Source organism: Hypanus sabinus, unplaced genomic scaffold (assembly GCF_030144855.1).
Source record: "Hypanus sabinus isolate sHypSab1 unplaced genomic scaffold, sHypSab1.hap1 scaffold_375, whole genome shotgun sequence".
Lineage (NCBI taxonomy): Eukaryota > Metazoa > Chordata > Chondrichthyes > Myliobatiformes > Dasyatidae > Hypanus > Hypanus sabinus.
The window spans coordinates 83,027-155,115 of record NW_026781268.1 but is presented as its reverse complement, the minus strand read 5'-3'; the positions used below and the strand labels follow the sequence as shown (position 1 = coordinate 155,115).

The 72,089-nt window shown below is 44.3% G+C and overlaps 1 protein-coding gene and 1 pseudogene across 3 annotated transcripts; one reads left to right on the top strand and one right to left on the bottom strand.

The window, feature by feature from the left end:
• The first annotated feature begins 2,795 nt into the window (after window positions 1-2,795).
• Window positions 2,796-11,027, top strand: LOC132388656 (zinc finger protein 420-like). Of its 3 annotated transcripts, XM_059961028.1 has the most exons (4): window positions 2,796-3,025; window positions 5,601-7,614; window positions 9,942-10,052; window positions 10,929-11,027. In XM_059961028.1, the coding sequence occupies exons 2-3, from the start codon at window positions 6,008-6,010 to the stop codon at window positions 10,015-10,017; spliced, it is 1,683 nt and encodes a 560-aa protein (XP_059817011.1). In that variant the 5' UTR covers window positions 2,796-3,025; window positions 5,601-6,007; the 3' UTR covers window positions 10,018-10,052; window positions 10,929-11,027. The 3 variants fall into 3 exon arrangements, 2 of the variants coding, with proteins under 2 accessions (XP_059817011.1, XP_059817010.1); XR_009510306.1 differs by lacking the exon at window positions 10,929-11,027 and having other exon boundaries at window positions 5,601-9,093; window positions 9,942-10,035; XM_059961027.1 differs by lacking the exon at window positions 10,929-11,027 and having other exon boundaries at window positions 9,942-10,152.
• Window positions 11,028-24,255: 13,228 nt separating this feature from the next.
• On the bottom strand, window positions 24,256-64,300 carry LOC132388661 (zinc finger protein 850-like; annotated as a pseudogene).
• Between the last annotated feature and the right edge of the window lie 7,789 nt (window positions 64,301-72,089).

Below are 72,089 nucleotides of genomic sequence, written 5' to 3'. Positions count from 1 at the left end.
GTTTTATGTCATTAACAACCTGTGAAATACATTGTGTCATAATCAATATTAAAATGTGCATTTGTGTCAATAACAGACTTGGAAATGTTGAATGTGCTCACTGTCTCCATTCCTCCTGTAATCCACAACCAGCTCCTGTGTTTTTGTCACAATGAGAGAGAGGTTGTTTTCTTGACACCACAGTGTCGGGGTGATGACTTCTTCTCTGTCGGCTGCCTCGTTATTATTTGGGATCCGGCCGATCAATGTAGTGTGGTCAGCAAATCTAATTAGAAGATTGGAACCCGCCACTGCAGCCCCACAGTGCACTATGTACTGATTGCAAAGCTACGAAATTGCATGTGAATACCCTCCCCTCCCCCAACTCCACTCTTTCTGCGTCACCAGCAGATTGGGACATCTCACATCTCGCTGCCTCAGCCAGGACATTAAACTGTGAACAACTGTGGTCACGGACTGATCTCTGGGGTACTCCAATCGCTACCTCCTTCCAGTCTGAAAACGTCCCACTCATCCAGACGCACACTGCCGGCAGTTTATCATCTCCAACGAAAAAGCCTAATCACCTACTCCCATGTTCAATACCATTGCTGACTCGGAGTTTACAACCGTCAAATACCAGGAGGGACATAATAATCAGAAAGTCTCTGGTCACAGCCGTGTAAATACAATGTGATCTCAGTGGGTGTGTGGCGCATGCTCAGAATGCGAAGGAGACAGACAAACTGAGCCAAGTCACAGACTGATGAAGGGGAGGAATGATCCATTTTGATACAGAGAGGGAAGCAGAGAGTTTGATATTGTGCCTGATTCCGGAACTGTGGCCAGTTAGAAGATGAAGTCTTGTCCCCCCAAGTTGTTTTGAGTTGTGACAGTGTTTTTCTCAGAAGGCACCATGGAAAGTAAATAATCTGAGTGGAAATGTTGTCCTTCACCCACTGACGTGGTTTGTAAACTTTTAACAGTTTAGAAAATTCAAAGGATTTGTGTATGGGAATCACAAACACAACAGCACGATAGTTCCGTTGTATCTGTCAGTTCACCAGCACTTGAATGCCGCCGATTCTTGAATGTGGAGGCGGAGTTGCTGAAGACAACGCTCCCTCTTGCGACAAGGAGAGCCCGAACATCTGTCCATGCCCGTGTCTGATTGGATACACTGCCATGACGTTTATAGCAATGTGACGTCATTCACTGGCTCGCATTTTGGAAGGGATTCAGTCGGCTATCGCAGATACACCAACAGCTTCACTCTGGGAAGCGGCCGTTCACCTGCTCCGTGTGTGCGAAGAGACTCATTCAGTTAACCCACCTTGTGATGCTCCGGTGAGTTCACAATAAATAGAGGCCACATTTCTGTCCGGAGTGAGCAAAGAGTTTTACTCAATCATCCCAGCTGCTGTAGCACCAGCAACTTCACATCAGGGAGGAAGTTCAAATCAGCTCCGTGTTAAATGTTTAACCATCACGGTGACTGAAGGCAGCTGCAGGTTCATGAGGGACTGTTACTGTCAGATTCTGCAGTTCTTGCGGCTGCTCATCGCACCCAGGACTGAACCCTGGTCACTGAGCATTGGAGGAGTCTGTTCTGCTGATGTTAGCCTTAAACTAGACTGGTGTTTAATATTGTGGATCTGTGAAAGATAAATCAGTTTTGTATCAAATCCCGTGTGTCAGGTACATACAGTCTCTACCACACTCACTGTGTACACTAGAGAGGCCATTCAGCCCATCTGGTTTCTGCCCATGTTTCTGTTCCATATCAGAATATCAAAATCTTTCCCTGCCGTTCCCCTATCACTCTCCCTGAGATGACAGGTTGCAACGAGTCACCACTCCGTGGGATAGGAGATTTCCTTTGAATTTCATGGAATCATAGAAATCCAAAACACATTACAGACGCTTTGGCCCGCAATGTTGTGCCGACCATGTAACTTACTCTAGAAATTGCTTAGAATTACCCGACCGCATAGCCACCTGTTTTCCTAAGCTCCATGTACCTATCCAAGAGTCTCTTAACAGACCCTATTGTATCCGCCTCTACCAACGTCGCTGGCAGTGCATTTCACACACACATCACTCTTTGCTTAAAAGCCTTAGCTCTGACTTCTCCTCTGCACCTACTCTCAAGCAGCTTAAACCTATTCCCCCTCGTGTTAGCCGTTTCAGCCCTGGGACCAAGCCTCTGGCTATCCACACGTCCAATGCCTCTCATCATCTTATACACCTGCATGAATTTCCTGCATGATTTTCTCCGGGCTGAACAAGACGATGAGCTCACTGTGGTTGTGACGTTGTTCAGGGCTCCGGACGAAGTTGGTTAAACTCCTTCTTCCCCGCTCTTTTCAACGTTTTGGGTCATTTTCACCAATTTTAAAGGACTGTGCCTCAGACAGCACAATTGTTACGGACCAGCAGCAATAGATCACTAATGGAGTCTGGTTTCGATGTGAAAACCACTATCTTTATCTGTATCTACTCCAAATATAAAAGATTAAACGAAATACACAGAAGTTCACAGTGCTGTGAGTATATATAGCTCCCAAACTATCAAGCTTGGGAAACAATGCTTAAAGTCTTAAGATGGTAAAGTGGAAAAGTTCAGTAATCCACGGAATAAGTGAGTGAGAGGAGAGGTTTGTAAATCCACTCGAAAATGTAGCATTTTGAGTGTGTGTGTGTGTCTGTATTTCCAGCAACTGCAGAATCTCCTGTGTTTTATATCTGCATTTTACTTTGGCATTGGATACACATTGATATTGAGTATATTGAGTTGTTTATGGGAGCTTTCTGCGTTAAAACAGATGCAGATTTTTCTATACACACACGAAAAAAATGAGTTATGAATATTGAACCAGAGCCTGCAGAAATATTTAATGGCTCCGGGATTACCCATAAGGCGGTGCGTTTAAAATTTCGCTGGCGCTGAAGAACCGAACAGATGCGCAGGCGTCAGGGCTAATGACGTCGCAAAGCATGACGCATGCGCATGGTACACAGAAGGCCTTGGAAATAGCGTCTGCAGGTAAGATCGATTCTCTGTGTTTTTATCTTAAACACCGACTGAGGGACGATTCCTGTGAACTGCGGGCACCGTGACCCGCAATCCCGGGACAGTCCTGCCCTCTTCCCTCTCTCTCAGCCCCACGATCCGTACACGGGCCCCGGGGAGCTTCCGGCTGATGAGGGAATGGGAACCGATGGATCTCTCAGACAGAGCTGAGCTCCAGCTATCTAAATGCAAGGATTAGGAACTCGGAGAAAGGGAACAAAATCTTTTACATCACCAGTTGAGAAAATCACCTTTGTTCTTTCCCCAATTACTAACAAGAGAACATCTGCAGATGCTGGAAATCCAAGCAACACAAATTGCTGGATGAACTCAGCTTTAGTACAGTTTTCCATAGATGCTGTCTGGCCTGCTGAGTTCCTCCAGCATTTTGTGTATGTTCTTGCTCTGGACTTTTCTACCGGTGAGGACATGTTTTGTCCCATTCTCTCTGGGTACATAATGATATCAAACACCTTTGCCCTGGGCAACAAGTAGCTTTCAGTTCACAAATGTGCCAGACTCCAATGAGACAAACTACTGCCCTTCCCTTCATATTCATTGGCATTGCCATCACTGAGTTCACCACCGTCTGTCACTTGAGGGAGGGTTCAGGGGAAATATTTATGCAGCATACAGAAACTGGTGTTATCTGTGTGCATTGTGTTGATGCTAATGTTGCTGGAGAATTTGCAAGTGGGAAGAAATGGAGTGCTATTTGGAAAGCTGACTTTTTAAAGCATAATTTAGCAAGCAAATCACATATGGACAGTGTGCAAAAGCTTTGGTGAGAAAATCCTTCATTACCCGTTACAGGCCTGCTACATAGGTTGTGTGAGAGTGCAGATGAACTGGATCAAACCCAGAGGAGATCAAAGTTCCTATTGACAGTGATTTGCGAGCTGTGAAAATGAATACCTCTCTATATAAAATTCACTGTGCACATCTTGTCACTGGGTAAAAAATGCACAGTACAAGATTTATCTGCACACCGGTTATTACAAATTAGAGGGGATATTGGAGGGAAGGAGGGGAGTCATCCAGTGTCCCTGATGCCCTCACCTACAAGATGTGCATCCAGCTGCAGCTTGTAACCCTGCACTTTAAGGAGTTGGAACTTGAAAGGGATGAATTCCAGATCATCCAGCAGTTGGAGGTGGTGATAGGTATGACATGAAGAGAGGTGAGTTACACCCAAGGTGCAGGGCACAGGAAACTGTGTGAGAGTCAGGAAGGGGAATGAGGTTAAATAGCCATCGCAGAGTACTTTGTTGCTATCCCGCACAACAGCAGGTGGACCACTGCAGACACTGTTGTGGGCAATTACCTTACAGGGGAAAGTTGAAGGGTTGATAGGAGACTTGTTAGTTAGGGGAACAGACCAAGAGGCAACTAATATCCTAGTGATAAGGCTTGCAAGAGGTAGCGTGGGGGGGGGGGGGGGCGTGATGTGGTTTAAATAAGTTGTAGGAGGAATGGGAGCTAGATTGACAGAACATATGTTGGAGAGGGTGAATTGAATTGACTTTATTACAAATACCCTTCATATAGATGAGGAGTAGAAATATTTACATTACGTTACCATCTAAATGTGCAATGTGTAATTTAAATTAACTTATAATAATTAGTTTGTATATAGGCCAGTCGAGAAAACATAGAAATCAATTAACCAGTGGGATGGCCTGATAGAAGATGATATCCCGGAGGCTGTTGGTCCTTTTGCTGTGGTACCGTTTCCTGGATGGGAGCAGTAGGAACAGTTTGTGGTTGTGGTGAATTTGGTCCCTGATATCCCTTGGGCCATCTTTACACAAAAACAATACCCTACCAACCAGGCTGCTATCCAAACTTTTTTTAAATGGTGAAACCGAGCTTATATTCACCACTTGTGCTGGCATCTCAATCCACACTCTCACAACCATTTCAGTAAAGAGCTTTTCCACATGTTCCCATTACATTTTCACCTTCCCCACTTACCCATGACCTCTGATTGTCATCCCACCCAACCTCAGTGGAAAAAGCCGCTTGCATTTATTTACCCAATCTTCTCCTTCATCATTTTGTGTGCATCTGACAAATCCTCAAAGCAATGTGTAATTCCTTGTTTATGTTTAGTGCCTTTTCTAGGTGTATAGGATGATGAGGGGCATTGATCGTGTGCACAGCCAGAGGTTTGTTTTCCCAGGGCTGAAATGTGTGGAATGCACTGCTGGCTTTTTTCGGTGAGAGTGTTTCAGTTACTGTGGGGCCAGGACCCCATGCAGCTCAGTGGGAACAGGGAATAATGCCAATGGAGAGAGTCAAACTAAGCCAGGTCACAGATTGGAGATGGCAGAAATGCCCCATTCTTATAGAGACAGGAAGAGCATCAGAGAGTTTGAGGGTCATTCCAGGTACCAGCACTGTGCCCAGTTAGAAGATGATTTCTCTCTCCAACTTGAGTTGAATCTCACTGTAACAGTGTGATAACAATTCACAGCTTGACAACTCAGTGATCTCATCTGAAATGTTGTCCTGCACCCACTGATGGATTTTGTTCATCTTTTTACAGGTTACAAATCACAAGGAATTTCTCTACGGAAATCTAAAACACAACACACCAGTTTTGCTGTCTCTGTCCAGGTATTTAAGAAGTGGAGCAAGGGATTCACTCGATCATCATTCCCGCTCAGACTGCGGAGAGAGATTCACTCTATGATCTGACCAACTGCCACGGCTGTCATTTTGAACAGGCGATTCCCATTCATCTGCTCAGACAGTGGGAATGGATTCAGATGAACATTTCAACTGAAGGGACATCAATAAGTTCACACTGGGACAAGGCCATTCACCTGTTCTGTGTGTGAGAAGGGATTCAGTTGGTCTTCCCACCTGTTGACACACCAGTCAGTTCACACTGGGCAGAGGCTGGTCATCTGCTGAATTTGTGTGGAAGGTTTTACTCGGTCATCTGACCAAATGGTTCACCAGCGAGTCCACACTGAGGAGAGGCTGTTCACCTGCTCAGACTCTGGGAAGGGATTCACTAAGTCATCTAAACTGAAGCTACATCAGAGAGTTCACACTGGGGAGAGACCGTTTACCTGCTCGGACTGTGGAAAAGGATTCACTGGCTCATACCAACTGAAAGTACATCAAAGAATTCACACTGGAGAGAGGCCATTCACCTGCTCAGACTGTGGGAAGGGATTCACTTGCTCATATAAACTGAAGGTACATCAGCGAGTTCACACTGGAGAGAGGCCATACACCTGCTCAGACTGTGGGAAGGGATTCACTTGCTCATCTAAACTGAAGGTACATCAGCGAGTTCACACTGGAGAGAGGCCATTCACCTGCTCAGACTGTGGGAAGGGATTCACTTGCTCATCTAAACTGAAGGTACATCAGCGAGTTCACACTGGAGAGAGGCCATTCACCTGCTCAGACTGTGGGAAGGGATTCACTCAGTCATCCCACCTACAAGCACACAAGTCAGTTCACACTGGGGAGAGGCTGTTTACCTGCTCATACTGTGGGGAGGGATTCACTTTGTCATGGCAGCTACTGAGACACCAGTCTGTTCACACTGGGGCGTGGCCATTCATCTGCTCAGTGTGTGGGAAGGGATTCACTCAGTCATCCACGCTAATGGCTCACCAGCGAGTTCACACTGGGGAGCGGCCATTCACCTGCTCCGTCTGTGGGAAGGGATTCACTTGCTCAACTGACCTGAAGGTACATCAGAGAGTTCACACTGGGGAACGGCCATTCAGATGCTCAGACTGTGGGAAGGGATTCACTCGGTCATCTCACCTAACGGTTCATCAGCGCGCTCACACAGGGGAGCGGCCATTCACCTGCTCAGACTGTGGGAAGAGATTTACTCATTCATCCCACCTATTGGCACACCAGCGAGTTCACACAGGGGAGCGGCCATTCACCTGTTCAGACTGTGGTAAGGGATTCACTCGGTCATCTCAACTGAAGGTGCATCAGCGAGTTCACACTGGAGAGAGGCCATACACCTGCTCAGACTGTGGGAAAAGATTCACTCAGTCATCTCAAGTGAAGGTACATCAGAGAGTTCACACTGTGGAACGACCGTTCACCTGCTTAGACTGTGGGAAGGGATTCACTCTGTCATCTAAACTGAAGGTACATCAGCGAGTTCACACTGGGGAGAAGCCATACACCTGCTCAGTCTGTGGGGAGGGATTCACTTTGTCATCGCAGCTACTGAGACACCAGTCTGTTCACACTAGCGAGAGGCCATTCAACTGCTCAGTGTGTGGGAAGGGATTCACTCAGTCATCCACCCTAATGGCTCACCAGAGAGTTCACACTGGGGAGCGGCCGTTCACCTGCTCGGACTGTAGGAAGGGATTCACTTGTTCAACTGACCTGAAGGTCCATCAGAGAGTTCACACTGGGGAACGGCGGTTCAGATGCTCAGACTGTGGGAAGGGATTCACTCGGTCATCACACCTAATGGTTCATCAGCGAATTCACACCGGGGAGAGGCCATTCACCTGCTCAGAGTGTGGGAAAGGATTCACTCAGTCACACCACCTACAAAAACACTGGTCAGTTCACACTGGGGAGAAGCCATTCACAGACTCAAGCCTGAATTATACCTCTGTGTAGACGCTACAGTGTATCATACACAGTAGCCCACGCAAGTGGCCTATGCCATTGTGTGCATTTTTCATTGTGAGTTCGTGTGTCTGTGTTGCCCTGGCAAAACGCTAGTCGGCATTGGGGTTCTATGCTACTGTGTTGAATTGACTCGTGGAGTTGGGAATGATGGCGACTGCTGAGTTCATCTTGTTGGATTTGGAGCTAATAGATGCTGAATAAGAGTTATTGAAATCACTGCAGCGCAGAAAAGAGAGAAGTTTTTCCATTTCTTTGTGCAGTCCGTGACGTCCAAACTGATGTTTGTGGAAACTTCTTTGCACAAATTTCATACCATTTGCAAGTCTTTATAATATACCAATGAAGAGTCGTACAAATGTAGATATTTTCTGACTTCCTGACTTAACCTCTCCTCGATTTGGTCCATTTTCCCAACTTTGAAGCAACAGGAAATCTCTAGGAGGAAATGTGCTGTTACCAAGCAGACCAATCACAGTTCTCGCAGTCTGTGACACACAGTTACATTTTCGTAAGGTGTGCTTTAGGCTACGGCGTACGGTATGGCCTAGAGTGCCGTGTCGGGTACGCAGCTACGCGGAGCGTACGGTGAAGCATAATCCAGGCTTCAGTGTGTGGGAAGTGATTCACTCCGACATCTGAACTGCAGAGACACCAGTGAGCTCACACTGGGGAGAGGCCGATCTCATGCTCAGACGTTGGGAAGATATTCCCTCAGCAAAATCAACTTAATGTGCATCATTGAGTTCACACTGGGGAGAGACCGTTCACCTGCTGTGTATTTCAGAAGCGATTCACTCAGTAATCTAACCCTGTGCAACTCTTACTTCGGCTAGCAGCTAAATATAGGGGGTGATATCCCCCAGCCCGGCCAAACTTAAGAAATCTTGTTTGGGTGGATGCTGTGTGACGTATCCCCTGTTACAAATCAGTACCCCCGCAGTAACAAACGATACACAATATGTGATTAAACGACTGAGATGTACAATTCTTACTTTGACTAGATGGTTAGTGAAGTAATGAAAAAGAAAGAAAAAGAGCCCACTCTCTCTTCTTCCCATCTCTCCCCAGCAAAAGGCCATGAAAATCTCTCTACCAGACTCACAAGAAAGAACATTTCTGTCATTGGATAGCCCCACACTCCAAAACCCTGTTATCGCTAGTCGTACCCTAAACATTGCTGCTGCAGGGAAGCCATTAACTCAGCAGGGAAACATTGCAGAGAGTCCACTGCATCAGCAGTGAAACCTTACAGTGCATTACACTTGTGACACACTACCGGGTGCACACTGGGGAGAAAGTTTCAATGAGTTGCATGCTGCATATTTGTCCATCACCGTTGCTGTGTTACGTACCCCGTAACTGGGTGTCTGACCAGCAAAGATAGAAGAATCCGTTGGAGTCTGGGGGTACTATTTTCAAACATTGTTTATTAGTAAAATATACAAATCAATATCAATAATGCAAATATATAGATAATACACGTTAGCAATACTAAATCTAAAAGTGTGGGTCTAATAATAATCAATAATAAACAAGCTCTATCGATGTCTAGGGGATAATGAATTGTCATATGTGAATATAAAGTTCAGTTCAGTTCATACGTGCTGAGGTAGTTGTTGGTTCTTGTGTTTTAATCGTTGGAGAGAGAAAGAGAGAGCGAGCGAACAGTGACAGCTACAGTCAGTCAAACCTTCCTTTACGTTCTCGATCCGTGAATGTGTTGTGGCCATTCAGGTATGACCCCTCTGTCCGACCATTCTTCTGTGGTGGACTCATCACCCAGGCAAGGGTGGACACACACACAAGCCCCCACCGGCCCTGTGAGTTAAACTGACCGATTCTTTGTTCGGTCCCCGATGCCCCACACCTTCTTGTGGGTTCCAACACTCAAGCAGTGCTCACTAGTGTGTCTCCTGGTGTGTCTGAGGGGTATCTCCCCAGACCTCAATTTTATCCCTACTCACGGGGTCTCAGGTGCCAATCAGTTTTGAATGGCTTAGTCCATCAAACCAGCCCACTCCAGCTGTTCACTGAAGAATTTTAATGAACAGAATAGTACCAAGTAAACAGCCCTCTCCGGAGCCATAAGTCTTGCAGGAGTCATAATATGGTGGAACAACAAGTCTCTCACTCCCGGTGTTGTCTCTCCCTTATCTGAAGCAAATGTTCCAGTCCCAGTATGTTTTCCCTTTGTCTCTCTTTCTCTCTCATTAGCAGCGTGGTAACAATAACAGTTTGTGATTTTCCCCGGCAGGTGGGGGGACATGGGCAACTCTGCACCCTTCTGCCCATCAGAGCTGTTCATCCTTCGTAGCAGTTGTCGGTGCTGAACTCTGCAATTATTGCTGCTGCTCACCACACCCAGGTCTGCACCCTGGTCACAGGGCATGGGAGGAGTTTCATCTGCTGCATATTCATCTTTAATGGGACTAGATCTGTGACAAATAAATCAGTTGTATTTTAAACACTGTCTCCGGTACTTAGTGAATTTATAACACACCTAGTTGTACAGTAGAGAGTCAACTCAGGCCGGCTGGACCTGATTCTGTTCCACAACAGAGCTTTCAAATCTTCCCCTGTTGTCCACCTCTGTGGTGATGGGTTCCAAATTGTCATCGCTCTGGGTGAAGAAGTTTCCCTTGAATTTCCTGCAGACTGAAGAAGTCGAGCTGACTGTAGTTCTGTCTGAGATTTTCTTCGCCTCTCAAATCTCTGGCTGTGGAAGAATGACTTTGGGAGTTAACGTCCTTATTCAGGGCTCATTTGTCACCATCTCGTCTGCTCAGATCGTTAGGATGTCTCCCATGGAGGGTCATACTCATTCCACTGGTTAATGTTTTCTTCCAGAGTGATGATTTATTTTTCTGAGTTGGCCTCTCATGTACGTGTTTCTGGTCTGTATTTCTTATCACGATTGCATATACACACATGGAGTGCTGAATCCTGTTCATATTTGACGAAAATATATACGAGGGGTGATTGATATATTCGTGGCCTCGGGTGGAAGGGGGCAATTTTGGAAAACTGGCACATTTATTTTTCAACGTGGTCCCGTCCTACATTTACACACTTAGTCCAGCAGTGGCTTGCAAAGGTTTGGGCACCCCTGGTCAAAATTTCTGTTACTGTGAATAGCTCAGCGAGTAAAAGATGACCTGATTTCTGAAAGGCATAAAGTCAAAGATGACACATTTCTTTAATATTTTAAACAAGATTACATTTTAATTTCCATCTTTTACAGTTTCAAAATAACAAAAAAGGAAAAGGGCCCAAAGCAAAAGTTTGGGCACCCTGCATGGTCGGTACTTAGTAACACCCACTTTGGCAAGTATCACAGCTGGTAAGTGCTTTCTGTAGCCAGCCAAGAGACATACAATTGTTGTTTGGGTAAATGTTTGGGTTCAGTCATGAACAGCAAAGAACTGATGTGGAAATTACAAATTAGAATATTATTAGAGTCAAAGAGAGCAGCAGCAATGTAACAGGCCCTTCGGCCCTTCCAGTCAATGCCGACCTGTTTTTGTTGTTACTGCCTAGTTCCAGCTACCTGCACCAGAGCCTCCATACACCTCCCACCCACGTCCTCACCCAAATTCCTCTTTAGTGTCTAAATCAGACCCACATCCTCCACTTCCACTGGCAACTCATTCCACACTCTCACCAACCTCTGTGAAGAATTCCCCTTCAGATTCCCCGAAATAATTCACTTTCACCCTGAATGTATGTCCAATGTCAGGGTGAGAGGGAGGACGGTAAGGGGAGGGGGTGGTCGTGTGCGCAGAGGGTAACAGAGCGGAGAGTTTATACTTAATCTCTTTAAGAAAAACTAATTGTTTGAACTTGGTGCAAACCTTCTCTCCATATCCTGTGTATTCTTAACCAAATTATTGATCTAGATGACAAGTAGCAATGGTTGATGTTCAAAGAATTCAACAAACTGCAAATGCAAATATAATTAAATCTGAATGAATAATGAGAGCAATGGGGTGTAACCCTGGGGAGCCTCACTAGGCAGGGGCCTCGAGTCCAATAAACAGCCTCCCACCATCACTCTCTGCTTCCTACCATCAAGACAACTGTGCATCCAGTTAGCCAGCTTCCCTGGATCCCATGTGGTCTGACTTTCCACAGCAACTTACCATGCTGAACGGTATCAAAGGCCTCACTGATGCCCATATCAGCTACGATCCTGGGACAGAGGTGTCGCAGATCAGAGGGCATAGATTTAAACAGAGGATGAAGAGGTTTAGAGGGATCTGAGGAAGAGACTTTTCACTCAGAGCGTAGCTGAAATCTGGAACTCACTGCCCGAGGTGGTGGTGGAGGCAGGTCCCTTCACAACATTTACGAACAGGATGAGCATTGAAACTGCCGAGATACAGTCGGCTGTGAACCAAATGCTGATAAATGGGACCAGTGTAGACAGTGAGTGGATGGTCAGAACAGGTATGGCCGGCCAAAGGCCTGTTTCCGTGCTGTGTGACCCGCCACTCCGGACATGGTAAATTAACGATGGTGGCACCGCAAGGCATTGATTTCAAAACTCCACACCCCTCTCCAACCTGAATTAAACCAGACTGCACCCCTTTGTCACCACTGCGAGTCTATGTTTATGTCAACGTGACAGAGATTGGTCACATCTGCTAAACAACTGGCAATTGATGAAGTTCCTGTGTCTTCCATTATTATTACTTCCTTACAGTAAAACTAACTATGTCAGAATCAGTGATTAAATCAGCCCCAAACACTATGCTTTCATCCCTGCACGTTATAACTGGAACCATCTCACTGAGGGTCTGATGGACACATGGGATCACATCTCTCCTGCTTCTGACATTTCAAATACCCTCAGAATGGTTTTCTGATTCAGTCTGAAAGTTATGGTACATTCAGCTCATCGTCAGACCTGACAAACCATGTCTTCCCACAGCTGGTTCCACCTGTTTGTGTGGCCTCTTTCCTCCACCTCCAGGGAAGCGGCATCACCAAACAAATCCCTCATTTGAGACGACTGTCTATACCCATGACACAGGATATCACATCTCCGTCACTCTCCTGATACCGTGTCTGACCTGCTCACCTCCGGGTATCCTCCCTCACCAAGCCTCTTCTTCAGTCACCATCTGTGAGATTATATAAAAATACAATTACTGTAAAACGATCTATCAGACAGCTCCTGTACCCCTCCATCCCGGATGATGATTTGCGGATTAATACTCTCTCTCCTCACCCCTTCTCTATTCTCTTTCCCCTTGCAAGCTCCAGATATGCCAGCTGATCCGAATCCACTGTGAGGACATTTATATCTCACAAGAGGATGTAGAAACCCGTGTTGCTCTCTGATACAGAGGTCACTGACACCCCACCGCCATCCCAATCTGTACCAACAGCCTATGATGGTGACAGCTCTGCCAGACTCTGGGGCATTGTAACAAAGACAATGTTAGCAGCAAGATTAGACAACAATTCATTTGAAGAGAGAATGGCTGCTTCCTGAAAGGACACGCGAGCGTCCGACACAACGGAGCAGATCCTCCCCTGTTTTCAACTTTATTTGACCCGGTCACGGAAATTCCGATCATCCCACTTTCTTACAACAGCAACTCCTCCGAATACGGGTCCCCCAGAACGTCACTCCTCTCACCCCACACCCACAGTCCACTCATAACCTCTACCCACACACACACAGACAGATACCCTTCACCCTAAACCCCTCCTCGCCTGGGAACCACAACTAACTGATCCCACAGCCCGGCCTCGGGCGCAAAGCTGAAAACTGGGCTGCAGGACCAGAGAGTCCAGAGCCTCCAGCCGTCCGGCAGATCTCGTTCCCAGCGCTTTTCATAGAAACATGGAAAACCTATAGTACGATACAGGCCTTTCGGCCCAAAAAGTTGTGCTTCCACGGCAGCCGGCCCCTGATTTCCACAAACCCAAGATCAGTACGTTTTTCACGGACGCCTGAACAGAATAACGGCCGGCGACAGCTACGGTCGGCACTGCGCCTGCGTTTAGTACGAGTTTCTGGGCTGCACCGGCCGTGGCCGGAGGTCCCTACAGAGGGACCAGTGGACGGAGGCGGGAGGGACAACGGAGAAGTAACTCACAAACAAATGATGCTGGAAATTCAGAGCAATACAAACAAAATGCTGGAGGAACTCAGCAGGCCGGGCAGCATCTATCGAAAAGAATCAACAGTCGACGTTTCCAGTTGAACCCTCCTTCAGGACTGAAGGAGCTCTGCCGGACGGCTGGAGGCTCCGGAATCTCTGGTCCTGCAGCCCAGTTTTCAGCTTTGCGCCCGAGCCCGGGCTGTGGGATCAGTTAGTTGTGGTTCCCAGGCGAGGAGGAGTTTAGGGTGAAGGGTATCTGTCTCTATCTGTGTGGGTAGAGGTTATCCAACGTTATCCGTTGGGATAACGGAGACATGGCTGCAAGAGGATCAGGCCTGGGAATTGAGTGTACCAGGGTATACGTGCTATCGTAGAGACAGAAATATGGGAAGAGGGGGTGGGGTGGCCCTGTTGGTGAGGAATGAGATTCAGTCCTTAGCAAGAGGTGACTTGGGAACAGGGGAAGTAGAGTCTGTGTGGATTGAGCTGAGGAACAGTAAGGGTAAAAAGACCCCAATGGGTGTTGTGTACAGGCCCCCAAACAGTAGCGTGGATATTGGGTACGTTGATTAGGGAGTTAACATTGGCATGTGCTAAAGGTAATGCAGTCGTTATGGGAGATTTCAACATGTAGGTGAACTGGGAGAATCAGGTAGGTGCTGGACCCCAGGATAGGGTGTTTGTGGAGTGTCTAAGGGATGTATTTTTGGAACAGCTTGTGCTTGAGCCAACCAGGAACTCTGGACTTGAATTTTGGACTTGGTGATGTGTAATGAACAGGAATTGATAAGAGATCTTGAAGTTAAGGAGCCATTAGGAAGTAGTGATCATAACATGATAAGTTTTTATCTACAATTTGAGAGGGATAAGGGCTGATCAGAGGTGTCAGTGTTGCAATTAAATAAAGGAGACGACGGAGCCATGAGGGAAGAGCTGGCCAAAGTTAAATGGGCGGATGTCCTGGCAGGAAAGACAGTGGATCAGCAGTGGCAGATATTCTTGGGGATAATACAAAAGATGCAAAAGCAGTTCATTCCAATGAGAAGGAAGGATTCAAAGAGGGGGAAGGGGCCACAGTGGTTGACAAAGGAATTCAGAGATTGTATAGCATTAAAGAAAAAGAAGTATGACAGGGCTAAGATAAGTGGGAATACAGATGATTGGGAAAGTTTTAAGGAACAGCGGATCTTAACTAAAAAAGCAATACGGAGAGAAAAAATCAGGTATGAGCTCAGTCTAGCCAGGAATATAAAAGGGGATAGCAAAAGCTTTTTTAGCTATGTGAAGAGAACGAAGATAGTTAAGAAAAATGTTGGCCCCTTGAAGAATGAATTGGGGAAAATTGTTATGGGAAACAGGGAAATGGCAACAGAATTTAACGCGTACTTTAGATCTGTCTTCACCAGGGAGGACACTAGCAATCTCCCAGATGTATGGATGGGCCAGGGTCATAAGGTATCAGAGGAATTGAGACAGATTGGCATTAGGGAAGAAACTGTGATGAGTAGACTGGTAGGACTGAAGGCTAATAAATCCCCGGGTCCAGATGGTCTGCATCCGAGGGTTCTAAAAGAGGTGGCTCAGGAAATTGCGGATGCATTGGTAATCATTTTCCAATGTTCCTTAGATTCAGGATCAGTTCCTGAAGATTGGAGAGTGGCTAATGTTGTCCCACTTTTCAAGAAGGGAGGGAAGGAGAAAACGGAGAACTATCGCCCTGTTAGCCTAACGTCAGTCGTGGGGAAGATGCTTGAGTCCATTATTAAGGACAAAATAGTGGCACATCTTGATGTCAGAAATAGGATTAGGCCGAGCCAGCATGGATTTACCAAGGGCAAATCATGCTTGACTAATCTTTTGGAGTTTTTTGAGGCTGTAACAAGGATGTTAGACGAGGGTAAGCCAGTGGATGTTGTGTACCTAGATTTTCAGAAGGCATTCGATAAGGTGCCACATAGGAGATTGGTGAGTAAAATCAGAGCTCATGGCATTGGGGGCAGGGTTTCAACATGGATAGAAAACTGGTTGGCAGATAGAAAGCAAAGGGTAGCAGTGAATGGGTGTTTCTCGGACTGGCTGGAGGTGACTAGTGGGGTACCACAGGGCTCTGTATTGGGACCACAGCTCTTTACGATTTATGTCAATGATTTAGATGAGGGCATTGAAAACTATATCAGCAAGTTTGCTGACGATACTAAACTGGGTGGCAGTGTGACATGCGAAGAGGACGTTAGGAGAATACAGGGAGACTTGGATAGGCTGGGTGAGTGGGCAGATACTTGGCAGATGTCATTCAATGTGAATAAATGTGAAGTTATCCACTTTGGAAGCAGGAACAAGAGGGCAGAGTATTGTCTGAAAGGTGTAGAGTTCGGTAAGGGAGAAATGCAAAGAGACTTAGGAGTCCTAGTTCATCAGTCAATGAAGGTGAATGAGCAAGTGCAACAGGCAGTGAAGAGGGCAAAAGGAATGTTGGCCTTTGTTACAAGGGGAATTGAGTACAAGAGCAAGGATGTCCTTTTGCATTTGTACAGGGCCCTGGTGAGACCACACCTGGAATATTGTGTACAGTTTTGGTCTCCAGGTTTAAGGAAGGACATTCTGGCAATTGAGGAAGTGCAGCGTAGATTCACTAGGTTGATTCCTGGGATGGCAGGGCTGTCTTACGCAGAGAGTTTGGAGAGATTGGGCTTGTACACGCTGGAATTGAGGAGATTGAGAGGGGATCTGATTGAAACGTTTAAGATAATTAAAGGATTTGATAGGATTGAGGCAGGAAATATGTTCCAGATGTTGGGAGAGTCCAGTACCAGAGGGCATGGATTGAGAATAAGAGGTCAGTTATTTAAAACAGAGTTGAGGAAGAGCTTCTTCTCCCAGAGAGTTGTGGAGGTGTGCAATGCACTGCCTCGGAAGACGGTGGAGGCCAGTGCTTTGGATGCTTTCAAGAAGGAGCGAGATAGATATCTGATGGATAGGGGAATCAAGTGATATGGGGTCAAGGCAGGGACTGGGTATTGATAGTGAATGATCAGCTATGATCTCAGAATGGCGGTGCAGACTCGAGGGGCCGAATGGTCTACTTCTGCACCTATTGTCTATTGTCTATTGACTGAGATGGAATGGGAGAAATATCTGAATAAAATCGGGGCGGGCGAGGAAATGTCTCGCTGGAAGGTGACAGGTGAAGCCAGGTAGGTGGGAAAGCTCAAGAGGAGAAGAAATTAGAGTCTAATAGGAGAGGAGAGAGGTGAATAGGAGAAAGGGATGGAGCAGTGGACCCAGAGAGAAGTGATAACCAGGTGAGAGGACGTGAAAAGTCAGAGTGGAAGAGAGGGAGTGGGAGGGAAGGGTGGGAGGGAAATTTGTTCACCGGAAGGAGAAATCAATATTTCTGCTCAGGTTGTGGGGGTGGGGGTGCCCAGACAGAGTATAGGTTGCTGATCCTGGACCCTGAGGGTGGCCTCATCTTGGCACAAGATGGGCTGACGCTTCGGAACGAGAATGGGAATCGGAATTGAAATGTTTGGACACCGGGAAGTCCCGCTCGGAGCGGATAGTTCAAAGTTTAATTTATTATCAAAGCAGGTGTCCATAAATAACGCTGAGTTTTTTTTTCTTCTTCTCCAGAGAGACACGAAACAAAGAAAGAGCGTGAAAGTCTTTCAGAGAGAAAAATCTAACTCCCACCCCACCCCCCGCATAAAAAAGGACAATATCCTGATCATCAACCCCCAAAACCCACCCTTCCGCACAAAAGGGAACAATAATATCGACCCCCGATAAAGAAAACAACCCTGTGTACGTATTCTTAGATAACAGCCCTACTTATGCTATCAAGTTGGGGAAGGGGGTACCCAGACGGAATATGAGGTGCTGATCATGGACCCTGAGGGTGGCCTCATCCTGGCACAAGAGGACACGATGGGTTGACATGTCGGAACTGGAATGGGCATCGGAATGAAAATGCTTGAGTCCTGCTCGGAGCGCAGATCCTGGAAAGATGTTTGGACAACGGAGAGAGTTCGACCGTCCGGCCCTTTCACTGTGACACCCCGAACTCCACATCAAATCCGTCCAAACGAATCTGGGTGAACTTTAATGACCAATAAATATAATTCCTCTCAGCGATCAGCTGTCTGAATGATCCCCTGACTGGTCCACACTGTCAGGGTGATGAGTTTACCAGGAGACAAAGACTGCAGGGATGAGAGGTTTTCTGTTGACTAATACACTGTGTGTGGACCCCGCTGGCAATTCTGGTGTTGTGACCCGAATCGAGGCAAACACCACGCTGCCCACTCCACCAACAACACGGCACAGCCGGACACATAACAGGGGACTTTACATCCCACAACACTGGATTCAGTGATGAAACCCGTGATTAATGTTGTTGTCCCACTGAAAAGTCCATTAAGGTGCTTTTAAATGCCAGCGCTCTCCCACAGGTGACGACACACAGCTCCTCCCCCCACGCGCCTGACGTCACACGGAATCCCCACACCGGGATCTGCCCTCACGTGTGCGGTGTCTTACGTCACCCACGCGCTGCTGTGCTCGAGCTTTATCGGTTTAACGGCTGGGCTGTTAATCACGTGACCACCCCTCCCCCACCGCTGTCAACAGAGGATTCAGGGGCTGCGCTATTCCCATTGGTGCCAAGCGATGTCAATCACTGCTTACAACCAGTCACGGAGGCGGACAGGCCGAGTGGGCGTTACCCCACTGAGTTCGTCTCCCGCTCAAACGCCGACCGCCTCCTCAGAGCGGAGAAAACCTCAAAGTAAATGTCCGCTTTCTGATTTATTTCCATTTCCCTCCGAGGGAAGTTGGGGCGTTTGTGAAGCGTCTCCTGGGGCCGGAGTCTGATGTATCGCTGAGAGGCAGGTGGAGACCGCTCGGCCCGTCGGTTTGATGCCGGTTCCCCGGGGAGGGAGGGAGAGGGGGGATTTTATTGACAGGATGAAGATGGTGAGAGAGGGGGCGGACAGGATGTTTGTCCCGGTGGGGACAGGAGGGGCTCATCTGTGGAAATGTCTGAGCCCACGGTGTTGTCGAGCAGAGGGATTCACCACATTGGGGGCAAACACCGGCAGACTGTTGCCCTGCAAGCGGGGCCAATGGTCCGGGTAAAGTGATAATTATCTGTGCTTTGTTGAGATTGTACCTGGAATATGGTGTAAAATCCCGCTCCCCATACTAACACGGGTTTACAGACCAAAGAACAAACTGCCGGAGGAACTCAGTGGGTCGGGCAGCATCTGTGGAGGGAAATGGACCGTCAACATTTCGGGCCGAGACCCTCCCTCTGGACTGAGAGTGGACGGGAAATAGTCAGAGAAAAGAGGTGAGGGGTGGGGATGGGGCAAGAGCTGGGGAGTGAGAGGTGGATCCAGGTGAGGGGGGAGGTGGGAAGGTGGAAATAGTGACAGGGGTGGGAGGTGAGTGGTTGGGGCAACACGGGGCTGAAGAAGATGGAAATTAATTCCACAGAGGATTAACAAAGAGGTTAGAGAGTATTTGTTATAGAGAGTGCAATGAAGATTCACTAGATTGATCCTTGGGGTGGTGGAGTTATCATATGAAGAAAGATCAAATGTGATAACCCTTTCATTTAGAGAACCGAGGACTGAGAGGTGAACATTGAAATGCACAACTTCATTCCCAGTTGAACCAGGGATCCCAGTCTCTGAAACAGGGATGGACTGTCCGGGACTGAGATGAGGGGAAATGTCTCCATTCCGAGGGTGGTAAATGTTTATAAATCCCCACCACAGAGGGCGGTGAAGACTCGGTGATCCTCACATAAAACAGAGGGCGGCAAATGTGTGGAGACCGAAGGGATGGAGGAAACGAGGACTGGGCAGAAACATGTGGCTGAGATGGAAGAGCAGACGCCATCTTGCTGATGGTTAGAGGGGCTGAATGGCCTGCTGTTTCTCACTTGATATTTCAGTGTTCCTGTCCAGCAAGGCTCCGGAGGAATGCGAATACAAATTAGAGTTTATAAACATAGAACTGATTTAAATGAAACGTGAAAATTTCCTGTTTGGGTCTGAATTATGTTTTGGACCTGGATGGGAATGAGCCGCTGACTCTGTGACCTGGAGATGGAGGGAAAGGGATCGGGGAAGATATGGTGTGAAATAATAATCATGTCTCTGGGGTAAATATGGAATAATGTGGGGAATGCAGTGGATGAGTCGGGCAGTGTGTGAGGGGCGAGGAGCAGAGTCACCAGATCAGAAGGGAGACCCTCCACCCTTCACCTGATCCCGTTTCCTGTTCACGTTTCTCTGCAGATCGGCAGCATCTGCGGGTCACTGCTCTACGTGTATGTGTAGCTTCATCTTTCCCCGTTCAGACAAGTCAATGAGATCCGGATCTGTCAGGTCCTCTGTTGTGCGTGGACAATGTTTTTTTCTCTGCAATACTTTCTGCATGTTTCTTGTTTAAAATCACAATTGTTAAAATCTATTGTTATGAATTAGGTTCTACTGCTGCCGCAGGGACAATGAATTTCATGTCATATGCCGGTGCTATTAAACCTGATTCTGATATTGATATGGGAGACCCACCACCGGTCTCCTGTTCCCAGTTACCGCAGATCGTAATGTGAGATTGAAGCATTTTCCATATAGTTGCTTTCCACAGAAATTACAACAGTTCAGTTTCCTTCTGTGGTTCCAGAGCAGAAGCTCAGTCTGTCTAATATTTCCACACAATTAAAATGGGGAATTTGTTTATTATCATCGTGTACTGATTGATTGGCCTAATCTCAAAACCGCTAACAATCAATCAAATGCCTTCTGACAAGGCTCGGTCCAAACAAACTTTTCACCCTTCTTCAGGAGGTTAGTCAGAGGAAGAGCGATCGCAGCAAAGTTCTTACAGAACTTACGATAATATCCATCCATTCCCAGAAACCTACTAAGAGCCTTCTTAGCAGTCAGGATAGGAACTTGAGAAATTGTCTGGACTTTTGCCCGAACAGGAGCCAACTTGCTTTGACCTACAACATAGCCAAGACAGGTCACACTGGCATGGCCAAATTCACTCTTAGCCAAGTTAACTGTAAGGTTGTCCTAGGAAAGCCTGTCAAACAGCTTTTCTACTGCAGAGATATGCTCTTCCCAAGTGTCACTCCCTGTAACTAAGTCATCAATATAGGTATCTGTGTATTCTAACCCTCGAATTACAAAATCAGTCATTCTCTGGGATGTTCCTGGAGTATTTTTCCTTCCAAAAGGCAAAACATTGTACTCATACAACCTAGATGGTGTCACAAATGCAGAAATTTCTCTACCTCTGTCCGTCAATGGAACACACCAATACCCTTTCAACAGATCAATCTTTGTAAGAAATTTGCTTTTCCAGCCTTATCGATGTAATCCCTGGGGATAGGATAGGCATCTGTTTTTGTTACTGCATTTACCTTTCTATAATCAGTGCAAAATCTAACAATACCATCAGGTTTGGGCATAATAATGCAGGGTGACTCCAATCTCATTTTGATGGCCTAATAATGCCATTCTCCAGCATATACTCAATTCCCTGGTCAGCCAATTTACACTTTTCTACGTTCATGCAGTTTGGGTGTTGTTTAATCAGTTTGGCTTGACCAACATCTACATCATGTACTGCGACCGTTGTTTGCTTGGGAACATCGGGAAATAAATCTTTAAACTTCAGAATTAATTCCTTCAGCTGTTGTTGCTTTGGCTGGGGATGAGACAACCTGTTAGCAATGTTTTCTGGAACAACCGAGTTCACTAGCCTAACTGGAACCATGTTTGGCTTGTGAAAGGTCTCAGATGAGTCAATTGTTTCACTCTCAGGGTTGCCAGATTCATTTGTTTTGACAACGCACACAGATGGTACCTGCTAGTCAAAAAAGGCTTTATCATATTTATGTGTACCACCTGTGTTAGTTCAAGTCAGTTGGGTGTTTTAATAACATAATTCACATCATTAATTTGGGAGACTATCTCATACGGTCTATTGAATTTCACCTGTAAGGACTCATCAACATAAGGCAAGCACCTTATCTTCCACCTGGTATTTTCTTTCGCAACCCTGCTTATCAAACTAACACTTCATTTTGTTTTGAGAAACCTTTAAGTTTTGACTCGCTAAACTAAAGGCTTGGTGTAGTTTATTTTTGAACTTCAAAATGTACATCTCCATCAATCCACCATTCCTTTTAACAAGATCAAACGTCACTCTGCGACCAAATACAAGTTCAAACGGAGTAAAGCCCAGTGATTACTGTACTGACTCTCTTTCTGTGGACAAAAGCAAATGTATTCCTTCATCCCACTCTTATAAATTTTCAACACAATATGTCTTAATCATTGTGAGGTCGAGTCCATTTTATCATTCATTTGGCTTATAACCACAGTCAGGAAGCTGTCCTTCAGCCTGGTGTTACGCACTTTACGGCTTTTGTATCCCTTCCCCGATGTGGGAGCGGGTTTGCAGCCAGACTGTCCAGGTTATGAGGTTCTTTGTGTCCATGGCCTGCTTTTCCGAGGGAGGGGAAGTGTAGGAAGAGTCCATGGAGTGGAGGCTTGTTTCTATGATGTTCTCTGCTCTCCAAAGTTCTCTGCAGTTCCTTGCAGTCATGGGCAGAGCAGTAGCCATACAAAGGCGTGAAGTATCGACATGGAGCTCAGAGACATCGGCCTTCACCCTGCCTTGTGTAGCTGGATCCGGGACTTCCTGTCAGATCACCGGCAGGTGGTAAGAGTGGGCTCCATCTCCTCTGTCTCTCTGACCCTGAGCACACATCACCCATAGGGATGTCACTTTGGCCCCCTCCTTTACTCTCTGTGCACCCATGACTTGTGTTGCCACCCACAGCTCCAATCTGCTATTTAAATTTGCTGACAGCAGTACATTGATTGGCCTAATCTGAAATACTGATAACAATCAATCAAATGCCTTCTGACAAGGCTCGGTCCAAACAAACTTTTCACCCTTCTTCAGGAGATTGGTCAGAGGAAGAGCGATAGCAGCAAAGTTCTTACGATAATATCCATCCATTCCCAGAAACCTTCTAAGAGCCTTCTTAGCAGTCAGAATAGGAACTTGAGAAATTGCCTGGACTCTTGCCCGAACAGAAGCCAACTTGCTTTGACCTACAACATAGCCAAGACCGGTCACACTGGCATGGCCAAATTCACTCTTAGCTCAATTAACTGTAAAGTTGTCCGAGGAAAGCCTGTCAAATAGCTTTTCTACTGCAGAGATATGCTCTTCCCAAGTGCCACTCCCTGTAACTAAGTCATCAATATAGTTATCTGTGTGTTCTAACCCTCGAATTACAAAATCAATCATTCTCTGGGATGTTCCTGGAGCATTTTTCCGTCCAAAAGGCAAAACATTGTATTCATACAACCCAGAAGGTGTCACAAACGCAGAAATTTCTCTACCTCTGTCCGTCAATGGAACACACCAATACCCTTTCAACAGATCGATCTTTGTAAGAAATCAGCTTTTCCAGCCTTATCGATGCAATCATCCACCCTAGGGATAGGACAGGCATCTGTTTTTGTTACTGCATTTACCTTTCTGTAATCAGTACAAAATCTAACACTACCATCAGTGAGGGGGGATTTGATCAAGGTATTTAAAATTTTGAGAGGGATAGATAGAGTTGACGTGAATAGACTGTTTCCATTGAGAGTAGGGGAGCTTCAAATGAGAGGACATGATTTGAGAGTTAGGGGGCAAATGTTTAAGGGAAACAGGAGGGGGTATTTCTTTACTCAGAGAGTGATAGCTGTGTGGAATGAGCTTCCTGGAGAAGTAGTAGAGGCCAGTTCAGTTGTGTCATTTAAGGTAAAATTGGATAGGTATATGGACAGGAAAGGAGTGGAGGGTTATGGGCTGAGTGCGGGTAGGTGGGACTAGGTGAGATTATGAGTTCAGCACGGACTAGGAGGGCCGAGATGGCCTGTTTCCGTGCTGTGATTGTTATATGGTTATATCAGGTTTGGGCACAATAATGCAGGGTGACTCCAATCTCATTTTGATGGCCTAATAATACCATTCTCCAGCATATACTCAATTCCCTGGTCAGCCAATTTACACTTTTGTACGTTCATGCAATATGGGTGTTGTTTAATCAGTTTGGCTTGACCAATATCTACATCATGTACTGCGACCATGGTTTGCTTGAGAACATCGGGAAATAAATCTTTAAACTTCAGAATTAATTACTTCAGCTGTTGTTGTTGCTTTGGCTGCAGATGAGCCAACATGTTAGCAATGTTTTCCAGGACAACCGAGTTCATTAGCCTAACTAGGACCACGTTTGGCTTGTGGAAAGTCTCAGACAAGTCAATTGTTTCATTCTCAGGGTTGCCAGATTCATATGATTTGAGAACAACACACACAGATGGTGCCTGCTTGTCAAAAAAGGCTTTATCAATTTTATGTGTACCACCTGCGTTAGTTCAAGTCAGTTGGGTGTTTTAATAACATAATTCACATATTTAATTTGGGAGACTATTTCATACTGTCTATTGAATTTCGACTGAAGTGGATTCGTCAACATAAGACAAGCACCTTATCTCAAACCTGGTATTTTCCTTTGTGAGCCCTGTTATCAAACCAACACTTCATTTTGTTTTGAGAAATCTTTAAGTTTTGTCTCGCTAGACTACAGGCTTGGTGTAGTTTCTTTTTGAACTTCGAAACATAGTCTAACGAGTTAACATGTACATCCCCATCAATCCACCGTTCCTTTTAACAAGGTCAAAGGTCACTCTGCGACCAAATACAAGTTCATACGGAGTAAAGCCCAGTGATTCCTGTACTGACTCCCTTTCTGTGGAAAAAAGCAAATGTATTCCTTCATCCCAGTCTTTTCCATTTTCAACACAATATGTCTTAATCATTGTTTTGAGGGTAAAATTAAATCTTTCTAAAGCCCCTTGTGATTCTGTATGGTACGCAGATGATGCAATTTGTTTTGCTCCCAGTTCAGAAACAACCTGCTGGAATAATCCAGATGTAAAATTACATCCTTGATCAGACTGGACTTCTTTAGGCATATCGAATAAAGTGAAAATCTTGGTGAGAGCCTTCGCCACAGTTTTAGCTTTAACATTTCTGAGAGGCATTGCCTCTGGGAATCTGGATGCAGTACACATAATAGTTAGCAGATACTGATGGCCAGCTTTAGTCTGTTAGCAATGGGCCAACACAATCCACTATAACTTTGAAAAAGGGTTCACCGAATGCAGGTACAGGCCACTGGGGTGACCTCATTAGGTTTACCCACAACTTGACAACTGCCTTTTGGAAACTCTTATTCAGGGTAAACATAACTTTATCAGTTAAAGCAAATTGATCTGCTAATCTAGCAGATTCCTGCATAGTGGCAGCATCATTTCCATCTAAATACATCTTTATGTCATCAGGAACGCACCCTCTGAACTCTTCAATTAAAACCAACTCTTTGAAGCTGTTAAAATTATCATTTACATGTTCAGATGTGCACCAGCGGTCAAGACACACAATTTTCTCAAAAGCAAATTCCGTATGTCTGGTTCACAGATTTCTTCAAATTTCTGAACTTCTGCCTGTCTGCTTCTGGGACCAACTCACAAGCTTTGAGCACAGCCTGCTTCAATAGATCATAATGTGTCATGAATAGGTCATGACCATGTGGCTAAGGTGTTGGACTCGTGATCTGAATGTCATGAGTTCGAGCCTCAGCCGAGGCAGCTTGTGTGTCCTTGAGCAAAGCACTGAACCACACACAGCTCCTGCAGATTTATAGCCCAGTGGCGATGATTGGGGCAGCATAAATAAATAAATAATAAGCTGCTTCAGCAACTGTCAAAGCAGAATAGGCTTGCTAAGCATTCCCCTTAATTACCCTTTGTAAGAGAAATTTCTGTCTGCTTTTCTGCCTCTCCAGCCTGAAACTGCCTCTGCCTTTCCGCAGTCTCCATCTTTAATTTTTCTCACTTGCACTGGATCTCAAGCTCACTAGGTTTACTTTCAGGAAACACCTCCAACTCCTCCACTTTAAACACACCCTCAGATACATAATGTTCAGCTATTATCCTCCGCATCTGTGCCCTCCTCATTGTCAATTTCACCTTAGCAAGTATTAACATTATAGCAATACTGAACAACTCAATCCTTCTGGTGTCCTCTAATGCCTGAGAGGCTCACACTTCCAGATATCTATCAACATCCATTGCTGCTGGTTTTCCACACACAAATAAATCAAAAGGGATTTCCCCAATGAAATCGATAATACATCAATCCTTAAATTTCTTCATATCCCAGACGCAGGCCCCATTTTGTTACAAACCGTAATGCTTTAGAAACGAACCAGCAGCAACAGACTCCGCCTAGTGGCTACGCATTTTAATTCCACATCCCATTCCCATTCTGATATGTCTATCCATGGCCTCCTTTACTGTCAAAATCAATCCAAACAACACCGTATATACAAGCTGGGTAGCCTCCAACCTGATGGGGTGAACATTGACTCCTCCACCTTCCGTTAATACCCCTCTTCCCCTTCTTACCCCATCACTGACATATTTAATTGCCTGTTTTCCATGTCTCTCTGGTGCTTCCCCCCCCCCCCCCACCTTTCTTTCCTCTGAGGCCTCCTGTCCAATGGTCCTCTCCCAGCTCTGTATCACTTTCGCCAATCACCTTTCCAGCTCTTAGCTTCATCCCACCACATCCGGTCTTCTCCTATCATTTTGCATTTCAGCCTCCCCCCACTACTTACAAATCTCTTAGTATCTTTCCTTTCAGTGAGTCCTGACGAAGGGTCTCAGCCTGAAACGTCGACAGTTCTCCTTATAGATACTGTCTGGCCTGCTGTGTTCCATGAGCATTTTGTGTGTGTTGTTTGAATTTCCAGCATCTGCAGATTTCCTCCTGAGTGTTATGTGTATAAATAAAATTCCCAAACTATTGAGCTCGGGGGAAACAAGACTTGGAGTCTTGATTTGGTAAAGTATGAAAGTTCAGTTCAACCACAGAATAGGTGATGAGAGAGATATTTGTAATCCAGGGTAAATGTTGAGAGAAGGCAATTATGTCATATTCCACAGGTTACATGGTGGTAAAACAAGACCAACAGTTGCTGTAGATTTTATCTGTCATCCTTCCAAATCCACATACTAATTATCACCCAAAGTGACTTGTCATGAAGGGTATCGTCTTCAAAAGAATTACCACACCATAGCCAGACAAGGGTTAACACATTAGTGGTCACCGCAGGATACCCCAAATCAGATCCACTCCAATGGATCAAATGAGGTGACATCCACATATTCAATGTACGGAGAATCGATAATTTGCCCACACTTGTGGGCAAAGGAAAGTTCCAAACAGTGACCCTTGGCCACTAGTTCCCTGGTTTCGATTCTTTCCATTTTTCCTCCTTCGTCTCCGTCTGACTCTGAGTGTCTGTGTCCTCAGTTAAAACTAAACAAGCTGCACACAATGTAAACAAGCTGCAAGTCAGACACATTTGCCTTCTTAATCTCTCTCTCTCTCTCTCTCTCCACAGCAAACAAAACCTAGAGATTCATAACAATGGCCACTCCCCATTGTGAGCTGACAGGTGTGTCAGTAGGTGGGATGACTGAGTGAATCCTTTCCCACATTCTCAGCAGGTGAACGGCCTCTCTCCAGTGTGAACTTGTTGATGTTTCTGTAGGGTGAATAACTGAGTGAATCCATTCCCAGACTGAGCAGTTGAAAGGTTTCTCCCCAGTGTGAACTTGCTGATGTACCAGTAGGGTGGATGACAGAGTGAATACTTTCCCACATTCTCAGCAGGAGAACTGCCTCTCTCCACTGTAAACTTGCTGATGACTCTGCAGGGTGGAAGAGTCAGTGAATCTCCTTCCACATTCTGAGCAGGTGAATGGCCTCTCCCCAGTGTGAACTCACTGATGTTTCTGTAGGCTGGATAACTGAGAGAATCCCTTCCCACATTCTGAGCAGGTGAACGGCTTCTCCCCAGTGTGAACTCGCTGATGTCTCTGTAGGGTGGATGACACAGTTAATCCCTTCCCACAGACTGAGCAGGAGAGAGGCCTCTCCCCAGTGTGAACTGACTGGTGACTCTGTAGGGTGGATGACTGAGTGAATCCCTTCCCACAGACTGAACAGGTGAATGGCCTCTCCCCGGTGTGAACTCGCTGGTGACTCCGTAGGTGGGATGACTGAGTGAATCCCTTCCCACAGACTGAGCAGGTGAATGGCTTCTCCCCAGTGTGAACTCGCTGGTGACTCAGTAGGTTGGATGACTGAGTGAATCTCTTCCCACATTCTGAGCAGGTGAACGGCTTCTCCCCAGTGTGAAGTCGCTGATGTCTCTGTAGGCTGGATAAATTAGTGAATCCCTTCCCACAGACTGAGCAGGTGAACGGCCTCTCCCCAGTGTGAACTCGCTGATGTACCAGTAGGGTAGATGACAGAGTGAACCCTTTCCCACAGACTGAGCAGGTGAACGGCCTCTCCCCAGTGTGAACTCGCTGATGTATCAGTAGGGTAGATGACAGAGTGAATCCTTTCCCACATTCTGAGCAGGTGAACAGCCTCTCCCCAGTGTGAACTCGCTGATGATTCTGCAGGGTGGAAGACTCAGTGAATCTCCTCCCACAGACTGAGCAGGTGAACGGCTTCTCCCCAGTGTGAACTCGCTGATGTTTCTGTAGGCTGGATAACCAAGTGAATCCCTTCCCACATTCTGAGCAGGTGAATGGCTTCTCCCCAGTGTGAACTCGATGATGTCTCTGCAGGTGGGATAACTGAATGAATCCCTTCCCACAGACTGAGCAGTTAAATGGCCTCTCTCCAGTGTGGACTCGCTGATGTATCTGTAGGTGGGATGACTGAGTGAATCCTTTCCCACAGACTGAGCAGGTGAATGGCCTCTCCCCAGTGTGAACTCGCTGATGATTCTGCAGGGTGGAAGACTCAGTGAATCTCCTCCCACAGACTGAGCAGGTGAACGGCTTCTCCCCAGTGTGAACTCGCTGATGTTTCTGTAGGCTGAATAACCAAGTGAATCCCTTCCCACATACTGAGCAGGTGAACGGCTTCTCCCCAGTGTGAACTCGATGATGTCTCTGCAGGTGGGATAACTGAATGAATCCCTTCCCACAGACTGAGCAGTTAAATGGCCTCTCCCCAGTGTGAACTCGCTGATGTATCTGTAGGTGGGATGACTGAGTGAATCCTTTCCCACAGACTGAGCAGGTGAATGGCCTCTCCCCAGTGTGAACTCGCTGATGTACCAGTAGGGTAGATGTCTGTGTAAATCCTTTCCCACACTCTGAGCAGGTGAACGGCTTCTCCCCGGTGTGAACACGCTGGTGTGCCATTAGAACAGATGACTAAGTGAATCCTTTCCCAGAAACTCAGCAGTTGACCAGCCTCTGCCCAGTGTGAACTGATTGGTGTGTTCACAGGTGGGATGACCGACTGAACCCCTTCTCACACACAGAACAGGTGAATGGCCTTGCCCAGTGTGAACTTGCTGATGTACTTTCAATTGTGATAATCGAGTGAATCCATTCCCACTGTCTGAGCGGGTGAAAGGCCTTTCTCCTGTGTAAATTACAGGCGTGCCAGTTGGTCAACTGTCCGAGTGAATCCCTCCCCACAGTCCGAGCAGAAAGGGTGGTCAATTGCATCCCTTGCTCCACTTTTTAAACATCTAGACAGAGACAACAAAACTGATGTGCCGTGTTTGAGCTTCCTGGCGACAAATTCCTTCTCATTTTTAACCTGTAAAAAGATTTAACAAAATCCATCAATGGGTTTAGTGGAACATTTCAAATGAGATTACTTGAGTTGCCAAGGTTTGATCTGGTATCACACTGTTACGGTGAAGTTCAACGAAAGTTGGACAGAGAAATCAACTTCTGACTGGGCAGAGTGCTGGTATCTGGAATGACCATCAATTCCCTGATGCTCTTCCTGTCTCTATAAGAATGGGGCATTTCTGCCATCTCCAATCTGTGACCTGGCTCAGTTTGACTCTCTCCGTTGGTATTATTCCCTGTTCCCACTGAGCTGCATGGGTTCCTGGCCCCTCAGTAACTGAAACACTCTCACACAAATAGTTTTTCTTGACTTGCAGCTGGGATCTTCTTTGATGTATTATTAACTTAAAGTGTCACAGTTTTAACGCCACATAAAAATTCCTGCTGAAATGACTGGTTGGTTCACACAGCTGTCAAAAGGGGTTAGAGTGAATTTTTGTATTATTTCAGGTTCTTGTCACAATCTTAGAAAATTTCAACATAGAAACAGGCCCTTTGGGCCATCCAGTTTGTGCTGAACCATTTAAACAGCCCACTCCCATACCCCTACCATCCAGGTACCAACACAAAACTCTTAAATGTTGGAATTGAGCTCGCATGCACCACTTGTGCTGGCTGCTCATTCCACAGCCAGATGACCGTCTGTGTGAAGAAGTTTCCCCTCATGTTCCCCTTAATATTTCACCTTTCACCTTTAACACATGGTCTCTGGTTGTTGTCCCACCCAATCTTCATGGAACAAGCCAGCTTGCATTAACACTATCTGTGCCTCTCTATCACAATCAAATCTCCCCTCGATCTTCTGCATTCCAAGGAATAAAGTCCGGATTTGTTCAATATTTCTTTATTATCCAAGTCCTCCAGACATGGCAACATCCTTGTGAATTTTCTATGAAATCTATGAACTTCTTTTACAACTTTCCTGTAGGTAGGTGACCAAAACTGTACACAATACTCCAAATTAGGCCTCACCAATGTCTTCTAGAAGTCAACATAATATCCATCTATTGTTATCAGTAATTTGGTTCATGAAGGGCAATGGGCTGAAATCAATCTTTCTATCCCTATCTACCTGTGATACCACTTTCAGTGAATTAAGGTCTTGTATTCACAGGTCCCTTTCTTCTACAACACTCCTCTGTGTCCGACCAGTCACTGTGAAAGACCTCCCTTGGTAGGTCAGACCAAAGTGCAACAACTCATACTGGACTGCATTAAATTCCATTTTCCATTTCTAAAACCATTTTCCCACCTGGTCCAGATTGCACTGCAAGCCATGATAGTCTTCTTGCACTCCACTACACCCCCTGTCTTATTGTCATCCACAAATTTGCTGATTCAGTTAACCACACGATCATCCAGATTACTGATATAGACTGACAAACAACAACAGATCCAGTACTGATCCCTGTGGCAGCCACTAGACACAGGCCTCCAGCCAGAGCGGAAACCACACTCTGGCTTCTCCCAAAGACAGTGTCTCATCCAGTTTACTGTTTAATCTCGAATGCTGAGTGACCGAACCTTCTTGACCAACCTCCCATATGAGACTTTGTCAGGTGCCTTGCTGAAGTCCATGTAGACAACATCCACTGCCTTGCCTTCATCCACTTCCCTGATAACTTCCTTGAGAGACTCTATAAGATTGGCAAGAGCCATGCTGCCTATCCTTTACCAGTCCACACCTATCCAAATACTTACAGTATATACCTGGTTCCTGCACACATTCCAATAACTTTCCCAGTTCTGATGTCAAGCCCACCATAATTTCCTAGTTTATTTTTACAGCCTTTCTTGAACATCAGAACAACATTGTCTGTCCTCCAATCTTCGAGTACCTCACCTGTCACTAAGGATGATTCAAATATCTGTGTTTAGGCCCCGATAATTTCTGCACTTGTCTTCCGCCGGGTCCTAGTGAACAACTTGTCAGGCCCTGGGGATTGATCCACACTAATTTGCCTCAAACCCCTCGGCCTCTGTAATCTGTACAGGGTCCATGAAGTTGATGCGGCTTTGCCTCACTTCTATAGACTCTGTGTTCATCTCCTGAGTAAATACGGATGCAAAAAAAATCTCCCCAAGTCTATGCTATCCTTCATATGGATTACCATTCTGATCTTCCAGAGAATTAATTTTTTCCCTTGCAATATTTTTGCTCTTAACATATCTGCAGAATCCCTGAGGATTCTCCTTCACCTTGTCTGCTGGGGCAACCTCATGCCTTCTTTTATTTCTTTCGTATGTGTTCACTTGAATTTCCTGTATTTCATAAGTACCCCATTTGTTCCTATCTGCCTGTACCTGGTATGCACCTCCTTTTTATTGATCTGGGAGAGGAAAGACAAAGGGGTGATAGATCTGCATGGAGGGAGGTGGGGGTAAGGAGGGTTAAACTAAAGTTGCAGGGGGAATGGGAGCCTGAATAACAGAACAGAGAGTGGAGAATTTGTGGAGACAGATGTTGTTCAGGCCTCAGACAAAGTCAGGAATGAAAAAGTTGAGCGTGGTGCAGTGAATATGCTGAGCCCTGTATATTTCAATACAAGGAGCAGCGTAGGAAAGGCGGATGTGTTCAGGGCATGGATCAATACCTGGAATCAACACTAGGATCTGGCAACTGTGGACTGGGACAGGCTGCTTTATGGCAAAGGTGTGCTTGGTAAATGGGAGGCCTTCAAAGCAAAATTTTGAAATTAGTAAGCGGGTATGTCAGAATAAAAGTTAAAGATAGAAACTGTAGGGAAACTTGAATTGCAAGAGATATTCAGACCCTGGTAAAGCACAAAATGGAATTACATAACAGGGATAGGCAGTCAGTTCCTTATGGAGTATAAGAAATGCAACAGAACACATAAGAAATCAATCAGGATGGCTAAAAGATGGCATGAGGTTGCTGTCACATAAGAGATGAAGGATAATCTTCAGGGATTCTAGTGATAGATTAAGAGCAAAAGGATTGCAAGGCACAAAGTTGGTCCTTTGGAAGTCCAGAATGGCAATCCACGTGTGGAACCAAAGCAGATGGAGGAGATCTTAAATATTTTTCAAACTCTATTTACCCAGGAGATGGACAAAGGGTCTGTGGGAGTGTGGAAAAGCGGCATTAACCATTTCAACCCTGGGGGAAAAAACACTTCTCTGGCCACTCACACGCTCAATACCCCTCATCATTTTATACACCAAAAAATGTCTCTAAATATAAACAAGGAAATTATACATTGCACAATCTACTTTCCATGATTCAGTACATTTACACAGACAGGTGTGTAAAAAGGGCCCAACGAATATCAGCGACAAAAAGGCCCAATTCACCACAACCACAAACTGTTCCTGCTGCTATCATCCAGGAAACGGTACCACAGCAAAAGGAGCAACAGGCCCCGGGACATCATCTTCCACCAGGCCATCAGACTGATTAATTCATGCTGATACAATTGCATTTCGATGTTGTATTGACTGTCCTATGTACAAACTATCTATTATAAATGACTATAAATTAAACATTGCCCATTTAGATGATGTAAGGTAAATATTACTACTCATGTTTATGAAATATGTATTTAATAAAGTCAATTCAATTCACCCTCTCCACTATCTGTTCTGTCATTCTTCAACTTATTTTAACCACATCACCCCCTCCCCTGCTCACTACCACTAGCAAGTCTTACCACTAGGATATTTGTCCCCTCTTGTTCTGTTCCTCTAACTAACGAAACCCCTATCTTTTGACTTTCATCTGCCAGGTAATTACCCCCACAGCTTCTGGTCCACCTGTTGTTGTGTGAAATGGCCACAAGAGTACTCTGCGATGCCTATTTAACCTCATTCCCCTTCCTGACTCTCACCCAGTTTCCTGTGTCCTGCACCTTGGGAGTAACTCACCTCTCTTCATGTCATATCTATCACCCCCTCCAACTGCTGGATGATATGGAATTCACCCACTTCAAGCAGCTCATTGAAGTGCAGGGTTACAAGTTGCAGCTGGATGCACATCTTGTAGGGGAGGGCATCAGGGACACTGCAGGTCTCCCCTCCTTCCCTCCAATACCCCTCTAATTTGTAATAACCAGTGTGCAGATAAATCTTGGACTGTGTATTTTTTACCCAGTGACAGCTAGCAAATCACTGTCAATAGGAACTTTAATCTCCTCTGGGTTTGATCGAGTTCATCTGCACTCTCACACAACCTATGTAGCAGGCCTGTAACAGGAAATGCAGGAGTTTCTCACCAAAGCTTTTGCACATTGTCCATATGTGGTTTGCTTGCTAAATTACGCTTTAAGAAGTCAGATTTCCAAATATCACTCCACTTCTTCCCACTTGCAAATTCTCCAGCAACTTTTGCATCACCAAAATGCAAACAGGCATCACTAGTTTCTGTGTTCTACATATATATTCCCCCTGAACCCTCCCCCAATGACTGACGGTGGTGAACTCAGTAAATGAAATCCCTATGAATATGAAGGGAAGGGCAGTAGTCTGTCTCACTGGAATCAGGCACATTTGTGATGTGAAAGCTACCTGTTGCCCAGGGCAAAGGTGTTTGATATCATTATGTACCCAGAGAGAATGGGACAAAACATGTTCTCACCGGTAGAAAAGTCCAGAGCAAGAGGAGGTAAATGCAGCAACACACACAAAATACTGGAGGAGCTCAGCAGGCCAGGCAGCATCTATGGAAAAGAGTCCTAATGCTGATATCCTCCGGGATTTTGTGTGCGTTGCTTGGAATTCCAGCATCTGCAGATTTTCTCTTGTTAGTGATTGGAGGTAGAACAAAGGCGATTTTCTCAACTTGTGATGTAAAAGATTTTGTTCCCTTTCTCCGAGTTCCTAATCCTTGCATTTAGATAGCTGGAGCTCAGCTCTGTCTGAGAGATCCATCGATTCCCATTCCCTCATCAGCCGGAAGCTCCCCGGGGCCCGTGTACGGATCGTGGGGCTGAGAGAGAGGGAAGAGGGCAGGACCGTCCCGGGATTGCTGCCCACGGTGTCCGAAATTCAGAGGAATTATCCTGAAGTCGGTATTTAAGATAAAAACACGGTTAATCGCTCTTACCTGCAACCGACATTTTCAAAGCCTTCTGTGCACTGCGCGCATGCGTGAAACTCAGGGACGTCCTCAGCCTGACGCCTGCGCATTTCATCGGCGCTTCAGCGCCGGCGAAATTCTGAACGAATTGCCCTATGGGTAATCACGGTGCCATTAGACATTTCTGCAAGCACCCGTTCAATGTCCATACCTCATTTTTTTTATCGTGGGAATCGAAAAAATCTGCAGCTGTTTTAACGCAGAAAGCGGCTCCCATAAGCAATATACTCAATATCAACATGTATCTAATGCCAAAGTAAAATGCAGATATAAAACATAGGAGATTCTGCAGTTGCTGGAAATACTGAGAAAACATTTCCTATGTATTCCTCTCCAAAATTTCTACCTTATCTGTTGATTTCCACCTGTGTTTTGCAGAAATTAACCACCTTTTTTTCGATCAACCAGTTTCCAAATGTTTCTAATCTTTCACTTTTAACCACATCGTGCTCGTCTTATTCGTCCTCCTCCTCTGGACCCCATCTCTCTCTGGAGCCCCTGACTCAGGCTGGCAAATCTTCGGTTTCTGACTCTGCACCATCGAAGATTCACTCGTTAGTCTGCTGTCAGACTTTAGAGGTGCATTGTGTTACGAGACGCCGGTTCGTTTACTGTGAGTGTCGCTTTAAGTGCCTGAGTGAGGCGGGGCTGTGACGTCAGACACAAGCTGCAGGAGCAGGAGCGGGAGAGGGAGACAAGCTGTTGGAACTTCAGCGTGTGACTGCTATAGGCTGCAACTCTTCCATGCCCAAAAGGTTGGGTTGATCTGATCATCGGCACGCAGTGCACAACGGATATGTGACAGTCACTTCGTATCATCCATATGTGTGGATTTGCTGAAGTATCCGGTGGTATCACTTTTGTTGGCCCTTACCTGGAATCGGGGTGTTCTGTGGTAACCACTTGAAGACGATATTCCTGTCACTGTCACCAGTTGATATTTCTATGTGGATTTCGGAATTAATCGACGGATAAGAACTTCGGCGACTGATACTTCGTTTACCCAGCGTGGAATCTGTGTGGAATTCTTCGTAATTGTCTTATATCTACATGTTCGTGTACTTATCTCATCGTGCTGAGCCCCAGCTGTCCATCAAACAGTTCCTCCCTTCTCTCTCTGTAAGAACACAGAAGCTGATAGTGTCCTTGTAAAAGTGTAAACAAGCTTACAGATAAACCATAACACCGTCTCCGAGCAGTCTTAGTCTTAGTCTTAGTCTTAGTCTTAGTCTTAGTCTTAGTCTTAGTCTTAGTCTCTCTCTCTCTCTCTCTCTCTCTCTCTCTCTCTCTCTCTCTCTCTCTCTCTCTCTCTCTCTCTCTCTCTCTCTCTCTCTCTCGTTGAACATCTCCCTCTCTCTTTTCAAAAACACAGTTCATAGGGGTAATTCAGGCACCCGTCACAATACTAATGAAGAAAGTGGTTTTAACGTAGAAACATTGAAAAGAGCGGGGAAGAAGGAGTTTAACCAACTTCGTCCGGAGCCCTGAACAACGTCACAACCACAGTGAGCTCATCGACTTGTTCAGCCCGGAGACAATCATGCAGGGAATTCATGCAGGTGTATAAAATGATGGGAGGCATTGGTCGTGTGGATAGCCAGAGTCTTTTTTTTCCCCAGGGTAGAAACGGCTAACACGAGGGGGAATCGGTTTAAGCTGCCTGGAAGTAGGTACAGGGGACATGTCAGAGCTGAGTTTTTATAAGCAAAGAGTGGTGTGTGTGTGGAATGCACCGCCAGCGACGGTGGTAGAGGCGGATACAATAGGGTCTTTCAAGAGACTCTTAGAAAGGTACATGGAGCTTGGGAAAATAGGAGGCTATGCGGTAGGGTAATTCTAAGCAATTTCTAGAGTAAGTTACATGGTCGGTACAACATTGTGGGACAAATTATCGATAATATGTTGTAGATTTCTGTGATTCTATGACATTCAACGGGAATCTCCTATCCCACGGAGTGGTGACTAGTTGCAATCTGTCATCTCAGGGAGGGTGAGAGGGGAACGGCAGGGGTAGATTTTCATATACTGATATGGAACAGAAACATGGGCAGGGACCAGCTGGGCCGAGTGGCCTCTCAAGCGAGACACGGGATTTGATACAAACTGCTTTGTCTTTCACAGATCCACAATATTAAACACCAGTCCAGTTTAAGGCTAACATCAGCAGAACAGACTCCTCCAATGCTCAGTGACCAGGGTTCAGTCCTGGGTGCGATGAGCAGCCGCAAGAACTGCAGAATCTGACAGTAACAGTCCCTCATGGACCTGCAGCTGCCTTCAGTCACCGTGATGGTGAAACATTTAACACGGAGCTGATTTGAACTTCCTCCCTGATGTGAAGTTGCTGGTGCTACAGCAGCTGGGATGATTGAGTAAAACTCTTTGCTCACTCCGGACAGAAATGTAGTCTCTATTTATTGCGAACTCACCGGAGCATCACAAGGTGGGTGAACTGAATGAGTCTCTTCGCACACACGGAGCAGGTGAACGGCCGCTTCCCAGTGCGAAGCTGTTGGTGTATCTGCGATGCCCGACTGAATCCCTTCCAAAATGAGAGCCAGTGAATGACGTCACAGTGCTCGGAACGTCATGGCAATGTATCCAATCAGATCACGGACATGGACACGTGTTCGCGCTCTCCTTGTCGCGAGTGGGGCGCTGTCTTCTCCAGCATCTCCGCCTCCACATTCAAGGATCGGCGGCTTTCAAGCGCTGGTGAACTGACAGATACAGCAGAACTAACGAGCTGTTGTGTTTGTGATTCCCATACACAAATCCTTTGTCTTTTCTAAACTGTTAAAAGTTTACAAACCACGTCGGTGGGTGAAGGACAACATTTCCACTCAGATTATTTAGTTTCCATGGTGCCTTCTGAGAAAAACACTGTCACAACTGAAAACAATTTGGGGGGACAAGACTTCATCTTCTAACTGGCCACAGTTCCGGCATCAGGAACAACATCAAACTCTCTGCTTCTCTCTCTGTATCAAAATGGATCATTCCTCCCCTTCATCAGTCTGTGACTTGGCTCAGTCTGTCTGTCTCCTTCGCATTCTGAGCATGCGCCACACACCCACTGAGATCACATTTTATTTACACGGCTGTGACTAGAGACTTTCTGATTATTATGTCCCTCCTGGCATTTGACGGTGGTAAACTCAGAGTCAGCAATGGTATTGACCCTCAGGAGTAGGTGATTAGGCTTTTTCGTTGGAGATCGATAAAATGCTGGTACTGTGTGGCTGGATCAGTGGGTCGTTTTCAGACTGGAAGGAGGTAGCGTTTGGAGTACCCCAGAGATCAGTCCCTGACCACAGTTGTTCACAGTTTAATGTCCTGGCGGAGGCAGCGAGATGAGAGATGTCCCAGTCTGCTGGTGAGGCAGAAAGAGTGTTGGGGGAGGGGAGGCTATTCACATGCAATTTCGTAGCTTTGCAATCAGTACATAGTGCAACGTGGGGCTGCAGTGGCGGGTTCCAATCTGCTAATTAGATTTGCTGACGGCACGACCGAATCCCAAATAATAACGAGGCAGCCTACAGAGAAGAAGTCATCACGCCGACACAGTGGGGTCAAGAAAACAATCTCTCCCTCATTGTGACAAAAACACAGGAGCTGGTTGTGGATTACAGGAGGAATGGAGACAGTGAGCAAATTCAACATTTCCAAGCCTGTTATTGACACAAAATGCACATTTTACTAGTGATAATGACACAATGTATTTTATATATTGTTGATGACATAAAACATATTTATAGATTGTTACGGACAGAGAATCGTATAATTTGTGTTCCGTGTGTTATCTGAATGTACTTGCCTGTGATGCTGCCACAAGTCACTGTTTCTCTGTACCTGTACCTTCCCGTACTTGTACACTTGGCAATAAATTCAACAGGACCTGAGAAATCTCAGTGAGATTTGATTAGTGATGATCATCTTGGCAGCTCGGTAGGTCGAATGTATGAGACAGTACACTGTTAAATGCAAAACCCTGAACAGTGTTGATGATCAGAGGGATCTTAGACTCCAAGTTCATCGCTCCCTGAAAGAGACTGCACAGATTGATCGGGTGGTTAAGAAGGCAAATGGCGTGGTTGTCTTTATTAGTTGAATCACTGAGTTCAAAAGTCGGGAAGTTGTGTTGCGGCTGTTACGAGCCTGCGGTCGTTCTGTGACTGTTTCTTTAAGAGCGCCGGCGTGAGGAGGCGGGGCTATGACGTCAGTCACAGGCTGACAGCGCTGACTGTGGACTGAACCATAAGAGAGAGAGAGAGAGCGATCAGCAGACAGGCAGTCGGCCAGTCTAAAGAGAGAGAGAGAGAGACTGGAAAAGCTGATCGCTTCAGTTAGTCGCAGCTGAGGCTTGGAACTCTCCTATGCCCACAAGAGTGGGTTGATCATCGGTACACGGAACCACAACGAATGTGTGTGGCTGTCACTTCGTATAATCCATAGGAGTGGATTGTGGAATATCTTGTGTTAACGCTTGCCTGGGTATGTTGTGTGGTAACCCCTGGAAGACGGTGTTCCTGTGACAGGTCACTTTCGCTGATAACTCGTATGTGGACGGATTCAACGGATAAGAACTTCGTCGGTGGTTATTTTGAAGTAACGGCCTTTTCTCTACGTTTCACCCTGGATTACAAATATCTCCCCCCCCCATCGTTTATTCCGTAGATTACTGAACTTTCCTACTTTACCATCTCAAGACTCTGAGCTTTGTTCCCTCAGACTTGATAGACTGGGGGTTATATTTACACATATATACACTTTATTTCGTTAAATTACTATATTATAAGTAGACACTAATAAAGAGAGTGGTTTTAACATCCAAACCAGACTCCAGTGTGAACTCTGTTGCTGCTGGTTCGTTTCTAAAACGTTTCAGTTCGTAACACAGTTTTATAAAACATCTGGAGTGTTTCATACAGTTCTGGTCGCCCCCATTCTCGGAAGGATGTCGGGGCTTTGGACAAGGGCGCAGAAGAGGTTTACCAGGACACTGCCTGGATTAGAGGGCATGAGCTATAACGAGAGGCTGGACAAACTTGTGTTGTTTTCTCCAGAGCGGCGCAGGCTGGGGTGAGACTGGATGGACGTTTATAAGATTACGAGAGGAATAGATAGAGTGGACAGAGGATATATTTTTCCTGGGAGTTGAAATGTATAATACATTTAAGGTGAGAGGAAATGTGAGCGGCAAGTTTCCTTCTTTACACAGCCTAATGAGTAGCTGGAGTGGGTAACTGGAGTCACTGCCTGCAGTGGGAGACCAAAGCGATCACGTGATCCCATTTCCTGTTCACCTTTTTCTGCAGATCTGCAGCATCTGCGGGTCACTGCTCTACGTGTCCGTGTAGCTTCATCTTTCCCCATTCAGACAAGGCAGTGAGATCCGGATCTGTCACGTCCTCTCGTTGTGGTGGACAATATGTTTTTCAGCAATATTTTCAGCATGTTTCATTTCACTGTTTCTACCTGCTGAAGTGTAGCCGATGTTTTTGGGTGTCTGACCCATTTATGTGAGAATTTAGCCTTTTCTATTTCTCTGAGCTTCTCATAAATGTGTACAGTTCAGTTAAGCTTCACTCCACTACTTCCAAAGCAACAACCCAGTCAGTCAAATAGTTGCAAACAATTAAAATAGTTTATTAAATCATTTTTCATTTTGTACTATATATATATCATTTAACTATGTAATATTTATATTCTTATTTTAAATCACAATTGTTAAAATCTATTGTTGTGAATTAGGTTCTACTGCTGTCGCAGAGACAACGAATTTCATGACATATGCCGGTGTTATTAAACCTGATTCTGATATTGATATGGGAGACCCACCACAGGTCACCTGATCCCAGTTACCGCAGATCGTAATGTGAGATTGAAGCCTTTTCCATTTATTTGCTTTCCACAGAAATGACAACAGTTCAGTTTCCTTCTGTGGTTCCAGAGCAGAAGCTCAGTCTGTCTAATATTTCCACAAAATTAAAATGTGTAATTTGTTTATTCTTATCACGTACTGAGATACAGTGAATATCTTGCCTGACAGACCATCCACACAGATCGATACATTACAACAGTGCATTGAGCTGATATACGGCAAAACAATAACTGCAACGAAGCATTATGGCTGCAGAGAAAGTGCAGTGCAGATAGACACATGGTGCAGGGTCACGTCGAGTTACATTGTGAGGTCGGGTACATTTTATCATTCATTTGGCTTGTATCTGTAGACAGGAAGCCGTCCTTGAGCTCGTCATGACTAATAACTGCAGGCCTTCCTTTTTTTCTCACTTTCTCGTGGCACTAGACAGGGATGTCCATTAGGCCCTTTATTTTTTAAACTTGTATTGGAGCCTTTAGCTATAACACTACGTGAAGCTAAAAATATTCTCGGTATCTCTATGAATGGAACTATACATAAGATTTCCCTTTATGCAGATGATCTTTTGGTTTCTATTTCAAATCTTGAGGAATCAATTCCTAATCTTTTGGAAGCACAAAGATTTTGGTGAATTTTCAGGATATAAACTTAACTTGAATAAAAGTGAATTGTTTCCATTAACTGTCCATGTTAGTATATATAATGATATTCCTTTTAGAATTGTTAATACATTTAGATATGCAGGTATTGTAATTACTAAAAAATATAAAGAACTCTATAAAGCGAATGTAGTTCCTTTAATCGACTCCATGAAACAACTATTTTCTAGATGTAATCCACTTACTCTTTCTTTAATAGGTCGTATTCATGCTGTGAAAATGATGATTGTACCTAATTTTTTTATATATTTTCTAAAATATGCCTGTCTTTTTCTTTCTTCTTACAATATTTTTATTCAGAAAAAAAAAGATGTACACAGTGCAACACATAGATACATCTCAACATGTGTACTTTCATATATTGTAATAAACTTGATCAAAATGTTATAGCATAACACATAAAGGTATACCACTCTGTGATCAAAAATTTAAAGATGGGTCATACATCATAAAAGAAATTTTTTATATATAAAAAATCAACCCCCTAATAACTACCGAAGGAAAAAAATTGATAGATGACAATGGATAATTAGAAAAAAGAAAAAAAAAATTCACTTAAGAAGAGAAGATAAAAATATACATAACATTCTGTGCACTGTTAAACTTTATAAATTGGAAAAGTAATTTAGGAAAGGTCCCCAGATATCATAAAAAGATTGTTTCGAATTTAAGACTAAGCAGCGGATCTTTTCTAAATTTAAATACCACATAATATCACGTAGCCATTGAAGATGTGTAGGAGGGGTAGACTCCTTCCATTTAAGCAAGATTGCTCTCCTTGCTAAAGGAGAGGGAAAAAATAAAACCTGTACGTTAGGAATATTTAAAGTTATATGTTCATTTGCAATAATACCAAACAAGGCAGTAAGGGGCAAGGCAGTAATTGGTCATTTGACCAATTGTTAAATAAATTTGCACTCCCAAAATCACATTTTTACAGATATCTTCAAATTAGAGATTTTCTACGTTTCCAATTAGTTACTTTTCCGCTAGGTCCTCATAAAAATTTACTGGACGATCTTTTAAATGTAAAACCTTTTGTTAATGGTTCTATTACAGGTATCTATAAATTGTTGATTGATTCCAGACAAGACTTTTTAGTTTAAATAAAAAAAGCTTGGGTGGATGACCTAAATTGTCAGATTTCTGATGATAGATGGAATAAAATTCCTAAACGGGTTAATAAATCATCTTTCTGTGCTCGTCATTCTCTTCTACAAGTTAAAGTGGTTCATAGAGCTTACATTTCTAAACAGAAGCCCTCAAGTTTTTACCCGAATGTTTCTCCACTTTGTAATAAATGCAACTCTGCTGATGCCTCTTTAATCCATATCTTTTGGTTTTGCCCTACAATTGAAAAGTTTTGGCGGGAAGTATTCCATACCTTTTCACAGCTTTTTAGGCTCCAATTTGATCCAAATCCCCTTACTGCCTTGTTTGGTATACCTATCATTTTAACTAAAAAAAATTTCGATCAAATTGACTCTCTTATTTCTTCCTTTATTTGGAACAATAAGAGACCAAGAATTAATAAGTATCATTTACAAAAGATGGTGGACTTGCACTTCCTAATTTAAGACTGTATTATTGGGCTGTGAATATTAGACAATCATGTTTTCGTTTATATTGTCTTGATAATGTAACCCCCTGGGTCGCCTCAGGCTCGCTCAGCTCGTTTCGTCTAGGGGGAGCAGCCTTCGGCCCCGCCAAACTGGGTAATCAGCTGGTGTGGATGCTGTGTGATGTCCCCGCCTCACCCAAAAAAAGACAGTACACCATATGCGATTAAATGAGTACAATTTATAAAGGTTACTATAACTAAGTGATTAATAACGATACAGTATATATGAAGAGAAAATTAAAGAAAAGGCGCCAAACTTATCAAAGTCCAAACCACTTCGTGCACAACCGTTGGAGCTCAATTTCTGAAGTCTTCTGGCCACCATTCGATCCCCTCCGAACTCCTCGACTCGCAGCTCAGGACCCTCCGAACTCCTCGACTCTCCAAACAGCTCAGGACCATCCAAGTGGTCAACCAAGCACATCTAGCTTCACCCCCCCCCCTCCTCGAATCTCCCGGCCGCGGACCCCCCTTTGGGGTCCGATCCTCGCCCAGCTTAGAGCATTGCGTCCTCTCTCTCGACCCCCTCGCGCCGATCTGCCCAAAAGCCCGTCAACAAAAGCTTACAGACTCAGAAGAAAGAACATTAATCCCCATTTGGTTTACAAAGGAATACCATTCTCGGTATCAGTAAATTAGCATTCCTGCTAGTTAACAAAAAGAAACCCTTTCCCAACAGTAACAAAGAAAAAAGAAGAAACCCCCTTTACAATAAGAACCAAAAACCATTATGGGTTGATTTGGAATTAAAAGCTGTTAAACAATTTCATTTAACTTCAATATTAGGACCTCCATTACTTCTACAGCTCTCTAAAATTCCAAATTTAAATTATTACCTGGTTATTAAACAATCCCTACGGATTTGGGTTTAGTTTCGTTTTTTCAAAAAAAAACAACAAATTAAGTTGTCTTGTTTTTATATCGAAACTTTTCATTTATACCTTCAACACCTGACCACATTTTGTCTCCTATGGAAAAATGAAGGGATCCTTTGAAGAGTTAAATAACAAATTTTCTCTCGCTCATACACATTTTTTGCAATATGTTCAGATGGAACATTTTTTACAACAATGCTTACCCAAGTTTCCATATTTACAAGAATCTGATTTCTTAGATACCATTTTGAAATTGAATCCCTTAGTGAAAGGTTCCATTAGCAGAATGTATAATTTATTTTTGTTACAAAAAGAGAACTTATCACTAAAGATTAAACAAGATTGGGAGAGAGAACTTACTATGACCTCTGTTAATGAAGATTGGCTTCGAGTTTTGAAAAACGGAAATTCTTCTTCTATATGTGCCAACCATTGTTTAATTCGATTTAAAATTGTTCATCTTTATTATCTAACAAAAGAGAGACTATCTAAAATATTTCCTTGTATAGACAAATGCTGTGATACATATAAAACTGAAGTAGCTACTTTATTACATACGTTCTGGTCATGTTCATCATTAAAATCGTTTTGGAAATCTTTATTTTCAACAAGTTCTAAAGCTCTGAAAATTAATTTACAACCTAATAGGTTGACTGGTCTATTTGGAATAGTTCCGCATCATATTCAGGGTATTTCATCTTCAGATCAACATGTAATTGCATTTGTTACACTACTGACAAGAAGGGCTATTTTATTAAAATACAAAGATATTTCTTCCCCTACATCAATTGAATGGTTTTCACAAGGAATCTTATGTCTTAGTTTGAAAAAAATTAGTAGAACTTTTGATCCTCGATTCGATTTTGAGAGAAGATGGGGTTCTTTGCCAAATATTATCATTTAATTTTAATTATGCTATATGGTTTCCGTCTGATTTTATTTTTTTATAAATATGAACTGACGGTTGATGATTCTATTTTCATATGTAGATGATGGTTAAACGTATTGCTCCGGGGGGTTGATTCCTAATGGGTTTTTTCCCTTTTTTGTTGTTAGTGGGTTCCCCCCTAGTTAGATGGGGTTCTTTATTTCCTTCTTTTTCCTATATATACTTTCCATTTTTATATTTTACGATTAGTTTTTTTCAGCTTTATTAATTTTATAAATATTAATCTATTGAAGTTTTGTATCATTCTATAGCTGTAGAAGATTATGTACTAGTAAAAAAGATTCTAAAAATGAAAAATGATAATGACAAAACACTCACTATAACAAAGCATTATGGCTGCAGAGATAGTGCAGTGCAGATAGACATATGGTGCAGGATCACGTCGTGTTACATTGTGAGGTCGAGTCCATTTTATCATTCATTTGGCTTATGACCACAGACAGGAAGCCGACCTTGAGCCGGGTGGTTCGCGCTTTAAGGCTTTTGTATCTCTTCCCCGATGGGGGAGCGGGTTTGCAGCGAGAATGTCCAGGTTGTGAGGATCTTTGAGTACGTGGCCTGCTTTTCCGAGGCAGGGGAACTGTAGGAAGAGTCCATGGAATGGAGGCTTGTTTCTCTGATGTTCTCTGCTCTCCAAAGTTCTCTGCAGTTCCTTGCAGTCATGGGCAGAGCAGTAGCCATACGAAGGCGTGAAGTATCCACAAGGAGGTCAGAGACCTCGGCCTTCACCCTGCCTTGTGTAGCTGGATCCTGGACTTGCTGTCAGATCGCCGGCAGGTGGTAAGAGTGGGCTCCCTCACCTCTGTCTCTCTGACCCTCAGCACACATACCCCACAGCGTTGACTTCTTGCCCCCTACTTTACTCTCTGTGCACCCATGACTTGTGTCGCCACCCACAGCTCCAATCTGCTAATTAAATTTGCTGACTACACTACACTGACTGGCCTAATCTCAAATAATAACGAGGCAGCCTACAGAGAAGAAGTCATCACCCCGACACAGTGGTGTCAAGAAAACAACCTCTCCCTCATTGTGACAAAAACAAAGGAGCTGGTTGTAGATTACAGGAGGAATGGAGACAGGGAGCAAATTCAACATTTCCAAGTCTGTTATTGACACAAAATGCACATTTTACAATTGATCATGACACAATGTATTTTACATATCGTTAATGATTTAAAACATATTTACAGATTGTTACTGACAGAGAATCGTTTAATTTGTGTTCCGTGTGTTATCTGAATGTATTTGCCTGTGATGCTGCCATAAGTCAGTGTTTGTCTGCACCTGTACCTTCCCGTACTTGTACACTTGGCAATAAATTCAACAGGATCTGAGAAATCTCAGTGAGATTTGATTAGTGATTATCATCTTGGCAGCTCGGTAGGTCGAATGTATGAGACAGTACACTGTTAAATGCCAAACCCTGAACAGTGTCGATGATCAGAGGGATCTCAGACTCCAAGGAGGCGGGACTATGACGTCAGTCACAGGCTGACAGCGCTGACTGTGGACTGATCCATAAAAGAGAGAGAGAGAGAGAGCGATCTGCAGACAGGCAGTCGGCCAGTCTAAAGAGAGAGAGAGAGAGACTGGAAAAGCTGATCGCTTCAGTTAGTCGCAGCTGAGGCTTGGAACTCTCCTATGCCCACAAGAGTGTGTTGATCATCGGTACACGGAACCACAACGAATGTGTGGCTGTCACTTCGTATATTCCATAGGAGTGGGTTTTGGAATATCTTGTGTTAACCCTTGCCTGGCTATGTTGTGTGGTAACCCCTGGAAAACGGCATTCCTGTGACAGGTCACTTTCGCTGATAACTCGTATGTTGTCGGATTCAGCGGATAAGAGCTTCGTCGGCGGTTCCTGGATCCCCAGCGGAACTGGTAATCAGAGAGACCTGAGTTGATCCTCATGCGGTTACATTCGGTAGTGGTTTGCATGAGTGGTCACATGGGGATTGGCCGTCTGGGGGAAATTTTAATTTGAGACTAATCCAGTTCTGGGAGGACGCCACCCGAAATGGGACGGCGACCCAAATTGGGATGCTGATTACATGTTAAGACGATTTAAACGATTGAAGGAGGTGGTTAAAACGACACCAACCTCCAAAGAAAAGGAGATTAAAAGGGCTGAAAAGAAACCTGCCTCTGGACTTTATCCACAACTCCCCGTACCGGCCAGAGACCCACTGGCACCCAATAGTGAAATAGACAATTTAATAATGACGACGACGGCCTTGGGACGACCCGTACCCACTCCCTGCAGCCCCCATGCCAGAGATTCAGGCAGCTGACACCCCCCAGCGGGGCAGACATCACCCTGACGAGAGAAGGGTCTCAGGAAAGAGGAATTGAAGGAAGTGTCAGCAGGACCAGAGGGGGAAAAACGCCAGAAAAAGCAAAAAAAAAGCAGGAAGAGAGAAAAACAGAATGAAGGATGCGCTTTTAACAGACACCTTCATTGTATCTAAAACAGCCCCGTTTCCCCTGCTGGGACCACAGGCCATTTATAAATTAGGGGCAACGCTGCACTGTACAGCTGAAGGTATTTACACGGAGCTTCCTCAAATTAGGATCCCTGAAATGCTAAAATTAATGAACGGGCGAGAAAAGGACAGTTCAGGACCCATACACTACTGTCGGCAGCTAGATAGCAATCCCTATGCTTGTCAGGTTCAGAGACTGTCTGACACATTGATAGGACGGGCCAACCCCTACATGTAAAATCTGCAATTCTTGATTAACAGCAGCCGGGAAAAGAAGCAGCTCCATTGCACGGTCTATTACGGTTTACAGACTGACCCAAACTGTGCACGCTTATGTAAACGGTAAAGGCGAAGGCAATACCGTGTGTGTATATTGGTCCCGAGGGATTAAGGCTCCTAGTAGTTTTAGTGGAAGATTAGGAGAAATGATTCCGACCTCAATGCCTCATTTGACAGTGGCCATAAAGCCACCAGCAAAGCCTAAAGATATCGGGAGGATGATAAAACGATTGGCCAGAAAAAAAAAACAATGCTGTTTATATTATAACTCTGCCGGTATTGGGACAAGAATCGCGAATAGAATTCTATAACGAAAAGGAGGGCAGAAAAATGATAAAGTCCGAGAGCTGGGAAACATCCTTTGAAAAGCAACCACCACCAGCAGAAGACCCTGTACTTCCCGCTAGAGCCTCAGAGCGGGTGTAGGGAACCTCTGAGCCCAACATAAAACATCATGTGGGAAAGACCCAAACCGCTCCGGCGCATAAAGTTAACCTAAAAAAAAGAATGTGCCACTGTTCTGTATTAAACAGTACCGTATGGCGACTGAAGCCGAAGAAGGTTTCGTTCCAGTAACTGACTCATCTCAGCAAGGGGTGCTAGTGAAAACATAAAGCCTGTGTAACACCCCTATATTACCTATTCAAAAAAAAAACGGGCAGGAGTAATGAGTGCCATTTTGTGCAGGACATCAGAGCCATTAACAAGATATTCATCCCTATTGCTCCGCTGGTGCCGCACACCAACATTATGCTTACGTCAATACCTGTGGGAGCGATTACCTTTACTGTAGTCGATCGGTGCTCAGCATTTTTATCCACACATTTGCACGAGGATAGCCAGCATTTATTTGCCTTTACTTATAGGAATGCGCAATACACGTGGACACGTCTGCCTCAGGGATTTACCGGAAGCCCCGCAGATTATGCTGCAGCAGTTAAAAATAATTTTGCCGAATGGAAGCTGTCTGAATATTCCACGCTGATTCAGTATGCCGACAACATCCTGACAGCATCTGCTACAGGGCCACCATGTCTGACAGATTCTTTAACACCCCTTGAACTTTTGGCGGGAAGAGGGCACAGGGTGGCTGTGGAGAAAATGCAGTTTTGCCAAAAGACTGTCCAATACCTTGGATTCCTGCTCAATGAAGTTTGGCGAAGTTTGGGAAGGGATCGAATAAAAGCAATAAAGAAGATCCCGGTCCCCAAAACAAAACAAAAATGACGTTCCTTGTTTCCTGGGCATAGTAGGGCGCTGTCGACAGTGGATTCCCGAATACCGGGAGAGGGATGCAGTAGTGCGTTCTGCTGCATTGAATGATCTTTATTGTCATTATACATAGGTACACTGAAACTCTGTTTGGCTTCCTCTCCGGCAAACAAAGCGGTAGATAAAAACAAGGCAGTAATATAAAAACAGTATTAAATGGTTAAGTAGCAGAAAATAAGTTGCATCAGCAGCAGAATGTCACAGTAATGCACAAAGTGCCGTTAGTGCAAGTATTTGATTCCTTGTGCGTGCTCATAGTTTCAGTCATTGCTCTGTGGAACTGGTGTGACGGAGGCCACGGCTCTGGGGTAGAAGCTGCTTCTCAGTCTATTTGTGCTGGTTTTTACTGTACTGAACCTTTTGCTGGACGGCAGCGGGTCAAACAGGGAGTGGCCGGGGTGTGTGGTGTCTCCGGTTAACCTGATTGCTTTCCTCCTGAGTCTGCTGGAATAGACGGTGTCCAGTCCTGGGAGCTCCATCCTGACAATTCGCTGGGCCGCCTTCACCACGCGATGCAGGTTTTGTCGCTCAGCGGCTGTGCAGCTGTCATACCCACACCGTGGCGCTTTTGGCCAGGATGGTTTCAATTGTGCTTCTGTCGAAGTTAAGCAACAACTTGTCTGGGGGGGGGGGGGTACATTGAAAACGGAGAGCCTCATCGTGGAATGGCCACCCGAAAGGGACAAAGCCAACCATGACCTTAATGCAATAGTAGAAAACTCTATTCCTTTTGCATTGGATCGCCCGTGTACTGTGATGGTACCTCTTGCTGTAATGCTGTTGAATTCAGCGGCTACTTAGCATTTTACCACGGCTAGAAGGACAGGTTATGAGCTGATTCTTCTCTCTCGATGCAACTGAACGTACAAAAGATCTCCGGCTATTAATCCAGCAACTTTTGTTATGTCACCATCTGCACAGCAGGATGGGGATGGCATTAACTCTCTGTTCGCAGTGGAAGCGACTACTACTCCCACACCAGACCGGAGAAGCGAACCTTTTGATAATCCTGATTTAATTCTTTTCACAAATGGCTCTTTGCACCGCCCAAGAGATGATCTGTTGCTGGCAGGGTATGCTGTAGTAACTCCCCACGAGGTAACAGAAGCTTCCGCCTTGACAACAGGATCATCAGCGCAGGCGGCGGAACTCTCTGCCGTTACCCGAGCTCGCTTGCGTTTTGGCCGAAGGAAACGCTGCCGATGTTTATTCCGACTCACGTTATGCGTTTGGGAAGCACATGACTTTAGACAATTGTGGGAAAATAACGCATTCATCACCTCCTCGGGGAAAACGATTCAACACGCCTCCTTCGCACTGAACCCTTCAGAAGCTGTACAGTTGTCACAGACTTTAGTGATAATTAAGTGCGAGGCGCACACCTCATCCCAGAATGAGGTCTCCAAGAGAAATGCAGACATGGTAGCTAAACAGGTGGCCCTTCAGGGACAAACTGCGCTACAGACCCCTCGGGTTGAATCGGGAGGGAAGGAGCTCCCTGTGTGTATCGACGTCCAGCAGTTGCAGGAAGCCCAAAATCTTGCCTCACAGGAAGAGAAATGTGCCTGGAGCCAACCTGCACGTTACCGGAATACCGGGCTGTGGCGTCACCCAGACGGCCGAGTATTGTGCCCGCATAGTTTATTTTTGCCCCCGGCTCGCCTGGCACATGGCCAGAGGAGGGATGCAGCATGTCATCACTTAACAGTGGCACGCCCCTGCAAATTGACCTGTACATATGCCTGTGAAAGGAGGTTTAATTATATACTGCGAATAGTAGACGTGTTTTTCAGATGGGCGGAGGCCGATCCAACTAGGAGGAATGATGTAAGAACTGCGGTGAGCATATTGATGGAAAAAAATATATACCTAGGTTTGGAATTTCCCCAGGGATAAATAGCGACAGGGGAACCCATTTTACAAATAAATTAGTACAGGGACTGAAGAAAGCCTTGGGGTTCCAGAAGAAATTGCGTATCCCCTACCAGCCTCAGTCCTTGGGTATGGTGGATGCAGCAAACGGGGGAATAAAAGCGGCTTTGACAAAAGTTGTCAGACAAACGGTCTCGGATGGCCAGAGGCAGTGCTCTTAGTAACGTACACTCTGCAAAATCAGAAGAACAGAAATACAGGACATACCCCTCAAGAAATTTTGATGGGGCGGCCTATTACAACAGGACCTCCCATGACCCCAGAGATGGTAGCGCTAATATGATGTGATGAGAAGACACTGAAATACGCACAGGCCTTGTGTCAGGAGGCAGAGAAATTGTATGAGAGTGTCCGTCAAGCCCATGCACCTTTAACAGAAGGTAACATCCTGCGTTAAGCCGGCAGATAGAATATATGTGAGATCAGTGATTAAAGATTTTTTATCTCCCGGGTGGAAAAGCCACCTCCTAGCGCTGCTGACGACCCGTACAGCCGTTAAGATGAAGGAACAAAACCTGATTAAACACATACCAGCAGGTGCAAGTTGCACCACGACGAGGACGAAATAAAACACTGAACGAGTGACATCTTCCCCGGGAGAGAGAGGAACGGTGCTGAGAACCAAGAACCAAGTGCTAATGGGAGACTGGAACATAAATCTATTCTAACCAGCACCTCATGTTATATACATAGTGACTGGTTATGAACAAAATATATACTCAGCAGAGGACTAATGTGAATGAAGTAGGGGTAATAATCATAATTGGGGTGGGATTGATTGATTATCTAACAGCGTCGAAAGGCAAGTACAAAGAAAAAGGAAAGTGGAGAGGAAGCACTAGCCTGGGAAGGAGGGGTCTGTGCGTTAGTAGGGAAAGAATGTTGCACCTACATACCCGATGCTTCAGAAAATATGACCCACGTGTTAGAACATATGACCCAGCTGCGAGATGGAATGCACAGACTGAACTCTCAAGCGCCTCCAATAGGCTGGGATTTCTTTAAGTGGGTTAAATCAGTGTTAGGAGAAGGAATATTTTCCTGGCTACAGCCCCTCTTTTATGGCCTCATTGCCCTAGTAACGAAATCGTGGGAAATAATAGAGGGATGGTTTTCTGGCTGGGGAAGCTGGATAACGCATGGAACAATTATAGTGGCGATGATATGTGATTTAGGGTGTCGTGTATGTGAAGCATTGCGATTGTGCTGTTATCGATTAATGAAAAGAGCCTGGTCTGTCTCTGAAGGTGTCCCTATGTTACCTCAAATGATGAATGACACAGCCAACAAGGAGCACTGGTGGGGTGAAGAGGTGTACCCAGGGAAGGAGAGACCATTTCCCCATGGACATTAACCCCCTTATGAGAAAGAGGAGGAAATACCCCGGTAAGAAATGTTAATTTAGAAGATATGAATGGACAATAAACAGGACTGGTCAAAGAACACTGAGGCTGTCTACAAGAACGGTCACAGCCGTCTCTACTTTCTGAGGAGACTGAGGTCCTTTAACATCTGCTGGACGATGCTGAAGATGTTCTACGAGTCTGTGGTGGCCAGTGCTATCATGTTTGCTGTTGTGTGCTGGGGCAGCAGGCTGAGGGTAGCAGACACCAACAGAGTCAACAAACACTTTCGTAAGGCCAGTGAAGTTGTGGGGGTGGAACTGGACTCTCCGACGGTGGTGTCTGAAAAGAGGATGCTGTCCAAGTTGCATGCCACCTTGGACAATGTGTTCCATCCACTCCATAATGTACTGGTTAGGTACAGGAGTATGTTCAGCCAGAGACTCATTCCACCGAGATGCAACATTGAGCTTCATAGGAAGTCATTCACGCCTGTGGCCATTTAACTTTACAACTCCTCCCTCGGAGTGTCAGACACCCTGAGCCAATAGGCTGGTCCTGGACATTTCCACTTGTAATAATTTACCTATTATTATTTATTTATTTATAGCGAGATATATAACGGTGTGACTATAACGAAACCCAATTTCCCTCGGGATCAATAAAGTATGTCTGATTCTGATTAAAAAGGAGGGAACTGTGGAAGAAAATATCAAGGCCTTACATTGGAATGGGCATTGAGGGACTAATGATTTGTCTTAAAATGTGAATTCGAAGTCTGCATTTATTTATCTGTAACTAATGTACTCTGTGTGACTGAAATATGCCTCGCAACCAAGAGGTAAAAATAAATGTATTTGCACTTCTTTGTTCTGAGAATGTTCATATGTCTGCGGTTGAGCCAGTTTGCCTGATATATTTTTTTGAGAACCAACGTTTAAGTAAAATGTCTAGCTACTCAAGGACATATTTTTGCTATTTCGCTATTCGGTAGAATTGCGGAAGTTCCTCCTTCAGGTTTAACGGCTTCTTGTCACGTATGCTTGGGGTATAAATGTGAGTGGAATCTTCCGTTGGGCAGAGCCGCGGAGCTCCACTTTTAGGAGCCTGTACTCTCCAGATATCATGTGCCAATAAAGATTTCTGAAGCAGATGCTTTCTGAGTCCGACTGATCCGTAGTACTTTTCTGCGACACTCTTGAATATTACTGGCTAGCGCACCTATGTATTCCATTTTTTCCTTCTTAATTATTTTAGTTGCATTCTGCTGGTTTTTAAAAGCTTTCCAATCCTCTTAAATTCCCAGTAATTTTTGCTCTATGCCTTCTCTTTGGCTTTCATGTTGTCTTTGGTTTCTCGAATCAGCCACGGTTTTGTAAACTTACCTTTAGAATACAACTTCCTCTTTGTGATGTATATATCCTGTGCCTTCTGAATTGCTTCCAGAAATTCCAGTCATTGCTGTTCTGTTTTCATTCCTGCCCGTGTTCTTTCCAAATCAATTTTGACCAATTCCACTCTCATGCCTCTCCAATTCTCTTTCTTCCACATCTCAGTTTAGTTTCTCCTTCCCTTATGTCAGGGTGAATTTGATCATGTAAAGATCACTTGCCCCTAAGGGTTATTTAAACTTAAGTAACCTAATTAATTCCTGTTCATTACAACACCCAATCCAGAATAGCTGATCCCCAACTGGGCTCAGCCATGAGCTGCTACAAAAAAACATCTTGTAGGCATTCTAGGAATTTCTCCTCTTGAGACCAACACCATCCTAATTTTCCTAATCACCTACATGACAATCCCCCATGGCTGTTATAACGTCACCCGTTTGGCATGCATTTTCTATCTCCCATTGTAATTTGTGGACCACATACTTACTACTGTTTGGAGGTCTCTATACAATTCCCATCAGGGTTTTTTTTCATACATTTGCTGTTGCTTAATTCTACCCACAGATTTTACACCGCCCAACCCTATGCCACCTATTTCTAATGATTTTATTTGACATTTTACCAACTGAGCAGCACAAACCCACTACCAGCTTGTTCTTGGCTTGTTCTTTTATGAAACATATAAATATCTGGGAAACAAGAGGACCTGCAAATGCTAGAAATCTAGAGAACTCCAAAGTTCCATTTTAACTTCATCATTCCATGGCCGTCACAATCCTCCGACCTAAACATCATCGAAAATCTGTGGATAGACCTCAAAAGAGCAATACATGCAAGACAGCCCAAGAATCTTAGAGAAGCAGACACCTTTTGCAAGGAAGAATGGGCAGAAATCCCCCAAACAAGAATTGAAAGTCTCTTAGCTGGCTACAAAAAGCGTTTACAAGCTGTGATATTTGCCAAAGGAAGTGTTACTTGCCATGCAGGGTGCCAAAATTTTGCTTTAGGCCCTTTTCCTTTTTTGTTATTTTGAAACTGTAAAATATGGAAATAAAGAAAAGTAATCTTGTTTAAAATATTTAAGAAATGTGTCATCTTTAACCTTATGCTTTTTGGAAATCAGGTCATCTTTTCCTCGCCTAGCTATTCACAGTAACAGAAATATTGACCACTGGTGCCCAAACTTTTGCACGCCACTGTACATGAGAGGCCAACTCAGAATAATGAATCATCATTATGCAAGAAAACGTTAACCAGTGGAATGAGTATGACCCTCCATGGGAGACATCCCAACAATCTGAGCAGACTCGATGGTGACAAGGAAGCATCGAGCACCTGACTGAGAGTTGGAGTCCTCTTCCCAGAAACAGAGGGATTCCTTGCGGAAATACAGGACAAGGTGGGTAACAAAAGGAAAACAAATTGAAACTTCATGAAATACAAACAAACAAGGCAGTAAGTGCAGAAAATGCCAAGAGAAACGAGACACAATCCAACACATTCCTTGGATCCTGCAGCAGTTTAACTCAATCTGATTACTTACGCAGGTACAATCAAGTGGCAAATATCGCTCACCTAAATCTTGCTTTAAATACAAACTGATGAATGACCACGGTAACTTCACTGAGGCACAATAAATTCAAGCCTGATTCAGTTAAGGACATAATCTCACAATTTACATGATAATCAATACATTATTTCCGATAGGATAATCTCAAGTAACCATTTGGATATAATATTACAGGATAAACAAGCAGGAATAATTCCCTCAATAGGTATAACCATTCTCAACACACACATGTGCTTCCACCACAGGCATTGTTCGTGAGTCAGATAACCATATTATTTCGTCTGCCAATTAGCGTTAAAATGTTGCTACTCTGTCATTCGTTGCCACGCCCCACTGTTGATTCCTTTTTCCTCATCATACGTTCTTACCCCGTCCAGAGTCCCAAACTCTGCTCTGTGCACCTCCGGTTTCTGACCCTGCTCCTTTGAACTTCCAACTAGGCTTCCCATTCCAATTTAAGTCTTTCGAGGACAGTGGTGTTTCCAACAACCCTTTAGAAGCAGGGAAAATGAGTCATAATGTGGAAATAAGTTGTGATTAAGGAGGTTAACGAACAATGTCATTCTTCATCAGCCCAGAGATTATAACTGCAGTCATCTCGACTTCTTCAGTCTGTAAAGAATTCAAGGGAAACCTCTTCACCGAGAGAGTGGTGACTGTTTGGAACCCATCATTACAGGGAGAGTGAGAGATGAACAAAAGGGCAAGATTTAAATGGACTGATGTAGAACAGATTCACTGGCCGGGTTCAGCAGGCCTGAGGACAATAGTTGTGTTGTAAATTCACTAAGCACCAAACACAGAGTTTAAAATAGAACTGGTTTATTTGTTCGAGATCCAGAATATTAAACTCCAGTTCCTGACTGAGAGTTAGGACACCTCTTCCCAGAAGCAGAGGGGTTCCTTGCGGAAATACAGGACGAGGTGGGTAACAAAGGGAAAACAAATCGAAACTTCATGAAATACAAACAAACAAGGCAGTAAGTGCAGAAAAGGCAAAGAGAAACCAGACACAATCCAACACGTTCCAGGATCCTGCAGCAGTTTAACTCAATCAGATTGCTTAAAAAGGTACAATCCAGTGGCAAATATCATTCACCAAAATCTTGCTTTAAACTACAAACTCATGAATGCCCTCCATCACTTCATAAAGGCACCATAAATTCAAGCCCAATACATTTTTAGTCAAAAAGTACAATTTATATGATAATGAATATATTATTATTTCAGATAGGACAATCCATAATAAACATCTGGATATAATATTTCAGGATTACCAAGCAGGAACAACTCCCTCAATAGATATAACAATTCCCAAAACACACGTGTTCCTCGACCAGTGGAGCACCTTACAAGAGACATTGTTTATGTCACCAGTTAGACAAATAAATGACTTTTTCTGTCAATCAGCTTCCATATGTTGCTACTCTGTCATTCATTGCCACACCTCGTTGCTGATTCCCTTCTCCTCATCATACGTTCTGACCCCGACCATCATCCAGAGCCCCAAACTCTACCCTGAGCGGACCTGCCTCTGGTTTCTGACCCAGCTTCATTGGACATCCAACAAATGGTTTTCCATTCTGCTTTCTGTCTTTAGAGTACAGTAGAGTTTTCAACAACCCTTCAGAAGCATGGAAAATGACCCTTAATGTGAAATGAGCCCTAAATAAGGTTAACTCCCAAAGTCTTTCTTCCTCAGCCCAGAGATTGGAGGGGCAAAGAACATCTCAGACAGAACTGCAATCAACTCCACTTCAGTCTGCAGGAAATTCAAGGGAAACCTCTTCACCCACAGAGTGGTGACTGTTTGGAACCCATCATTACAGGGAGAGTGAGAGATGAACAAAAGGGCAAGATTTAAATGGACTGATGTAGAACAGATTCACTGGCCGGGTTCAGCAGGCCTGAGGACAATAGTTGTGTCGTAAATTCACTAAGTACAAAAGACAGAGTTTAAAATAGAACTGGTTTATTTGTTCGAGATCCAGAATATTAAACTCCAGTTCCTGACTGAGAGTTAGGACACCTCTTCCCAGAAGCAGAGGGGTTCCTTGTGGAAATACAGGACGAGGTGGGTAACAAAGGGAAAACAAATCGAAACTTCATGAAATACAAACAAACAAAGCAGTAAGTGCAGAAAAGCCAAAGAGAAACCAGACACAATCCAACACATTCCAGGATCCTGCAGCAGTTTAACTCAATCGAATTGCTTAAAAAGGTACAATCCAGTGGCAAATATCATTCACCAAAATCTTGCTTTAAACTACAAACTCATGAATGCCCTCCATCACTTCATAAAGGCACCATAAATTCAAGCCCAATACATTTTTAGTCAAAAAGTACAATTTATATGATAATGAATATATTATTATTTCAGATAGGACAATCCATAATAAACATCTGGATATAATATTTCAGGATTACCAAGCAGGAACAACTCCCTCAATAGATATAACAATTCCCAAAACACACGTGTTCCTCGACCAGTGGAGCACCTTACAAGAGACATTGTTTTTGTCACCAGTTAGACAAATAAATGACTTTTTCTGTCAATCAGCTTCCATATGTTGCTACTCTGTCATTCATTGCCACACATCGTTGCTGATTCCCTTCTCCTCATCATACGTTCTGACCCCGACCAGAGCCCCAAACTCTGCCCTGAGTGGACCTGCCTCTGGTTTCTGACCCAGCTTCATTGGACATCCAACAAATGGTTTTCCATTCTGCTTTCTGTCTTTAGAGTACAGTAGAGTTTTCAACAACCCTTCAGAAGCATGGAAAATGACCCATAATGGTGAAATGAGCCCTAAATAAGGAGGTTAACTCCCAAAGTCTTTCTTCCTCAGCCCAGAGATTGGAGGGGCAAAGAACATCTCAGACAGAACTGCAGTCAACTCCACTTCAGTCTGCAGGAAATTCAAGGGAAACCTCTTCACCCACAGAGTGGTGACTGTTTGGAACCCATCCCACAGGGAGAGCAAGAGGTGATCAACAAGGGAGGATATAAAAGGACTGCCATGGAAGAGAATCACTTGCAGGGTTCAGCAGGCCTGAGTTGACTCTCTATTGTACACTAGTTGTGTTATAAGTTCACTAAGTTCTGGAGACAGAGTTTAAAAGAGAACTGGTTTATTTATCACAGATCCAGAATACAGTATTAAACTCCAGTCACATTAGAGGTGAATATGCAGCCGAAGAAACTCCTCCAATGCCCAGTGACCAGAGTGCAGAACTGGGTGTGGTGAACAGCAGCAATAATTGCAGAGTTCAGTACCGATAGTCACTCTCAAAATAGCATTCAGCAACGGTGATGGACAAATATCCAGCATGCAGTTTCCTGAAACTGTCTCCCCAGTGTGAACTCAGCAGTGTGTCACAAGTGTAACACTGCTAATGTAATGGCTTCTCAGTAATGTTTCACTGCTGAGGTAATGGTTTCTCTGTAGCAGCAATGTTTTGCTTATGACTGGGGAGGACAGGTTTTTGGAGTGTGGGGCTGTCCAACGACAAAACATGTGTGTCTGGAAGAGAGTTTTTCGTGGTCTTTTGCTGGGGAGTGATGAGAAGATGCGAATGAAGAGAGCGTGCCCTTTTTCTTTTATTATTGTTTTCTTTACTAACACTATGGTCAAAGTTGGAATTATAAAGCTCAATTGTTTGATCACATGTTGTGTACTGTTTATGTCAGAGTACTAAAATGTAACAGGGGACATATCACGCAGTATTCACCCAGCGAGATTTATTAAGTTTGGCCAGGCACGGCCTCTACCCAGTGTGAACTCGCTGGTGTCTCTGTAGATGAGATGACTGACTGAATCCTTTCCCACAGTCTGAGCAGGTGAATGGCCTCTCCCCAGTGTGAACTCGCTGATGTCTCTGTAGATGAGATGACTGAGTGAATCCTTTCCCACAGTCTGAGCAGGTGAATGGCCTCTCCCCAGTGTGAATTTGCTGATGTACCTTCACTTGAGATGGAAAAGTGAATCCTTTCCCACAGTCTGAGCAGGTGAATGGACTCTCCCCAGTGTGAACTGACTGGTGTGTCTGTAGGTGGAATGACTGTATGAATCCTTTCCCACAGTCTGAACAGGTGAATGGCCTCTCCCCAGTATGAAGTCGCTGATGTACCTTCAGATGAGATGACGATTTGAATCCCTTCCCACAGTCTGAGCAGGTGAATGGCCTCTCCCCAGTGTGAACTGACCTATGTACTTGTAGATGTGATGACTGAGTGAATCCTTTCCCACACTCTGTGCAGGTGAATGGCCTCTCCCCAGTGTGACCTCGTTGATGTACTTTCAGTTTAGATGGGCAAGTGAATCCCTTCCCACAGTCCGAGCAGGTGAACGGCTGCTCCCCAGTGTGAACTAACTGGTGTACCAGTAGGTGGGATGACTGAATGAATCCCTTCCCACACTCTGAGCATGTGAACGGCCTCTCCCCATTGTGAACTCTCTGATGTACCTTCACTTGAGATGGAAAAGTGAATCCTTTCCCACAGTCTAAGCAGGTGAATGGCCACTCCCCAGTGTGAACTGACTGGTGATCCATTAGGTCAGATGACTGAGTGAATCCCTTCCCACAGACTGAACAGGTGAATGGCCTCTCCCCAGTGTAAACTCGCTGGTGAGCCATTAGAACAGATGACTAAGTGAATCCTTTCCCACAAATTCAGCAGGTGACCAGCCTCTGCCCAGTGTGAACTGACTGGTATGTCCACAGGTGGGAAGACCGTCTGAAACCCTTTTCACATACAGAACAGGTGAATGGCCTTGTCCCAGTGTGAACTCGCTGATGTACCTTCAGTTGAGATGACCGAGTGAATCCCTCCACACTGTCTGAGCAGGTGAACGGCCTTTCCCCTGTGTAAAATGATAGGAAGGCCAATCGGTCAGATGATCCAGTGAATCACTCCCCACAGTCTGAACAGGAAGGATGACAGAGTGAATCCCTTGTTCCACTTCTTAAATATCTGGACAGAGACAGCAAAACTGGCTGTTGTGTTCAAGATTCCCATAGACAACTTCCTTGTCACTTTTAACCTGTAAAAAAATTAACAAAGTCCATAAATGAGTGTAGGATAACATTTCAGATGAGATTACTTGAGTTGTCAAGGTGTGATCTGGCATCACACTGTTACAGTAAAGTTCAACCCAAGCTGGATCGTGAAATCATCTTCTAAATGGGCACAGTGCTGGTATCTGGAATGACTCTCTGATGCTCATCCTGTCTCTATAAGAATGGGGCATTTCTCCCATCTCCAATCTGTTACCTGGCTCAGTTTGACTATCTCCATTGGTATGATTCCCTGTTCCCACAGTAACTGAAGCACTCTCACACAAATAGCCGGCAGTGCACTCCACGCACCCACCACTCTCTGTGTAAAACACTTACCCCGACATCCCCTCGGTTCCTATTTCCAACCACCTTAAAACTATGCCCCCTCATGCTAGTCATTTCAGCCTGGGAAAAAAACCTCTAGCGATCCACACGCTGAATGCCCCTCATCATCTTATACACCTGAAAAAGGCTTGAAACATAAACAAGGAAATTAAACACTGCCTTGAGGATTTGTTAGAAGGGTTCAAAATTATGAGGGTATAGATAGGGTAAATGCAAGGAGCTTTTTCCACTGAGTCTGGGTGGGATGATAAGAAGAGGTCATGGGTAAGTGGAGAAGGTGAATATTTAACAGGAACATGTGGAAAAGCTCTTTACTGAAATGGTTGTGAGAGTGTGGAATGAGATCACAGCACAAGTGGTGAATATGAGCTCGATTTCACCATTTAACAGAAGTTTGGATGGGAGCCTGGATGGTAGGGGTATGGAGGGCAATAGTCCCGTTGCAGGTAGTTGCATTAGACAGCTTAAGTGTTTTTAATGGCATTGACTAGATGGGCCAAATAGCCTGTTTCTGTACGGAACTCCTCCATGTTTCTGTGACAGAGAAGCTGTTGAAGCTTGTTTGGAAGGGAAAAGGTAGGAGTGACAACGTAGCAGCAATGGCTGGAGTTTCTGGAGCAATTTGAGAGATGAATGGTAGACACATCCCAAAGAAGTGGAAGCATTGGAACGGCAGGAGAACACAACCGTGGCCATAAAATCAATAGAGAGAGAAAATCATAGAGGAAATTATTGGGAAGCTTTTAAAAGCCAGCAGAAGATGACTGAAAAAAAAGTTGGATGAGCTCAGGGCATGGCATTATGATATTCTAGTCATTAATGACTCTTGGTAGCACCCAAAAGCCTGAGCCATTTAGAGGAACAAGATTTCAGCGGCCTCAGTATCTCTTGAAAACCATGGTTACCTGCACCAGTGAACATTCAACTTTTATTTTGGCAGGCACATGCAAACTCTGCACCCTCAAATGTTCACTTGTGATCAACTCCATTGCCAGGAAACAGCCAGTCCCAAACCACACTTGTCAGATCCTTTCTGATACCATCAAAATTGAACTTTCTTCAGTTTAGAATATCAACCCATGGTCCAGACCTCTCTTTTTCCATATTTACTTGGAACCTTATGTCATTACAAAGTGTTCCCATACACTAATTTCTGTCACTTATGCTGGATCATTTCCTAAAAGTTTATTGCACACTTCTATGTTGGGAATTTTACGTACTGATTAAGGGCACATTTGATAAACTCTACCCCATCTAGTTCTTTTACATATGGGAGTCCCACTCAATATATGAAAAGTTAAAATCACTTCCTCTATCAAACTTTGTTTCTTGGCATTGACGGCAATCTCTGCAAAGTTCGTTCCTCTAAATCTCTGAGTGTTGGGTGCAACCAAGTCCCAATAATGGCTACAATATCACAATTCCCTGTCCTGAGCTCATCGGGCTTTCCTACGATGCTTTGTGCATTGTGATATACACAGCTCAGCACAGTCATTGCACCACGCTCAACCTTTCGTCTGCTGACTCTATCTGAGGTCTGAGCAACGTCTGTCTGGGTGTCAAGAAAGCAGCCAGTGCTGCACTCTCACACAAACTATGCAGCAGGCCTGTAGCAGGTTATGAAGGATTTTCTCACTAGAGCTCAAAGTCACAAAAACAATGGAACTGGTTGTGAACTACAGAAGGAATGGAGATAGGCTAACCCCTATTGGTATCAATGGATCTGGGGTTGAGAGAGTGAACAGCTTTAAGTTCCTCGGCATTAACATCACCGAGGATCTCATGTGGTCTGTACATATCGGCTGTGTGGTACGTGTCCATAAACCTCTTTCACCTCAGGTTGAAGAAGTTTGGTATGGGTCCAAAATCCTAAGAACTTTCTACAGGGGCACAATTAAGAGCGTCCTGACTGGCTGCATCGCTGCCTGGTATGGGTACTTTACTTCCCTCAATTGCAGGACTCTGCAGAGAGTGGTGTGGACAGCCCGGTACATCTGCAGTTGTGAACTTCCCATGATTCAGGACATTTACAAAGGCAGGTGCGTAAAAAGTCCTGAAGGATCATTGTGGACCTGAGTCACCCCAACCACAAACTGTTCCAGCTTCTACCAACCGGGAAACGGTACGGCAGCGTACAAGCCAGGACCAGCAGGCTCCTGGACCACTCCTTTCACCAGGCCAACAATTTAATTTATGCTGATACAATTGTGTTACTGTTATAATGACTGTCCTACGGACAAACATTACACATTTAGATGGAGAAGTAACATAAACTTTTCTACTCCTCATGTATATGAATGATATAAGTCAATTCATTTCACCCACTTCACTATCCGTTCTGGCATTCTGACTCCAATTCCCCCTGCAAATTTGGTTTCACCACACAGTAGCAACAGCAAGCCTTACCACTAGGATATTAGATCTTGCCTAGTTTTAATTCCCAAACTAACAAAACCCCTATCAACCATTTGACTTTTCTCTGCCTGGTAATCCCCCCTACAGTTTAGAAAGTGTTCTACCTGTTGTTGTATGAGATGACCCCAAGAGTACTCTGTGATGGCTATTTAACCCCATTCCCCTTCCTGACTCTCACCCAGTTTACTGTGTCCTGCACCTTGGGTGTAACTCACCTCTCTTGATGTCATAATTATCAACCCCTCTGACTCCCAGATGATCCAGAATTCATCCATTTCCAGCTTCAGCTCCTTAAAGCTCAGGGTTACAGGCTGCAGCTGGATGCACATCTTGTATGTGATGGTATCAGGGACACTGGAAGTCTCCCCACCTTCCCACCAATGTCCCGTCTAATTTGTGATGACCGGTGTGCCGAAACACCTTGTGCTGTGCAATTTTTACACACTGATAACAAGACGAGCATACTGAATTTTACACAGGGAGTTATTTATTTTAACAACTAGCAAATCACCGTTGATAGAACCTTTGATCTCCTCTGGGTTTGATCGAGTTATCTGCACTCTCACACAAACTATGTAGCAGGCCTGTTGCAGGTTATGAAGGATTTTCTCACTAGAGCTTTTGCACACCGTCCAGATGTGATTTGCTTGCTAAATGATACTTTAAAATGTCAGATTTCCAAATATCACTCCACTTCATCCCACTTGTCAATTCTCCAACAACTTTTGCATCGCCACAATACACACAGGTAACACCAGTTTCTGTACTGTATATACATATTTCCCCTGAACCCTCCCCCAAGTGAGAGATGGTGTTGAACTCAATGTGGCAATGCCAGTGAACATAAAGGGAAGGGCAGTAGTCTTTCTGTCTCACTGGAGTCTGGCACATTTGTGATGTGAAAGCTGCTTGTTGCCCAGGGCAAAGGTGTTTGATATCATTATGTACCCAGAGAGAATGGGACAAAACATGTTCTCACCGGTAGAAAAGTGCAGAACGAGAGGAGGTAGAAGAAGCAACACACACAAAATGCTGGAGGAACTCAGCAGGCCAGGCCGCATCTACGGAAAAGAGTACTAATGCTGAGTTCCTCCGGCATTTTGTGCGTGTTGCTTGGATTTCAAACATCTGCAGATTTTCACTTGTTTACGATTGGAGAAAGAAAAAAGGTGATTTTCTCAACTGGTGATGCAAAAGATTTTGTTCCCTTTCTCCGAGTTCCTAATCCTTGCATTTAGATAGCTGGAGCTCAGCTCTGTCTGAGAGATCCATCGGTTCCCATTCCCTCAGCAGCCGGAAGCTCCCCGGGGCCCGTGTACGGATCGTGGGGCTGAGAGAGAGGGAGGAGAGCAGGAGAGTCCCAGGATTGCGGACTACGATATCCGGAGTTCACAGCAAATGTCCCTCAGTGGGTATTTAAAATATCAACCCGGAAAATCATTCCTACCTTTACCGATCCTCCGGAGCGCCTTTGTGTACAGCGCGCATGCGTGCTATTTGGTGACGTCATCGACCTTGATGCCTGCGCATATGATCGTTGCTTCAGAAGCAGCGAAATTTTAAACCGAGGGGTTCATGGGTAAGCGAGGTGCCATTAAACATTCCTGCTAGCACCGGTTTCATGTCCACACCGCAGGGTTTTTTCTGTGTAGAAAACTCAGTAGCTGTTTTAAAGTAGCTCCCAAAAACAATGTACTCAATATCAACAGGCATTCCATTTAACTAAAGCCTCTCGGACAACCCTCTTTCAAAGGCAGATATAAAACACAAGAGATTCTGCAGTTGCTAGAAATACACGCACACACACACAGACACACACACACACACACACACACACACACACACACACACACACACACACACACACACACACACACACACATACACACACACACACACGATGCTGGAGGAACTGTGCAGTTCAGCTAGCAACTAAGCAGAGGAGTACACAGTCTAGGCATGCTGAAGGGGCTCAGCCTAAACGTTGTGCATTTATTCCTCTCCACAATTGCTTCCTGATCTGTTGATTTCCAGTATTTTGCAGAAATTAACCACCTTTTTTTTCTCAATCAAGCAGTTTTTAAATGTGTCTGATCTTTCATTTGTAGCCACATCCTGCAGGTTCGGTTTGTCTTCTTCCTCCTCCTTGTAAACTCCAGGCCCCATCTCTTTCTGGAGCCCCAAATCCCTGACTGGCAACTTGGTTTCTGACTCTGCTCCATCACTCGCTAGTCTGCTGTCAGACTTCAGAGGTTCATTGTAACAACCCAGCAGTTCGAAGCGAAGTCTCTGACTCTGCTCCATTCACTCGCGAGTCTGCCGTCAGACTTCAGAGGTTCATTGGAACAACCCAGCAGTTCGAAGCGAAGTCTCTGACTCTGCTCCATTCACTCGCTAGTCTGCCGTCAGACTTCAGAGGTTCATTGTAACAACCCAGCAGTTCGAAGCGAAGTCTCTGACTCTGCTCCATTCACTCGCTAGTCTGCCGTCAGACTTCAGAGGTTCATTGTAACAACCCAGCAGTTCGAAGCGAAGTCTCTGACTCTGCTCCATTCACTCGCTAGTCTGCTGTCAGGCTTCAGAGGTGCATTGGAACAACCCAGCAGTTCGAAGCGAAGTCTCTGACTCTGCTCCATTCACTCGCTAGTCTGCCGTCAGACTTCAGAGGTTCATTGAAACAACCCAGCAGTTCGAAGCGAAGACCTTTGAAATTAGTGAGAGTGACCTAAAACATTGAAAAGAGCGGAGAAGAAGGAGTTTAACCATCTTCGTCCTGAGCCCTGAACAACGTCACAACCACAGTGAGCTCATCGTCTTGTTCAGACCGGAGAAAATCATGCAGGAAATCCATGCAGGTGTATAAGATGATGAGAGGCATTGGTCGTGTGGATAGCCAGAGGCTTTTTCCCAGGGCAGAAACGGCTAACACGAGGGGGAATAGGGTTAAGCTGCTTGGAAGTAGGTACAGAGGACATGTCAGAGCTAAGGTTTTAAAGCAAAGAGTGGTGTGTGTGTGGAATGCACCGCCAGCGACGTTGGTAGAGGCGGATACAATAGGGTCTTTTAAGAGACTCTTGGATAGGTACATGGAGCTTAGAAAAATAGAAGGCTGTGCAGGAAGTTAATTCTAGACAGTTTCTAAAGTTACATGGTCGGCACAACATTGTGGGCCAAAGCGACTGTAATGTGTCGTAGATTTCTATGATTTTATGAAATTCAAGGGAAACCTCCTATCCCACAGAGTGGTGACTAGTTGCAAACTGTCATCTCAGCGAGAGGGAGAGGGGAACGGCAGGGGTGGACTTTCATAAACTGATAGGGAACAGAAAAATGGGTAAGGATCAGATGGGCCGAGTGGCCTCTCTAGTGTACATTTTGAGTGTGATAGAGACAGTAAGTACCTGAGGCACGGGATTTGATACAAACTGATTTACCTTTCACAGATCCACAATATTAAACACCAGTATAGTTTAAGGCTAACATCAGCAGAACAGACTCCTCCAATGCTCAGTGACCAGGGTTCAGTCCTGGGTGCGATGAGCAGCCGCAAGAACTGCAGAATCTGACAGTAACAGTCCCTCAGGAACCTGTAGCTGCCTTCATTCACCGTGATGGTTAAACATTTAACACGGAGCTGATTTGAACTTCCTCCCTGATGTGAATTTGCTGGTGTTGCAGCATCTGGAATGATTGAGAAAAACTCTTTGCTCACTCCGGACAGAAATGTGGCCTCTATTTATTGCGAACTCACCGGTGCATCACAAGGTGGGTTAACTGAATGAGTCTCTTCACACACAATGAGCAGGTGAACGGCCGCTTCCCAGTGCGAAGCTGTCGGTGTATCTGCGATGGCCGGATGAACCCCTTCCAAAATGAGTGCCAGTGAATGACGTCACGGTGCTATATCATCATGGTAAGGTATCCAATCAGATCACGTACATGGACAAGTGTTCGGGCTCTCCTTGTAGCGAGTGGGGCGCTGTCTTCTCCAGCATCTCCGCCTCCACATTCAAGGACCGGCGGCTTTCAAGCGCTGGTGAACTGACAGATACAGCGGAACTAACGAGCTGTTGTGTTTGAGATTCCTCTGCACAGATCCTTTGACTTTTCTACACTGTTGTAAAATTAAAAGGCATGTCAGTGGATGAAGGACAACATTTCATTTTTCAAAATGGTCTTGACGCGAGCGGTGTAATTTTGTGAAGGTTTATAGCCTTTGTTATACAACACAGCCATGACTTTTTTAAAACTTAAAACGTCCAATTAATATCTTGGGCAAATAATCAAAGACCAGCCTTATCTTATCATCATCAAAGTTAATCATACCTAACCGACGAGATGGCGAATTATAGTAAACTTTCATTTCAAGAAACGCAATGATCACAGGTCGAGGTTCCTGTTGAGAAGAGGATTTAAACACTGGGGCTCGGTGTGCCCGGTCTATTCCAGGCGGAGTCTGGACCCACAATTCGTATACTGTTCCTCCTTGATCTACTCTCAAGGCGACAATCTATTGTCTTAGAGATTCAACGATTTTCGATTATTTATCTCCGAACTTCCCCAACTCATCCGTCTTAGTATCGACTCTCGTTACAGCATCCTCATGTTCCTGAATTTGAGTAGTCTGTTCCTGCAACGTGTTTTGAATAGTCTGCAGCAGAATCTCCATCCGTTTAAGCTCTGTGGTAGCCTTTAAACACCCATCCGAATGTGGTTCAGACGTTTCGCTCTGAGCTTTCCGAATTAGCTCCGCAATAGCTTCCCCAGTCACAGAAGGATCCGCTTCTTTTTACCAGTAGTTTTAGCACGAGACATCAACGCAGATTGGACTCAGTAACTTAAAAAGAACGAAGCTGTTCGAGAAACACGTCACTCTATGCAAGGCCAGTAGGAGGGGAAGGACAGCATTTCAACTCAGATCATCTACTCTCCATGGTGCCTTCTGATAAAAACACTGTCACAGCTCCAAACAACTTCGAGGAATAATACCTCATCTTCAAACTGACCGCAGTTTCGGCACCAGGCACAATATCAAACTCTCTGCTTCCCTCTCTGTATCAAAATGGATCATTCCTCCCCTTCATCAGTCTGTGACTTGGCTCAGTTTGTCTGTCTCCTTCGCGTTCTGAGCATGCGCCACACACCCACTGAGATCACATTGTATTTACACGGCTGTGACTGGAGACTTTCTGATTATTATGTCCCTCCCGGCATTTGACGGTGGTAAACTCAGAGTCAGCAATGATATTGAACAACGGGAGTAGGTGTTAGGCTTTTTCGTTGGAGATGATAAACTGCCGGTAGTGTGTGTCTGGATGAGTGGGTCGTTTTCAGACTGGAAGGAGGTAGCGTTTGGAGTATCCCAGAGAGCAGTCCCTGACCACAGTTGTTCACAGTTTAATGTCCTGGCGGAGGCAGCGAGATGAGAGATGTCCCAGTCTACTGGTGACGCAGAAAGCGTGGAGTTGGGGGAGGGAAGGCTATTCACATGCAATTTCGTAGCTTTGCAATCAGTACATAGTGCACGGTGGGGCTGCAGTGGCGGGTTCCAATCTGCTAATTAGATTTGCTGACGACACTCCTTTGATCGGCCGAATACCAAATAATAATGAGGCAGCCGACAGAGAAGAAGTCATCACCCCGACACAGAGGTGTCAAGAAAACAATCTCTCCCTCATTGTGACAAAAACAAAGGATCTGGTTGTGGATTAGAGGAGGGATGGAGACAGGGACCAAATTCAAATTTTGCAAGTCTGTTATTGACACAAAATGCAGATTTTAATATTGATCATGACACAATATATTTTATACATTGTTAATGACATAAAAGATATTTACAGATTGTTACTGACAAAGAATCGTATCATTTGTGTTCCGTGTGTTATCTGAATGTACTTGCCTGTGATGCTGCCACAAGTCAGTGTTTCTCTGTACCTGTACCTTCCCGTACTTGTGCACTTGGCAATAAATTCAACAGGACCTGAGAAATCTCAGTGAGATTTGATTAGTGATGATCAACTTGGCAGCTCGGTAGGACGAATGTATGCGACAGTACACTGTTAAATGCAAAACCCTGAACAGTGTTGATGATCAGAGGGATCTTAGACTCCAAGTTCATCGCTCCCTGAAAGAGACAGCACAGATTGATCGGGTGGTTAAGCAGGCAAATGGCATGGTTGTCTTTATTAGATGAAGCATTGAGTTCAAAAGTCGGGAAGTTTTGTTGCGGCTGTTACGAGCCTGCGGTCGTACTGTGACTGTTTCTTTAAGAGCGCCGGCGTGAGGAGGCGGGACTATGACGTCAGTCACAGGCTGACAGCGCTGACTGTGGACTGAACCATAAGAGAGAGAGAGAGAGAGAGAGAGAGATCTGCAGACAGGCAGTCGGCCAGTGTAAAGAGAGAGAGAGACTGGAAAAGCTGATCGCTTCAGATAGTCGCAGCTGAGGCTTGGAACTCTCCTGTGCCCACAAGAGTGGGTTGATCATCGGTACAGGGAACCACAACTAATGTGTGTGGCTGTCACTTCGTATAATCCATAGGAGTGGATTTGGGGATATCTTGTGTTAATCCTTGCCTGGGTCTGTTGTGTGGTAACCCCGGGAACACGGTATTCCTGTGACAGATCACTTTCGCTGATAACTCGTATGTGGACGGATTCAACGGATAAGAACTTCGTCGACGGTTATTTTGATGTAACGGCCTTTTCTCTACGTTTCACCCTGGATTACAAATATCTCTCTCCTATCATTTATTCCGTGGATTACTGAACTTCCCTACTTTACCATCTCAAGACTCTGAGCTTTGTTCCCTCAGGCTCGATAGTCTGGGAATTATATTTACACATGTATACACATAACACTGCTAACTTTTCTTTATTTCTTTAAATTACTATGTTAGAAGTAGATACTAATAAAGAGAATGGGTTTAACATCAAAATCAGACTCCAGTGTGAACTCCGTTTCTGCTGTTTCGTTTCTAAAACGTTACAGTTCGTAACACAGTTTTATAAAACTAGTTAGACCACATCTGGAGTGTTTCATACAGTTCTGGCCGCCCCCATTCTCGGAAGGATGTCGGGGCTTTGGAGAGGGCGCAGAAGAGGTTTACCAGGACACCTTTGTAAATGGTTCTATCACCGGTATCTATAACTTGTTGATTGATTCTAGACAAGACTTCTTTGATAAAATAAAAAGAGCTTGGTTGGATGACCTAAATTGTCAGATTTCTGATGATAGATGGAATAGAATTCTTAAACGGGTTAATAAATCATCTGTCTGTGCTCGTCATTCTCTTCTACAATATTAAGTGGTTCACAGAGCATACGATTAAGAACAGAAGCTCTCCAGTTTTTACCAGAATGTTTCTCCACTTTGTAATAAATGCAACTCTGCTGATGCCTCGTTAATTCATATGTTTTGGTTTTGCCCTACAATTGAAAAGTTTTGGCGGGAAGTATTCCATACCTTTTCACAACTTTTTTTGGGTCCAATTTGACCCAAATCCCCTTACTGCCTTGTTTGGTATACCTATCTTTTTAACTAAAAAATCTTTCGACCAAATTGACTCTCTTATTTCTTCCTTTATTTGGAACAATAAGAGACCAAGAATTAATAAGTATAATTTACAAAAATCTAAAAAAGATGGTGGTCTTGCACTTCCTAATTTAAGACTGTATTATTGGGATGTGAATATTAGACAATTATGTTTTTGGTTATACTGGCTTGATAAGAAACAAAAATCATTATGGGTTGATTTGGAATTAAAAGCTGTTAAACAATTTCATTTAACTTCAATATTAGCAGCTCCATTACCTTTACAGCTCTCCAAAATTCCAAATTTCAATCTTTACCCGGTTATTAAACTATTCCTACGGATTTGGGTTCAGTTTCGTAATTTTTTAAATTTGAAACAATTTAGTTGTCTAGTTTTTTATATCGAAACTTTTCTTTTAAACCTTCAACAACTGACCCCATTTTTCTCCTATGGAACAATAAAGGGATCCATTCTTTTACAGATTTATTTTGTGATGGTCGATTGATGTCCTTTGAAGGGCCAATTGACAAAATTTCTCTCGCTCATACACATTTTTTGGAATATGTTCAGTTTCGACATTTTTTACAACAATGCTTACCTAAGTTTCCATATTTACAAGAATCTGATTTGTTAGATACCATTTTGAAATTGAATCCCTTAGAGAAAGTTTCCATTGGCAGAATGTATAACTTATTTTTGTTACAAATGAGAACATATCACTAAAGATTAAACAAGATTGGGAGAGAGAACTTCATATGATCTTTGTTAATGAAGATTGGCTTCGAGTTTTGAAAAATGGAAATTGTTCTTCTATATGTGCCAACCATTGTTTAATTCAATTTAAAATTGTTCACCGTTATTATTTAACAAAGGAGAGACTATCTAAAATATTTCCTAGTATAGACAAATGCTGTGATATATATAAAACTGAAGTAGCTACTTTGTCACATATGTTCTGGCATGTTCATCATTAAAATCGTTTTGGAAGTCTTTATTTCCAACAAGATCTAAAGCTCTGAAAATGAATTTACAACCTAATAGGTTGACTGTTCTATTTGGTAAAGTTCCACATCATATTCAGGGTATTTCATCTTCAGATCAACATGTAATTGCATTTGTTACACTATTGACAAGAAGAGCTATTTTATTAAAATACAAAGATACTTCTTCCCTTGCATTAATTGAATGGTTTTCTCAAGGAATCTTATGTCTTAGTTTGAAAAAAAATTAGGAGAACTTTTGATGCTCGATTCGATTTTGAGAGAAGATAGAGTTCTTTGCCAAATATTATCATTTAATTTCAATTATGCTATATGGTTTCCTTCCAATTTTATTTTATTATAAATATGAAATGGCGGTTGACGATTCTATTTTTATATTTAGATGATGGTTAAACGTATTGTTCCGGGGGGTTGATTCCTAATGGTTTTTTTCCCTTTTTTGTTGTTAGGGGGTTCCCCCCTAGTTAGATGGGGTTCTTTATTTCCTTCCTTTTCCTATATATATTTTCCATTTTTATATTTTACGATTAGTTTTTTCCTTCAACTTTATTAATTATATACATATTAATCTATTGGTCTTGCTTCATTCTGTAGCTGTAGAAGATTATGTACTAGTAAAAAATATTCTAAAAATGAAAAATGAAAATGACAAGACAACAATGTAACAAAGCATTATAGCTGCAGAGAAAGTGCAGTGCGAATAGACATATGGTGCAGGGTCACGTCGAGTTACATTGTGAGGCCGA

Coding starts and splice junctions, on each gene's coding strand:
- LOC132388656 (XM_059961028.1), top strand. CDS start 6,008: ATGGTTCACCAGCGAGTCCACACTGAGGAGAGGCTGTTCACCTGCTCA. Junction 7,615..9,941: donor CACCACCTACAAAAACACTG/GTCAGTTCACAC, acceptor TTTCCCCGGCAG/GTGGGGGGACATGGGCAACT.